We start from the raw sequence: 71,675 nt of genomic DNA on the forward strand, positions 1-71,675 counted from the left end.
TTACTTTGCATCCCCTTTCGGCCTTGCCAGCTGCTCGCAAAAGACCTGCGTCCCCGGATTTCCCGGGGATTCTCATCCTCTCCCTCCGGATGAAGGGGCCTCGAAATCGGAGGCTGCACTGGCGCCATGGGGACAGCAGGTGGCGCCCTGGGCTTTGGTGGCCGAGACAAGGAGGCCTTAAGTAACGACTTCCCTAGAGAGAGCAGAGGTGCCCGGTGCACAGAGGGGCGCAAGGAGTATTTGATAAGGAAGCGAGTGTGCATGTGGAACGTGAAATCGTTTCCCCTTACACTGTCTCCTGGTCTAAGCTCCAGAGCTGGCAGGAAGGTGAAAGAAGGAGAAGGCGTCGGTTGGAAGGGCGGCAACCTCCTCAGTTGCAGAAAAGGGGAACTCGGCCCAGAGCGAGAAGGCTCACGCAGGCCCCCAGGGGGAATGGCAGAGCCAAGACTCCTGTCCTTCCAGCTCCTGGGCCGGCCTAGAGCCGGCCCTTAGACGCACCGACGGGGCTCTTCCAAAAAATTTGCCGCTCTTCGCACAGCCCTTCATAAGAGATGGTGTGCTGGGCTCTGAACTAAGATGAGTATTTCCCACGCTCGAGCCCTTTACGTCCTTGTTCGTGATTCTGGCCGTATCTCCACACCACCCGAGTTGTTAACCGGTTAACATTTTTCTTAAAATCAACTCACGTTTTAAATTTAAATATAATTATAAGGGAAATATTTGATTGCTGTAATAACTGGAAGCCCGGCATTTCTTGCCAAAAACAGGACTGTAAAAATAAATACATAACAATTACGATTCCTTAGAAGTCTGGCTGTTTCCCAGTGAAGATCGTTTGCCATACCAGCAGTGTCGAGTTTTCCACACTTTAGGAAAAACTGGAATTTCAGTACAAGCTGTCCCAGTTATTCTGAATGAGAGGAGACAAGAGGTGGTGATGGGAGAGAAGGGAGCGGAGCTGGAGAGAGAGGCAGCTACGCTTTTTACCCGGTTGCAGAACAAAGGGAGCCTTGACTAACATTCCATGTCCTTCCTGCAGTGTGCACGTACTTCCGGAAACAGCGAGTTATTTTTTACTCTGGGAAGCCGGAGGAAAAGGGTGGTGACCCAGCTTCCTGTGAGCCTGCCCCACCCTTTCTATGGAAAGAAAGACAGCATCTCAGGGTGAGGAGGCCCTTAGATGTTGCCCAGCCAGAGAGTTGGAGGGGAACCAACGTAGGCCTCCACACTTTCTGCTTCTGCGGAGAAGCCTTCAATACTGCAGACCTGCTCTGCCAGTTCTGCCTCTATCACTTCCTGGTGGCGGGGACTTCACACAAGTTCCTTAACCCCCCTAAGTCTCAGTTTCTTCATCTGTAAAATGGGCATGATGCCTACTTCACAGAGTTGTTTGTGGGGGCTAAATAGGATCATCTGTGTAGAGTCAGCGAATCAATAATCTGCAGAACACCTACTGTTGTAAGTGCTGGGTGCATAGCCCAGTTCCTCACGTAGGATTAAGCATGCAAGGAATATTTGGAAAAGCAGTGTATATAATATACTCGTAAGTTTGTATAGCATATCTTCCATGCCACAGCAACTTCAGCCAATCCCCTCCTCGTACGTGGTCTCTGCATCTTCTGAGCGCCCTCAGCACTCCCTGTGGTGGTGACAGCATCCTCCCTTTCATTATGGAGACATCACCTTCCTTCTCCTCCAGGAAGACAAGCAGAGCCCCCTGTAGTCATCGCTGCCCCTCCCTCCCACCCAGTGTCTGTAGAACGCCCTGAACATTACATAGGCACTCACGGGAAGTTTGTTGTCTGAAATTCCACTGCCCATGCAGCTCAGACCAGAGGTCCCGCAAAGCAAACCCCTTTTGTTTGGCCGTTTTGTTCTGAAAGTGTCTGTAACCAGCCAGGTGTTGGACCTGAGCGCAGTGCACGTGACTGAGCACCTGGAGTCTCCACCCCTCCAGCTCGGTGGCCTCACCAACGCACAGGAGCCCTGCAGCCCCTTCTTCCTGGCTCAGCCACACCTCCAACAAACGGGAAACCTAACTACCAGGACACTGAAGCCCTTGCCTTTGTGATTTGGAGACCCCATTTATCAAGGAACATTGATCACCTTCTGGTGACTTCCCATCACGTGTACAATAAAGTCCGACATCCTTCCCAGGTCCACTTGGCCCCCATGCTCTGGCCTCTGCCCACCCCTAAACCTCAATCCCTTCTCCTCTTCTCATCCCCCGCCCCCAGCTTCAGGCACACGGGCCTCCCTGCTGCTCTGCAAACACACTAACCACTCTCTCTGCCTAGAAGCTCTTCTCCAGATGTCCCCACGGCCCCCCCATCCAGATCCCTGCTCAAATGTCAACCCCTCAAAGAGGCCTTCCCTGTCCAGCCTGTGTTAAGTAGCACAAACACAGCTTCTCCTTGGCAGAACCCTTGTCACTGCTGGGACACTCTTTTTCTCATATTCTTCATATTTCCATGCGGAGGAAAACCAGCCAGACCATCTCTGTTGGCCTGTCCCCCGACCCATCACTCCCTGTTCTCTGTGGGAGGACTGAGTTGTCTGATGGCTGAGTTTGGGGGAAGACATTGAGCATGCTCAGCTTGGCCGCCTTCTTTGGGGCGCCAGCCTTTCTGCAGAGAGCAAGTTCGCGTCTGCTCTCTGTCTCACAAAAGGGGCCTCCCCACCTGCCCAGGAGGGAGGGGGAAGAAGAGAGGGCCTGAGGGTATCCAGTTGTGCCAGTCACTGGACTCTGTCTAGCTCATGAGTAAAGCATTAACTAGCCATATCCTCCAGTCAACATTACCAATTATAAGTTTAAATATCTGTTGGGCTCTTATGTTGGCCTGTCATTGGTTATGGATTTAGATGTGTCTCTTTTATCTATCACTGCATAACAAATCGCCCCAAACTCAGTAGCTTAAGTTAACAATTTACTATTTCTCAAGAGTCTGTGGGTTGACCAGATAGTTCTTTTGCTTCCCAGGTTGTCAGCTGGAATGCTGGACCGGCTGGAAGGTCCAAAATGGCCTCACTCGCATGGCTGGTGTTTGGTGCTGGCCACTAGCTGGGAGCTCATCTGGGGCTGTCTGCGGGCGGGGGGAGGGGGGGGGCAGTGGGCGGGGCTTGGCTCTCCTCCACATAGCTGCTTGGGCTTGGGCTTCCTCTTGGCATGGCAACTAGGTTCCAAGTGGGACTGTTCCAAAAGCAAGTGCTCCAAGAGGAAGGAAGTAGAAGCCAACAGTCTTCTTAAGAGTTGGTCGTAGAAGCCCTGGAATATCACTCCTACTGAATCCTATTGGTCGATGCAGTCACAGAGCCATCCCAGCATCTTGATGTAAACAGCAGTCTGCACATACAGGGAGGGAAGGGCCTTCTTTGGAGACTACCTACCACACATGGGGGATAGACTATTGAGCCCTCCAAACCCCTACAGTTACTCTCCCACACTACATCATTCATTCATTCATTCATTCATTGTCTCTTCCCTTCTAGTAAGTTCATGAGAGTAGACACTTTGCTTTGTTGATTGCTGTATTCCCAGGACTCAGAACAACGCCCGACACATAGTAGGTGCTCAGTAAATATTTGTTGAATGAATGAATTAAACAGTCATTCAACTGACCTCACCAGCCACAGGAAGTTGAACAGGCCAACAAGGATTCATGGAAGAAGTGAGACTTAAGCTTGGCTTTAAAGACAGGTAGTCCTGGCAAGAACATGTTCTACAGATAGGCTGAGGAGAAGCAGTGATGGGTAAGTAGTGATGGGAGTTGAGTTGTTCCGTCACTTGCCTGGTGGACACACGACTGACCAGGACTCTCTTAAGCCATGTTGTTCCACATTCAATACAGACAGGAGAGCAAATCAAAGGGAACTCAGAGAGCTTTCATTTTACTAGATGCGTATGTGTGTGTGTGTGTGTGTGTGTGTGTGTGTGTTTCCCACAGGGAGTATGCAGAAGGGAGGAGGAGATGGAATCTGAATTCCCATTAGCTCAGCCCCAGGGACAGGGCTTTCCCTGAACTTGTGGAGACCAGTGGTTCTCATTGGGGGTAATGGTGGGGGTTAGTCTCCCCACTTCCCCAGGAGATATTAGGCAATATCTGGAGATATTTTTGTTGTGGGCACAATTGGGGTGGGAGAGTGCTAATGGCATCCAGTGAGTGAGGCCAGGGATGCTGCCAAACATCGTATAATTCACAGGACAGGCCCCCACAACACAGAATTATCTGCCCCAAATGTTGACTGTGCCATTGTTGAGAAACCCTGCTGTAAAGGGTAATGGGGAAATACTGTGAATTAGGAGCATCAGGGAGCTGGCAGGCAGGCAATCTTTGTAGTAGAATTTGGTCCAGAAATTGCGTCCCACTTAAGATGACTGAATTTTATAAATAACTCCCCTCAATGCTGTAGTAGTTGTAGCAGGTTGAATTAATGTTAGGGGAGTTTCAACAGCATGGATAATAAAAATGAAAGGAATTATAAAGGGAGAAAAATACATGATGGGAAGCAGCAGAGGCAGCAAGGTTTTTCTGCAGCGAAGGAAAAACAAGTCCCTTGCACTTTAATGTCAAGATTCTACCACCAAAATCCCTCTCAAATTCCCCCTCTCTGTCTCCACTCCAAAGTCCGTAGTCCAAGCCACCATCATCTCCCTCCCAGACCAATATCCCCTAAGTGCTCTTCCCAGGTTCGCCCCTCCCCCTCCCCCCTCAGGCTTCCTCCCCCAGGGAAAGGAGAGAGATCTTGGAGAGTAAAATAAATGGTGCACTTGCTGTTTAAAAACATGGGAAAGGGCTTCCCTGGTGGCACAGTGGTTAAGAATCTGCCTGCCAATGCTGGGGACACAAGTTCGAGCCCTGGTCCAGGAAGATCCCACATACCGTGGAGCAACTAAGCCCATGTGCCACAACTACTGAGCCTGCGCTCTAGAGCCCGTGAGCCACAACTACTGAGCCCGCATGCTGCAACGTCTGAAGCCCATGTGCCTAGAGCCCGTGCTCCGCAACAAGAGAAGCCACCGCGATGAGAAGCCTGCACACCGCAAGGAAGAGTAGCCCTCACTCGCTGCAACTAGAGAAAGCCCACAAGCAGCAACGAAGAGCCAACACAGCCAAAAGTAACTGGCCCACCAGGTTCTGGAGGATCCAACCCTATTTTACCTGCGGGTGTCCCCCTGCCTCAGCACATTCCAGCCATGAAGGGCTGCTCTCCATTCCGAGAATACTTCTAGCTCAATCCAGGCTCAGATCACTGGCCCCCTGGAGCTGAAGTTCTGGTGACATCTGGAGATGGGCATGCACCAGTCATATCACACAAATGCCTGTAAAACTTGCCCTAGGGGCTTCCCTGGTGGCGCAGTGATTGAGAACCTGCCTGCCGATGCAGGGGACACGGGTTCGAGCCCTGGTCTGGGAAGATCCCACATGCCACGGAGCAACTGAGCCCGTGAGCCACAATTACTGAGCCTGTGCGTCTGGAGCCTGTGCTCCTCAACAAGAGAGGCCGCGATAGTGAGAGGCCCCCGCTTGCCACAACTAGAGAAAGCCCTCGCACAGAAACGAAGACCCAACACAGCCATAAATAAATTAAATAATTAATTAATTAATTAATTTAAAAAAAAAACTGGCCCTAGTGCTGTGAGTGAGAGGGCCACAGTGCCCCACGAGCCTGGGACCAGGGGACTTGACTCATCAGAGAGACCAGTGAATGAATTCTTGAACAAGTCACTCCGGAACTGAGATCTGACTAATGGGCAGGAGTTAAGTCAGTGAAAAGAAAGCTGGAGGAAGCAACAGCTTGTGCAAATACCCTCAGGCAGTATAAGCTGGGCCAGGTGGAGGGAGGAGAAGAAAGCAGGGGATGGATCTTGCAAGTGCTGCAAACCGAGGTAGAGTTTGAATTTTATTCTGAGCATAATGCGAAGCTCTTGTAAGGTCTTAAGCAAGAGATTAACTGATGAAATTTGTAACTTGAGAAGATTACTCTGGCCACGGAGTAATTTCTCCCAACCTTCCAGCAGTTGTAGCTCCTGAAATTTAGAGAGAGGCCAGGAAGAATGTGGGAGAGACCCCACAGTTGTCAAAGGGAGAGATGACGGTAACTTGGACTAGTGACAAGGGAGATAAGAGACACTGAACAGTCTGCCAATGTATTAAAATTTCTGTGAGGCTGAAGCACAGTTGTATTCCTGTTCCTTACTCTAAGCCCTGGGGTGTTAGTACACCAAAAACAAAGAACCCAGGAAAACACTCCATCTTGAGTCTGTTTATTAGACTGGTTGGTGAGTGAAGCAATGTGACAGGTTCAAGTCTGTCTGGTTTTGAGAGCATCCCAAGGCAAGGAGGGTCCAAACATTAAGGGGTTAGTCATGAGAACATATTATTTCCTCTTGCTCTTGTACAAGGGCAGAAAAGGGAGCCGGTTGCATATATAACACCCAGTACAGAGTCAAACTGCCTGGATTCAAATGCCTATTACTACCATTTCACTTACCAGCTCTGTGGAACGTTCCAGAACCTCTCTATGCTTCTCTTTCCTCATCTTTAAAATAGGAATGATAAAAATAGCAACCACTGCTGGAGTTTTAGGAAGCCAGTAAACATTCTTCCTGACCCTCCTGCATTCAGGACTGAGAAATAAAAGCAGGTGTCAGACAGGTAGAGATCAAAGTGTCATCTTTATTACTGACAAAGCTGGACCGGAGGATGTGGCTGAGGTGAAAATACTTCACACAGTCACTGACACGGTGGCCAACCGCAGACAGCAGAGAATAACACACCCTCTCTGGGGGCAGGGTGGCCCAACCCAGCACTGATCCTTCTCAGAAAGTCAGCCGTCAGTGGGGTCAGAGAAGTTCTTCTCCTGCCCTGGGGGAGAGTGGGCGAGGGGCACTGCATGTGTTCTTTCACAGTCAGCCCTGCTGGAGAAAAGGGTAGGAATCCACCGCCTGCCCTCACAATGAAAATATGAGAAGAGGAAATAGGTGATTCCCTCAACACCCTCTCATGGGTTGTTATGGAGATTAGAGAAAGCAAACAGGTACAGTATCTGAAATATAGACTCCGTGAAGGTCTCATCCCTGGTGCTAACTGTCCTGGGTGGTGAGGCCAGCCAGGTAGGCAAGACTGGCCAAGTGATGGAAGTTGTGGTTCAGAAACTACAGGAAGCAAGGGAGTTTCCTAAAAGGGGATTTCTCTCTCTCCCTCTCTCTCCTTGTTCCTTACACTCAGGAAACCTTGAGAGTTCCCTAAAGGGAAATGCTGACCAGATATGAACTGGCAAGTGTTCTAAACAGAGGGAAAAAATCCCAAAGCTGTGTCTCTGGCGATACACCAACCCAGTGACTTCTGAACACAGTCTAAAGGCCCAATTTTCTTCTGTGGTTGTGTGTCTGAACTACTAGTGTTGTTTTAGGGCAGGTTTCTTGGGGGGAAGGGGAAGGAGCTGTAGTGTGTTTTTCAAAGCAGCCTCTTCTCAGCCCTAATAATTAAACAATTAAGACTCACCAGCAGGGAAGTTGCTGGGAGCAAACAGGACCCACCCTTGGGAAAGCCCTGTCCAATCACTGAACAATACCAATTCCATTTAAGGTGAGCGCACCAGGAAGACAGGAAATAACATGTTGTGTTGACTCCTGCTATGGGTGCAGTCTATCTGCAAGGCCACACTCTCCACCTGACCTGCCTCAGCCAATCTCAGGTCATCTACCTGATGGAGGAAGGCTGCTGGCTGTGTGGACACCCAGGGAAAAGCCCAGGGGAGCAGGAAGTTGTCAGTCTGTGAGCCTAGTGGTTCTCTTCCCTGTGCTGAGTCATCCTTTGGTGGGGCGCCAGGGGACCACACCTGTCTGAATTTCTGAGGCATATGGAAAACCCCAGCAGCCCGGATCCTTGAGAGGTTTTACCTTGGGTAATCCCTCTTACCAAGACCATTCCCACTTGGCCTTTCCACCTGCAACATCTTTAGTTCCCTTTCTTTCTCCTCAAGGGGGAATCTATACAGCGGGAGGGGGCTCCCAGGCCCATAAGTTCAGTATGGTTGCATAATCCACACAAAGCTTTGCTGTGAAAATGGAGCCTTAAATATATTGCTAATTTAACAATAATCGCTAATATTTAATGATCATTTACTGTGTCCAGGTACTATCTTAATTTTCACAGTAGGAAGTACTATTGTTACCCACATTTCCAGATGAGAAATTACGACTTAGACAAGTTAAGTAATATGCCCATGGTCCCTAACTATCTACTATACCCACAATATTTAGCCCAGAGAAAGGAAACCACTTTATCTTCCACAATCTGTTTTCATGGACTCAGAGAATGTAATATCTGGAAAAGACTTCGGAGATAACTAGAGCAACCCTTGAATTTACAGATTGGAAAACAGACCTGGAGAGGGCTTAGGGTGTACTTGCCCAAGTACCCCACTAAAATCACGGAGGAGCCCCTAGTCCCGCACTTCTTGTACCTCTTCTATAACACATTCTCCTCCTCCCTTCCCAGAAGAAAACACTCTCGTGACCTTTCCTTAATCATTTCTTTGCTTTTCAATTCTCCATACACATTATTCCCATTTTCTTCTCTTCCTATTACCATTTTTACTGAAAAAACATCGGAAAGCAAAGGAAAGGGAGAGAGAGAGAAACAGAGAGAGAGAGACAGAGAGAGAGACAGAGAGAGAGAGAGAGACAGAGAGAGAGAGACAGAGAGAGGTGGAGGAGGGATCGAGGGAGGAAGAGAAAAAAACATCTATCAATAAATGAGAAGCTGGAAAACTCAGTTTGCTAGAGTGTTATATTGGGCTTCAAGATGTCTGAAAGCAAGCCAAATCCCTTGTGTGACACTGGGTCAGTCCCGCCTACTGGCTCGGAGCCTCAATTTCCCCATCTGTAAAACCATAAATTCATCATCCACCAGGGCACGCAAAAGCGTCGTGGCCTGACCAAAGACCACCCAGGCCCCTCTCCAGAGCCATCGTTGGGCCCTCAACAAACATGGCGACTGTGCGTGACGTACACTTTCGTCGCCTCCGCGCCCCCCCCCCAGGGGGTGGCGACTCTCAATGACGGCAGAGGGCGGGGCGCATGCGCGGCGGCGGGGCCCGGCCCGCGGCGGCGGCGGCGGTGGCGGCGGCGGCGAAGGGGCTTTTTACCCCCAGTTACCCAGCTGCGGCTGCCGCGGCGGGATGGTGTAGCCGGGTCTCCGGCCAGGCGGCAGGGCTCGGGCCGGGGCAAGGCGGCCTGGAGGGCCGACGCTGCCTGACGGGCTCGGGTACAGGGGCAGCACGCTGAGGGGGCGTCGCCGCCGCCGGCCCCCGGCGCCGCCGCGGGAGGCCGCGCCCGCCATGGCGGCCCGGGCGGTACTGGACGAGTTCACGGCGCCCGCCGAGAAGGCGGCGCTGCTGGAACGGAGCCGCGGCCGCATCGAGGGCCTGTTCGGTGTGAGCCTGGCCGTGCTCGGCGCGCTCGGGGCTGAGGAACCGCTCCCTGCGCGCATCTGGCTGCAGCTCCGCGGGACGCAGGAGGCGGTGCACAGCGCCAAGGTGAGTCCAGCCGCCGCCCCCGCGCGATCGCCTTCCCCGGCCCGGCCCCCGCGGCCTTCTGTCGATCGGGGTCCCTGGGCGTCCCCACCCCCTTCTTCCCTGCCCTTCCTGTGCGGACCGAGCCAGGCGCGGTGGTGAGAGCGCGGTCTCCCGAGCCTTCGCTCTAGAGCCATGTGACCTTGGGCTAGCGGTTTCATCCCGGGCGCCTCAGTTTCCCCATCTGTAAAGTGGCGCTGACGAAAGCAGCTGACTCGGAAGGCTGTCGCGAGGATTGGAGTAGGTGATGTGCGTAGAGCGCAGAGCGCAGTGGCTGGCAGGCACGGAGTGAACGCGCTGAGAGTGTCGCCTGTTGTTATCTTTCCCCCCCCAAAGCCCGCGGGCTGGTGCGCAGGGCCTGACGGCTGGGCCCGCAGCCTCCTGGCCTACCGCCTCAGCCACTTATCTCTTCCCAGGTCTCCGCTCCAGGGATTCTGAACCTCTGGGGGATGTCAGACCCCTCTGAGAATCTGACAGAACCATCACAGTAGTACAATACTCGGAGAATATCAAGAAGAGATAGGGATGGTTAATAATAGTGTTAAAAATAGCATTATTCCTTGTATTGATTTTGTGTACCACTAACATTTATCGAACGGTTGTAGCACATCAGACGTTATGTTCAGTACTTCGGAAGGATTATCGAATTCAGTCCTTAAAAAATCCGGTGAGGTAGATTTTATTATCTTCCTGTTTTTAACAGCTGGGGAAACTGAAACTTTCGAAGAGGTGACTCACCTTCTCTCTAAATCAGCATTTCACACTTAGACTTACTTCGGGCACCTTCAGCTACTCCCTTCCCTCCCCAAGCCCAAATACTGCAAGAGTACATCCTCCCCCTCCCGGGGAGCCAAGTTTCTCCAAGTTTTCCCATCGAGTAAGTGGGAGAGCCAGGATTCAGAGCGAGGGAGTTTGTTTCCAGAGGCCTTGCTCTTGATACCTATCTCCCAAATGATGAGCACTGGGGGTGGGGATCCATTTTTGGCGTCGTACTTCAGAAATTTCACAGTGCCCTTGAAGAATCTGATTAGCTGTAACTCTTGACTTTCTTAGATTAAAAAAAAGCCTGTATGCTTGCTTTTAACGTGCTTAGAGGAGATAGGACACTTAACTGTATGATTCTTCTCCACAGCTTAACTTAAAGCACTGCAGATGTTGAATCAAGTTTGCTTTCCTGTTCTTGATTTTTTTGAACCAGTTGTCTGGTCTAACTCCTTCCCAGTCCCCTCCTTGTTTTCTCCCCAGCTACCCAATTTCTTCCCACTCCCCAGGGCTAAAAAGTTTGACATGACTGAGTCCTATTATGGCTTCTGAAAGTCTCTTACATGCATTCATTCCTTCCTTTTCCATTATTTTTGCAGCAGTTAAGACCTTCTTTCTTGGTATGTGCCCTCTCCCTTATTTCATTGCCTTCCCTCCCTCCCCAGTACAACTTGCATTAGACTAATCCTCCCACAAAAAGTCATTCTCCTGCCCTGGGATCTAGTAGAGCCTCCTGTTGCCTATCTCATTCACTCTAAACTTTTCTGATTTACAAAACACTTATTTATTCAACCCCACTTTATTTTCCTAATTCTCTGCCTTAGCAGCTCTCAGCTTAAATCTCCGCTGTAGCCTGACTAGTCTCACTGCTTTTATTGTGTACTCTGCCTGATCCCAGTTCAGCTTTACTCAAGGCTCAGTGCAAGCATGGAGAGTGCTTCTTTTGCTCTACAGAAAAACTCTGCTGGACCCTCCCAACTCCAATTGCCTTGCTTGTCCCTGCCATGCAGTTCAGCATAATCTAATTGGAAAAGGTGTGTCTCATAGTATCTTGGTAGTATGTGTTGCCTGCCTGTTTATCTTTTTGATGTGTGCTACTCATAATCCAACCTTCCCACTTATAAGAAATCCTTTTTTTCCCCTTTGAGATTTATGGGAAAAAGTTGAATGCCATACTCAAGGGCTTTTTTTTTTAAATTTTTATTTATTTATTTATTTATTTATTTATGGCTGTGTTGGGTCTTCGTTTCTGCGCGAGGGCTTTCTCTAGTTGTGGCAAGCGGGGGCCACTCTTCATCGCGGTGCGCGGGCCTCTCATTATCGCGGCCTCTCTTGTTGCGGAGCACAGGCTCCAGACGCGCAGGCTCAGCAGTTGTGGCTCACGGGCCTAGTTGCTCCGCGGCATGTGGGATCCTCCCAGACCAGGGCTCGAACCCATGTCCCCTGGATTGGCAGGCAGATTCTCAACCACTGCGCCACCAGGGAAGCCCCACTCAAGGGCTTTTTGTTCTTGTTAATTCATTTTGGAGTTTGTTTTACATTCTTTTAAGGAAGAGAAAACCATTAACTTGATTTTAAAAAATTAAGAACAGAGGGAAGGGGCTTCCCAGGTGGTGCAGTGGTTAGGAATCCGCCTGCCAATGCAGGGGACATGGGTTCAAGCCATGGTCCAGGAAGATCCCACATGCCTCGCAGCAACTAAGCCCGTGCACCACAACTACTGAGCCTGCGCTCTAGAGCCCACAAGCCACAACTACCAAAGCCTGCGCTCTAGAGCCCACAAGCCACAACTACTAGAGCCCCTGCTCCGCAACAATAGAAGCCACCTCAGTGAGAAGCCCGCGCACTGCAACAAAGAGTAAACCCCACTCACAGCAACTAGAGAAAGCCCGCACGCAGCAACAAAGACCCAACAGAGACAAAAATAAATTAATTAAATAAATAAATTTAAAAAAAAAAAAGAACAGAAGGGAATTCCCTGGCGGTCCAGTGGTTAGGACTCTGTGCTTCCACTGCGGGGGGCACGGCTTCGATCCCTGGTCAGGGAACTAAGATCCCGCATGTCCCGTAGTGTGGCTAAAAAAAAAAAATTAAGAACAGGAGAACAATCTTCAACGTCTACAGTATTTTAAGTTAAGCTGTGAAGGAGAAGACGGTTTGGGGGAAGGAAGATATAGAGTAAGGACTTTTTTAAACTAGCTGGTAGAGTCTCCAAGCAGCTTTGTGGGTCCCATCAAGTGGTTCCTGTTGTTTTCCTCCTTTAAAAATGTCAATTCGCTACCCTTTAGCAAATGCTTGAGTGGAGGAGAATGTGGAGGTTTAGTTAGTTAGGGCTCCATTAGCTGGAGGGAGGTGAGATGGGGCTACTGGTAGAAAGTGATAATGTCCTGGGAAGTTTTTGTTTTTTTAAAAAAGGCACATGCTCTTGAGACCACTTTTGTCAAAGGGGAAATTTGTTGGAGGAAGCAGTACTTGAGCTGGGCTTTGAAGATCTGGGAAGATTCCCAGGTGGAGGTGGTTGCAGGCAAGGGCCTGGAAGCCAGAACAACATGGAGTGTCTGGGTAGGAAGAGTCCTGCTGCCCTGTGAGAGACGAAGCCTCCAGGGACCCAAATGCTGTGCTGAGGCCACTGGGCCTTATCCGTAGGGAGTCAGTGAGGATTTGGGAGAGGAAGGATTTGCTTGAAACTCTGTATTTGAAGACAGGCAGACCCAACTGTGGAAGGAACATTGTTCCAATTTAGAACTGGACATGGGTGGGGTGACACGGGTTTCACTGGGACTTGGCAACTGAGTGGATGTAGGGATTGAGGGAGAGGTTTGAAGCCCTGGTGTCAGGAAGGATGGTGGATACGTTGTTTGACCTGTAGGTTGGTGGGACCGGGTAGCCGATACTTAAAAAAAAACTTCTGTGCCAGGAAGTACACTAGCTGTTGCCTCTGGACCTCAAGGAACCCACAGCCTAGTAGGGGAGACAGAGTTGGAAACAACATTTAAGAGTTGAAGTATGTGCAAGTAATATAGGAGAGGAAGGGTTGTTCTGCCCAACGGGATGCTGGAGGATGAATGAGAGTTTTCCAGAAGGAAGAGCATGTGCAAAATCACAGGGATATGAAGTAGTCCCGTTTTTTCATGGATTCCTCAAGTGAAGGACAGGAATGGGGGAAGATGCCAGCTCACAAAGCACGTGCGACCTGCTAAAGAACATGGATTTTACCAAGCAGGGAGGCAGCGGAGAGTAATGGAAGGTTGTAAGAACACCAGTGATGCTGTCAGATTTACATTTCAATGCCTCCATCCTCAGGTCCATTGCTGGCTACTGATGATATAAGTATAGAAATTGGGGATAAGTGTTTAGAACTTTTATAGTAATGTGACATTACTACAAGGGCTAGACAAGCAATGTCTGAAAGTGAGAGGGAAACCAAAAGCTGACATTGTCCATAGGGGCCCAGTGGGAGGGGACTGAAGACCAAGGTGGCAGACATCATGGAAACAAAGGAAGTTGAGGATTGAATGTCAGAGAGGAAGTGGAGGCACTGACTATGAGCTGCCTCATTCACAAAGAAATCGAAGATTCAGAGCAGGGGTGGGATCCTTGGAGTCTGGCACGGGTGAGGAGAGATGAGGCTGAAGAGATCTCAGTCCTGGGGAGTGGGAAGAGTTAGATCCTTCCCTTAGATCCAAGAGCCACTGGGACTAGGTGGGGGACTGCATAGGGAAGTGGCTGCTTGGTCGGAAGGAACGGGTGAACCAGGGTGCTCATGCCCTGTGGGAGAGGGCAGATGCCCATGCTCAGTATCAGCTGGTTACATAGTATGGGCCTAGTGATGTCTGATCTTCTCACCCAAGGGAAGCCAGAAGTCTGCATTTCATAATGGGAAATCTGTTTTGTTTTGGTTTTTTGTTTTGTTTTAAGAGGCAACTAATTTATGTTTTAAAAACCACGTATGCTGTGAATTACATCTCAGTAAAAGTTTTGCACTAATACATTCTTTTTAAAGTACGTATTCTAAAAAAAGAAAAATAGAAAGCAACCACATATGCTAAACAAAACATGGCAGTGGACCAGATTCAGCTTTTGGACTGCCTTTTTAGGACCTCTGCTTTAGGTAGTAGGAGACAAGATGAGTGAGGATACACATTTTTTTCCCCATTTGGTGAAGAGGGCAATTGAAGGCCTTAGTGGCCTATGGTACTGTCTTAGTAAAGTGGGATGCCAGTTTATGCCCAGAGAGGGAGGGTGAGACCTTGAAGACAGTGCAATATGTCAACACAGATACAGTGGAACTGTTGGAAGTGCATTAGAAAAAAACAAAAAAGGACTGTGGACTTGAAGTGAGGGCCAGGGAAGATTAGGTGGTTTGAATTTATAGTATCACGTGATCCAGAAATTCTTAAGTAGGTGATGATTTCCCCCACTCAGGATGTTGGTGAAGCCAGCACATAAAGACTAAAGGAATCTGAGGTGCAATTGAGCAAGGCAAAACGGGGCCCAGGAACTGTTTCTGAATGGTCAGCCTTATTTGGGCTAGGACAGTCCAAAAATATGCAAGACTTACCTTCTACTGTTAGTGAACTAATAGCTTGAGAGGTTCAGACGGGAGAGGAGGCAGGTGAAGGCAGAAGGGCATAATGAACTATAAGAATAAAGGAAGAGACAGGACCTTAGACCGTGTCCCCTCCTAGACCCAGGGAATCATGCAGGCAGAGGACAGTTTCAGTAAGTGTTGGAGAATTCTAGAGGTGGTAGTTAGGCATTCCATAGATCAGAATCTTGGATCTGGAGGAATTCTGAGAACCAAGGGGTGGTACCTCAGTGGTCATGGGTGAAGTGGAAGCGTTCCTTTTAACTTAAAGAAGTGAGAGGCTAAAGGATGGACGTGTGAGGCATCTAGAGATAATGCAGTGCTGAGATCATAGAGGTCCATAGCAGGGAATTGGGTGCTAGAGTTAGTTGGTGAGCCAGGAGCCTGTCCTGGAGGTTAACAAACAAAAGAGGAGTAATTGGAAGTAAACAGCATGGCTACTTGTCGCATGGTTTCTCCCTGAACCTTTAGGATACTGAATTTGCTACCTACAGCTGCCCATCAGGTGGTGTTATTTCAGGCATTACTTCATGGCAGTGAATAGCCACCGTGAAGTATAGCCAGTGACCTACCAAGAACACCAATCTGGAGGACTTATAAGGAGAGTAATTTGGAGGACTCATCAGTCTTAAACATTGAAATTACAATACACCTGAGAAACTGTGGTAAGAGGAAAAGAAGAGAGGGTCTTATGAAGAGTTGATGATTGTCCTTTACCTGAGTTTTTGCTTGCATATTTGTGGAGTAAGAGAGGAGAAAGATAAGGGTAAAGAAAACACAATTCCAGTAGAAGTGGCCTGTTACTTCATTGGCTTCAGAGGGTTAAGATGGACCCTATATTGTTTTATTTCCTTTTCCGTTAGAAGAACTTGGTACCTGGTTTCATGAATGAATTCTTGAACAGTAGATTTGTTCATGGAGGAAATAATTTATAGATGTAATACTGGGTAGTGACAGAGTTTTTTGTTTTGATTTTACCAGAAAGGAGGTTGGAGGCCTTTTTGCTTTTTCTAGAATGATAGTTTTTAACTCACCATGGTTGTGAAAATTATCTTCTTAAGAAACAGAAGTTTGTTCAGTCTCTTTTATGGTTAATATTTTGGGGTTATACCAGAATGTTGAAATAAGGCGTACTCACGCTGATTGTACTAGGGTCAAAGTGATTGCTCATGACTAGTTTCCTCTTCCCTATTTGTTTGCCAGCTAGTATTACAGGGTTTTAATTAAATCAGGGACAACATCTTGTTCTGTGTTGACTTTTTACTAAATTAATATAATTGTATGAAGTTAGAAGTCTTGCATTTCAGAAACAAAATTATAGGGGGGAAATCCTTACAGTAATTAATTAAAGAACTGTTTTTTATAAAAATAAGTTATGTCATATGGAAACAAAATAGGAAAATCCTTTTGTTTAAAGAAACTGAATTATTTCTTTTAATTGTTAATTTAAGAGGTTCCTTTGAACTCAGAGAAAGTTTTGTTCAGTCTTAGTGCTGACAGAATTACTTACTTTAATTGATGAATAAGAGCTGTGTGGATTCACATCTGAATTTTCTATGTAAAAGTCAGTTGTGATTATGACACCTTTTCATCGAAAATCCCTATCTACCAGTCATCTGGGATCTTTATCTGTTCTTGAACCTACATGTTTAGTTCACAATATGTTTCGTTATTAACCCTGGTATTTTTAAAATTAAGATAATAAAGTCATTACTTTGTTATAATAGGTTAATGCAGATGATATATCTCTAACAGTTAGGCTGATAGATAGATCAGGATTTGGCTGCAGTGAGAGAAATTATACAAAATGGTTTAGTTTTCTTTCACTCAATAAAAAGTCTTAAGATAAACAACCGTCCAAGGCTGAGTAGTGGTTAGCAGCTGTCAGGGTGAAGGTCTCTGCAGTTCTTTTGGCCTTTCCCTCATGGTCACAGAATACCTACTGCAGCTCCAGCCATCAAGTCTCTATTTCAAGAAGGAAGGAAGAAGCCACAACACTTTTCTACAACACCCCAGCAGACTTTTCCGTATCTCTTTTTGGCCAGAACTATGTCGTATGGCCAATACTTGCAGGAAAGAGAGCTAGGAAATGTTCAGTTTTAACTAGATACATTGCTGCCCTGAACAAAATCTGGGTTCTGTTTGTTAAAGAAGCAGAACATGGATATTGGTAGACAATAGGAACGACTGCCACATCATATTATCTACTTCTCAAAATATGCCTTGAATCCTCACCATTTTTTTAGTTTTGTTTTTGTAAATAGGAATTTTTTAAATGAGCACTTTATTTTTGTTTGTTTGTTTTTTTAATTAAAATGTAATTCCTAAAGATACAAGGTGAGCACATATCAAGCATTTATTTATAACTCATTTTTGAGGGAACTAGCTGGATAGGAAAACTGGTTCAAGGAACAGTACAGGAAATTAATATAGGTACTGAAAAAGAATGTTGAAATAAGACTGCTAGATTGGATACAAAACTTGTTCATGTCCTCCAGGATAATGAAACAGTAATTTAGGGAGTTATCACAGAAATCATCTGTGTCTTTACTGGACAAAAATATGTAAGTTAAATGTGTAATTTCACAGATTCTGGGCCTTTTTCAATATAGATAGGATGTCAAACAAAAAACACATTCTCCTAGAGCATACAAACATGGGCAAACTTTTTCTGTAAAGCGCCAGGTGATAAATATTTTCAAACTTTATGAACCATACAGGGTCTCTGTCTCATATTCTTCTTTGTTTTTGCTTTTTACAACCCTTTAAAAGGTAAAAACAATTCTTAGGGCCCGTACAAAAATAGTTTGAAGACTGGATTTACACTGTCCAGTGTGTTGCCACTACCACATGTGGCTGTTTAATTAAAATTCAATGAAATTAAATATTCATTTCCTCAGTTGTATTTCACGTGCTCAGTGGCCATATGTAGCTATTGGATACCAATTTGGACAGTGCAGATATAGAACATATGTCATTACAGAAGGTTCTATTGGACAGTGCTGCCCTAGCTATGAAATAATCCTTGGTCGGGCCTGCTAGACAGTTCTCTAGTATGACGCTGAGAGAGCATGCAGCTATTCTTTTACCTTCCTTCCAGAGTTTCTGTAATTTGTGTTAATTGTGCCCTTGTAGTTATAAATAGCCTCAAGGATTACTCTTGATCACACACACACACACACACACACACACACACACACACATGCCTGTAGACTAGCCTGATTGTATATAGAGTATGGCAGGAGGTATTAACAATTACTAAGACTAGAGAATTATCCTCTCTGGAAATTTCATAAGGAACCTTAGGTTACCTTTTCAGTAGCTGGGTGGTTTTCATTTGTTTTTGTTTTTAGTTGCCTCTTTTGTCTCTTCTATTTTAAAGCTAGGAAACAAATCTCCAAAAAAAATCAAGAAAATCATCTCTAATATTTCACCTGTAGCATTTATACATTTGCATGAATTCTTCTCGCCTCAAGATTCCCAAGATATGCTAAAATTTCTCCCCTGCCAGGAAGGGACTTTCTTTATACTGCATGCCACAGAGTAGGTACCAGAGCAGTATCCTGAGTTGGTTCCATACATGAACTACAATCCTTGTTTTTTAATAGTAACCTTGCCATACCTGATTAAGTGAGATTTATTCTTAAATATGACATTCTAATTATGGTCTGTGTGCACAATGAATTTGTCTAATTTTGTCCTAGTAAAAGGGAGGACAGATTCTTAATGATCCTGTGCAAGTAACTACATTGCCATGAAAAGTGAAGAGACTCAGTAGAAGTAGACCAAGTTTCCCTTTTGATTTGACACAGTTAATAAGTGTTTGCGATTTAAGAAAGTCAGAGTAACCCAATGAAATTAATAGTTTTAACATCCTTATAAGGTGAAAGACAAATCTTTGTGATTGATTGCCTGGGGACCTTTGTGAAACATCAAAGATAGTTTAGGTGTAAAAGACATTCAGAGTGGTATATACTACATAGCAATAGAAAAGAACAAATTACTGAGACATGAAGTAATGTGGATGAATCTCAAAAATAGTATGCCAAGTGAAAAAAGCCATACACAAAAGAGTGCATACTAATTCTATATGTGACATACTAAGCAAGGCAAGAATTGTGTAATTATGGTGGGAAAAAAATCAGATTAATTAGAACAGAGCAACTGGAAAAAGACATTAAATACAGACTGGGTATTAGATGATACTAAGGAATTATTGTTCATTTTCTTGGGTGCGATAATGACATTGTGCTTATACTAAAAAGAAAACATGTGTAATGTGTGGGTTTATGCTTGGCGTCTCTCACTTGGAAATTAGCCATGTATCCAAAGAGTGTCCATTAGTTAACCATTTACTGTTGGTCCAACCAAGGTCTTAAAGTTAACTAAGGATGTTGGAAATAATGCTTAAGCTGACAACTACTGAGCAACATAACTTCTGATATCAAAAAATGTAGCAGTGTTATAATTCAATTTAGTTTAGTGTATAAATTTTCATTTTTCATAATCAGGCTCTTCATGAAAGAAAACTCTTGAGTTAAAAAAATCTTATGATGCATTGTACTCTGCACTGATAAAATCACAGAAAGGCCATCTGTTTTTAAATTAGCATTAAAATTATCAAGTCAGATTGATTTGTCCAAGGATTTTTTTTTTTTTTTTTTTTTTTTTTTTTGCCATGTCTTGCGGCCTGCAGGATCTTAGTTCCCCAACCAGGGGACCAGGGATTGAACCTGGGCCACAGCAGTGAATGCGCTGCTTCCTAACCACTGGACCGCCAGGGAATTCCCTAAGGATTATTTTTATTACATGAATTTGGATTATAAATACAGATGCCTTTGAAGTTTCAGCTTCTGTGCATTTTGCATTGTTTCTCTTTTGTCCTTAAAAAGCTAACACATTATAAGTTCGGATGTTTAGTTTCTTTATTTTCTAGGAGTTCTAGAAATATAGATTTATGTAAAAGCTTGTTCTCTATAAACCAATACGAACAGAAATTCTTTAAGAAACTTTATTATCTACTTTATTAATAACCCCTGGAGATAGGAATATATTTCACATTCACACCATGAAGAAGTAAAGGCTTTTTCTCATTTATAGAGACAAACACACAGAGAGCTTTCAGCTTTGGTTCCCTAATTGTAGCCACAGGTCGAAAGTAATCCAAAAACACAAAACTGGCCCAGATTTCATAAGGGCTCTTCTTCTGTCAGTAGTCCTGAGACATGTTCTTGCACAAACAGAAGAACAGAAAAGACTAAAACCAGATTTTCCTGTAGTCTCTCGTGCCACAGAAAGTGGATCCCTGTTATCTGGTGACAGATCGCCACATGGTCAGACTGTAAAACTCAGATTCCTGCAGACTAGATTCATGTGTGAGACTGACCTGGTAGTCTGTAGCCACTTGGTCCCTGAGGCAGTGTGGAAACGGACATGTGGCGAAGAACCATAAAGTGAAAACACAAAATCAGAAGGGAAAAGAACAACAGGGTAGCAGCACTAGTAAAATTCACTTCCTGCTTGGGATTCACTCTAGGAGCCAAAATTTGGTAAGCTTGGGCTCCCAGAGCCAATGAGGTACCCTTCTTGGGCCACTCAGTTTAATAGCTCCAAGCAGGTGAGCTCACTTGGACATCTCCATTGGTCCTACAAGACTGCCAAAGTGAAAATTTATTTTAAAAGTTATAAACATGACTTTCAGACAGTCAGGTATCTCATAAATGAGGGAACCAACAGGAACGGAAAGGTGTTTCAAAGAGCTTTTGGGGATCTGAGTATTTGAGGCTCTGAGTATCTGCACCAAAAAAAAAAAAAAAAAAAGGAATGATGGAATAAAATTGCTTGTAGATATAAACTGGCTAATATCTTACAAAGCAGTGAAGTTATAACCATTGGGGATATCGCTTCTACCAGATGGAGATAATTGGCATCTCTGCGGGACAGAAATCTATATTTTGACAGGTAACATCACAGTCCAGGCCGTAATCAATAATAAATGGTGTGTAAGACAAAGGTGCATTTCCCAGAGAAGTACATCATCTTTGGGTGGGCGAAAGAGAGTGCTTCGTTGTGAGTGAGAGGCCATCCTTTTGCCATATTTAGAAGTGTTTGATAATTTTTCTTAATGTTATGCAATCTATTAAAATGAACACCCTCCCCAGCTTTTTTGTCATTTGGCCACACTCTCTCTTAAACAATGTTACGCACATCATTGCTACTACTAGGCTGGATGTCAGCCTGTGTTCCCAAACTTCCTAATTCCTGTTTTGACATGTATTTGTTAGACATTTATTGATTGATTCAGGTTTTCTCAACAGTGGCACTATTGACATTTTGGTCAGCTAATACTTTGGTTGTAGGGGGCTGTAATGTACCTCTTCAGTTGTGACAACCAGAATTGTGTCCTGACATTGCTAGTGCCCCCAGGAAGAGCAGAAACACCTCTGGTTAAAACCAAGGCCAGTACCCACACCGTCTAGTAGAGTTATGATAAACGCTGTTGTTTAAATAATAAGATACTGTTGTGTGTAGAAAACAGATTAACATCCTCCCACCCCATTTTTGCCAATTCTTGAAGGAAGGGTTAAATTAGGCTCCAAAAATAAGAAAACATGCTGAAGTCCAAACCAACAAAGACTTTGAGTATAATTCTGAGGATCTTGAACATAAATCCTTTGCAGTGAGGAGCTTTAGAAAGTATTTGAGTAAGGAAGTGAAGGGTGTGTTTTCAGGCATAGCTTTTATACTGTTACAAGGCAGTGGAGTGAGACAAGACTGGCAACAGAAAGAAGAGGTTAGTGTTGGTTGTAGTGTTCACATGCAACTAGATTTGTGAAGGATTGCAAGTGAAGGAAGAGGAAAGAAAGCTTTGAATCTAGGCATCTACGTTTCAGAGAAAGAAACTTGGACCAAAGATGGAGTGGAGGAGAGCTGAGAGCTCTGATTCAGACCTGTACAGTGTGAGGCACTTGTGGGATAGGTAGAAATGCCCAGGGGATAGTCTGCAGCCTAACAGTATTAAAGGCTAGTGGTGGACATTTGGAGTTACCATCAGAGAAATAAAAGTTACGGTTGGAACTTGAAAAGCCTATTAGAGTATAATTGAGGGAGAGGACCAAGACAGAACCTCACGGAATATCTACATTTAATGTACAGTAGGAAAAGGCAGCAAAGGATTTGGGAAGATAGTCAGAAAGATAGGAAGTAAAGACAGCTAGTGGTATCTCAGAAGTGTGAAGGGGAAAGAACTTGTCAAGAAGTTGGTCAACGGTAGATATTGTGCTACCTACCAAGTAAGTAGAGACCCGAAGTAGGAGGAGAGTACAGAGAAAAGGGCCTTTGGGTTTGGCATTAGTTGTCATTCAGGAAAGTGGTTTCAGCTTGAATGGGGGCAGAATCCAGATTTCAAGGGGTTGACAGGGAAAGGGGTTTAGGCTACTTTTTCAAAAAGTGTGAAGATGAAAAGACCGAGTGGTTCCATGCATAGGCAGTTGGGCTGAAGGACGTGTTCTGTAGGATCAGGAAGACTCGTGCATGTTTGTAGACAGAGGGGCAGGGGTAGGTGGGTAAAGGGGGAGTGATGGATCAAGGTCTGGGAAAATGGCATGGCTTTGAAGCAGAAGGAAGGAGAAAGAATTTGTGAAAGGTAGAATTTTTAGATGAAAACAGAGAGGCAGTCAAAGGAATTCGTATCTGTTGGCCTCCAGGCTCTGGTAAAATAACATCTTTTACTAAGAGTGAGAAAATTGACAGAAATGAGGTTGGGGATCTGAAGACATTATTTGGGTAAGAGTGAAGATAAATTGCTCAGGAGAGCTGAAAGTTTTGGAAGCTGTAGAATTTCAGAGATTTACAGATGTAATGGGGATGAGGTCTAGGGTAGAGTGTGGCCCCTGGTCTGTCTCCAGAGGTAGACTCAGAGTGAGCATGCAGGGAAGTCCCTGTGGAGCAGTTAGGGCGCTCCTCCTGGGGAGGAACTTGGTCGGCATTTTGGAAATAAGATTGAGGAGGAAGATGGAACAGAAAGCAAATGTTGGAAATGCATTGGAAAAATGACTAAAATGGTTATTTTAATTTTATAGCAATATTATTAATGTAGGTGACCAGATAGAGACATGTTATCTTAACAGGTTAAAATGGACCTGTTACAGATATGTAGGTAATGATATTAAAAGTTTATTTTATCTAAGGCACTATGGTGCTTCTAATTTATATACGTTCTGTAGGACTCATATGTCAAAGTCTAAAAATCATATTAATCCTCCTACTTTCTTTTCTCTTAGAGATAACATATACCACCATTTATGCAAGAGTATCTTAAGTTACAAGAAATCTTTAGAATCCTGAAGTGTGCAGCCAAAGTAGAGAACTACTGGTCCGAACAGTTTTAGAAATCTATCTGTAATGTATTAAGAGCCTCCTTGCCTGTGTAGTTTCTCCTTCCTCCTTGATTTGTGGTCGACTTGAGTATCTTCTGTTACATTTGTGCCAGGGTGCAGCTATGCTCCCGGCAGCTGCCAGAATGTGTCAGTTCTACACTCATGATAGATGATCTCAAGTTGCTATGTTTTTTAACCATTATGTCTTCCTTATTTTTGCACCTGTGCTGTCAATTATCATTTGCTGTTGCGTGCTCTGCAGGTAGCACCCTATGCTGTTCCTTTTATACTTTCATTCAGCTGCTTCAAACCATATGTGATCTGGGAGACAAGCTGATAAAGTCCCTCAAGTGTGTGCCCATAAATAGGAGGTGGTAGATAGTGAAGAGTGGTGCCAAGAACCCTTTCCCCAGGTCAAACCTGCAGACTCTTGAATAGCCACTTTGATCCTTTCTGGTTTTAGCTATGTTCTGAATGGCAGGGGTTGCCAGGAGCTTCTTTCTGATTCGTGAATTGTTATATAGTTGAGAAGAGCTGAATTTGTAGAAAGTAGAATAACAGAAATTCATTTTGCCATACGAAAGGGAAGTTACTGTTGTATATATTATATGCTTCTTCCCCGCTTTTTTCTTAAAATCCTGAGTAAAGTAAAACAATATATGAATGCTGCAGGATGGAGGGGAAACAATTTTTGACTAACATTCAAATGTTCAGGTACCAAATACAGCCAAATGCAAATGATGACTACTTAGATCCACAGAATCTTTCTTACCAATACAACTGATGGCCAGACATCTAGAATGCAGTAACACTGTATGCCTGTATACTTTATTGCTCACTCCTAAACTGGAGTATAGATATCAATTGTTGCTATTAGTAATTTCCCAAGAGTAAATTGTTAATGAAAAAATTGAATCTGAATCTCAAGGGATAATTACTCATTCCTGTTAGGGCACACACAAACAAAAAGGAGTTTTGGGTATGTGAAGCTATAACAAGCTCCTAGCACAGCTCTTCCTCAAATCTATGCAGTTAATCTTGCATTAATAGTTTTGGTTATTTGGGGGATAATGTCAGACAGCTGTGCTTGTATTGGGCATTTCTCTGCCAGTCTTCCTAGTGCTTACACAATAGGAGCTCTCCTGAGGCCCTCTATAATCTTGTCATACAGCATCACAGCATGTTATGCATCCACTTTTAAACTTTTTTATTAAAATTAGGAAGTAGGGGGGCTTCCCTGGTGGCGCAGAGGTTAAGAATCCACCTGCCATTGCAGGGGATACGGGTTCAGGCCTTGGTCTGGGAAGATCCCACATGCCGCGGAGCAACTAAGCCCGCGTGCCACAACTACTGAGCCTGCACTCTAGAGCCCGCGAGCCACAACTGCTGAAGCCCGCGCACCTAGAGCCCGTGCCCCGCAACAAGAGAAGCCACGGCAGTGAGAAGCCCGCGCACGGCAACGAGGAGTAGCCCCCGCTCACCGCAACTAGAGAAAGCCAGCGCGCAGCAACGAAAACCCAACGCAGCCAAAAATAAATAAATTAAAATAAATTAAAAAAAAAAATTAGGAAGTAGGGAATGTAATAAAATAATATATGCACATGGTTAAAACAAATCAAGTACTACTGAGAGTTTTTATTAAGAATAGCAGTCCCTTTGCTTCTACCCCACCCCAGCTTCCTGAAAGTAACTACTTCTCATTGTTTTTAGCTATTCTGATGTTTACCTAAATAATTATAAATAATACACTGCTATTTCTTATCAATATTAGGCATTATTCACTTTCTTTAAGATAAATGATGAGGCAAAAACTAGGCCCATTTTCTCAATTGCTATGGTCTGAATATTTGTGTCTCCTCAAAATTAATGAATGTTGAAATCCTCATGCCCAATGTGATGGTATTAGGAGAATGGGGCCTTTGGGGGGTGATTAGGTCATGAGGACAGAACCCCCATGGATGAGATTAATACCCTTAGAAAAGAGGCTTGAGAGAGCTCCATTGCCCCTTCCACCATGTGAGGACACAACAAGAAGTCTGCAGTCTGGAAGAGGGCCCTCACCCGACCGTGCTGGCACCCTGATTTTGGACTTCGAGCCTCCAGAGCTGAAAGAAATATCTGTTGTTTATAAGCCACCCAGTCTGGTATTTTGTTACAGTAGCCCAAACAGACTAAGACACCAACATAGTTTTTTGTTTGTTTGTTTGTTTTTTGTTTTTTTTTTTTTTAGTTAAAGCAAGAAACAGGTTTATATAATTATGACATATAAATACTACTTGTTGCAAGGCCAAGTACTTTATTATATTACATTATGTTCTCTTTCTGGTATAGCTTTTAATTTTTCCTGGGATTTTTATCTGCCCTTTCCTCACCTACTTATGAAATTTGCTTTAAACATCCGTAATATTTTACAAATATTCCTTTACATCTTAAGATATAAATATTCCTTTATATCTTAACTATTCTTTAAGCCTCTTTTTCTGGGAGAACACCCCTGGAGTCCTCTTCCCTCCTCCAGTCAGCTGGTTGCTCAGCTTATCTGCTGCATGGCTAAAATCTGTGGCCTTCTATTTGCCACTCTTGGATGGAATTTACTAATTACTTTATCTCTCATATTTTTGGTGGCCTTCATCTTAAAATAGTTTCTCAAGAAAAGAATCCATGGGAGTAATTTTCTCAGCCTTTGGCATGCTAGAAATGTCTTTATTCTGCTCTATATGTGGTATGTAATGTGGCTGTTACAGAATTATAGATTGAAGATCATTTTCCCTTAGCATTTTGAATGCATTGCTACCCTGTTTACCCCGACCATCCAGACTTGCTACTGAGAATTTGACATTCTGATTATCATTCTTTTATGTGTGCCCTATTCCCACCCCGCCCACAGGATTTTTCTCTGGTGGGCCTTTAAAAAGTAATCAGGCTTGGATATTCTGTGGACCCTTTCAAGGTGGGATCTGGGTGCATTGGCTCCCAAACAAGACTTAATGTAACTTTTTTCACTAATGCATGGGGTCTTATGCATTTTAGTTCCAGGAAATGATTTGTGTTATTTCTTTATTAAGTGCCATTCTGTCTTTTTGGAATGCCAGTTATTTGGATTTAGGATATCCTAGATGGACGTTTAAAGTTTCTTTTCTCTCATTTCTTTCTTTTTCTGATACTTTTGGAGGGATTTCTTCCACTTAGTCTTTCGGTTCTTCTATTGACTGTTTTGGCCATCATGTTTGTAATTTGCTAGTGCTCTTATTCTGATTATTTTTTTTCTTAGCATTTTGATATCTGTTTTATGAATTCATTATCGTCTTATATCTGTTTGAAAGCAGTAATTAAAATTTTGTTTAAGTTTTCTTTTCTACCCTGCATTACCTACTTTCCTCCAGTTTTTCTCTATTTTGTGTTCTACTTTATTGCTTTCTGTCTTCATATTTGCCAAACTTTCTTCTGACATGGGTTTGTTTTTTTTTTTAATGTTTCATACTAAATCTGAAAAGCCAGTTGGAAGCCTTGTGTCTGGGCAGGATCTGTTGATAAGTGGCCTTTACCTTGGATCAATTAGAGAATTAGCCCTTGTTTGAGAGGATTTTTTTTTTTCCGGAAGTCTGTTATCTGGAGAAGAAACCTCTTCTTTCCAGGCTGGCTTACTGTTGCTGGCATTCCACTGAGTGGATGTAATCCACTTTTTCTTATCCAGTGGCTGCATAGTAGTCAGCAGTATTTGACTCCTGTGAATTCAACCATACACTTACTTACGCTAAATAGGCAGCATCATTTACATATTAGCAGGCAGCAGGGAGCAGCTCCAGTTCTGAGTAAGATAGACTCTACCCTGCCAATCCCGTGAATATAGTGATAAAACCTGGACAGAATGCATGGAACAGCTATTTAAGGACTCTGAAAAGTAAACAGTAGCAGGCAGATTGGGAAAGAAAACCAGAATTCACAGTACCACCAAACCAGTGGTGAGTTTATCATTTTTTCCATTGTTATCCCTCAGCCTGAACTCAATACAGCCTAATCTGGAAGTGGAAATGGGCACTAGGGCACAAAAGGAGCCCCTGGAGAAGCCCTCTAGTTTTAACTCAAGGGGCAGAAAATGGAGTATGTAATACTGTGCGAAAATCCGTTTTTGTTTTTCTTCATTCCATTGCACACCAGTTTCCAAACAGTCCCATGATGGTGGCAGTGGGAGCTTGCAGGAGCCAAAATTCTGAAGGAGGAGAACCTTCCTCTCTGATTGGTGGGGTTGTGGTTCCAGGAGGATGGGGCCAGTCTCATTGCTTTCTCTCCCTCTCTGTCCTTTGGATGGACCAGGCACAGTTGCAGAAGTGTAAGGCAAAGTGGGGTAACCAAAGCCCCATCTTTCTGACTGGAGGACTGAAAAGAAGAGCCCAGGGAACCAGAAAACACTAGAAAGATGGCAGAGAGGGAGGAGCTCAGGAAAATGACTCCATAAAAGTTGTGTGTGATCTCCTAGGTTCATCCCCAAGCTACACACATGCATGGATCTACTCCTTATCAGCACAACAAAGACTTTGGAGAACAATAGAAAAACCACCATCCAGGTCCCAGATTGGCCACTGGGTATCGCACATGTGGGACAGATACAAATAGCACTGCAGAGGCTTTAAAAACTGAACTGATATTGGCACCACAGCTCACAGAAGACTGGGTACAGCTTGCAGCCTGAATCTAGCTAGGTCAATTACCTGCTAGAACAGAAATGTTGACATTCATCATGGGTTTAAACAAGACACAGAACTCATAATATTCAAAATGGATACAATACAAAATTACTTGGCATATGAAGAATGAGGAAAATATCAAATCTCATGAGAAAAAACAGTGGACACCAATGCCAAGATGACACAGGTGTTGGAGTTATTTAACAAAGAATTTAAAACATGTATTATAAAAATGCTCCAACAAGCAATCACAAGTACTCTTAAAGCTAATAGAAAAATAGAAAGTTTCAGCAAAGAAATAGAAGACATAAAGAAGAACCAAATGGAAAGGTTAGAACTGAAAACTACAATAACCTAAATAACACCTCTCTGGATGAACTCAGTTTTTATTTTTTTATTTTTTTGAAGATTAATTAATTAATTTTTGGCTGCGTCAGGTCTTAGTTGCAGCACACAGGGTCTTTCGTTGCAGCGTGAGGGCTCTTCGTTGTGGCACACGGGCTTCTCTCTCTAGTTGTGGAGTGCAGGTTTTCTCTTCTCTAGTTGTGGTGTGCAGGCTCTAGGGTGTGTGGGCTCTGTAGTTGTGGTGCATGGGCTCTGTAGTTTGCAGCATGCAGGCTCTCTAGTTAAGGCGTGCAAGCTTAGTAGTTGTGGCGCGAGGGCTTAGTTGCCCTGCGGCATGTGGGATCTTAGTTCCCTGACGAGGGCTCGAACCCACATCCCCTGCGCTGGAAGGCGGATTGTTTACCACTGGACCACCAGGGAAGTCCCTGAACTCAGTTTTTAAATGGAGATGACAGAGGAGTCAATGAACTTGAAGATAGAACAATGGAAGTTATTTAATCTGAACAAGGTGAGTAGAGGAGAAAGTGTGGTGCTAAAAAAAATATTTGGAGAAATAATAGCTGAAGACTTCCCAAGTTTGGCAGAAGATGTAAACATAATGATTCAAGAAGCTGTGAACTCAAGCATAATAAACTCAAAGAATTCCACACCAAACATGTCATAACCACACTGCTGAAAACTGAAGACACATTACAAATCATGAAAGCATCAAGACAAAAACACAGTTCAGGGAACAGCAACTACAATGAGTACAGATTTCTCATCAGAAACCATGGAGACCAGAGAAGTGACACAATATTATTTAAGCGGTGAAAGAAAAGGACTGTTAACCAAGAATTTTCTGTCAAGTGAAATGAAAGTGAAATAAAGCATGATAAAGCATTCTCGGTTGAAGAAAACACTAAAATCATTGCCAGTAGCCTGCTGGAAAAGAATTGCTGAAGGAAGTTCTTCAGACAGAAATGATATACTATATCTGGGTAAATACAATAGATTACTTTCTCCTGTTGAGTTCTTTAAAGTGAGCTAATGGTTGAAAGTTTATGACATCACCTGATAGGATTTCAAATGTATGTATGTGGAATTGATGAGATAGCTGTAACATACAAGAGAGAGCAGGGAGGGTAGAGACTGAGGGTAAAGGAACCCATATGATGGTGGTGTTCTAAAACTTATACCCATAGGAGTTTAAGTTATGGAGGTGACTGAGTGATGGCACGGAGAAGTCAATGCCATTGAAAGAAGATTTTGATTACTTAACATTTCCCAAGACAAGAGGGCATGCCTCACCTTGCAGGGCCATCAGGTTTTTGGCAGGAGGCAGAAGCAGGAGTAAGGGGAAAGGCATAGCAGGGTAAACAGGGTAGGGTAAACAGTTTAGGATTGGCTAGTTTGGATAATCCCTGCCGGCTTTGGGGCATAGGGGCTGTCCTTAGTTGTTTGGTACCTGGTCCTGGCTTGATACAGGGCTTGATTTGTGAATTAGATAAGGAGAAGGGGTGGGGGCACAGCACTGTACTCGAAAGGCATGCTCTAAGCAGGCTGGCCGCAACTCCTAGGAATTAGCTAGCTGGGCGGGTAAGTCTCTCCCCAGGTCTGAAAGGCCTCCCAAGATGTCAAAGCATCATAAGATATAGAAAATAAAAAACATGAATAGTATGGGTGGTAAGGTTTATACATTCCTATTGAAATGATAGACTCTTGATTTTAAGTGGACTGTGAAAATTAAGTATGTAATTGATCGCATGACTACTTTAAAAACTACATAAAGAGATACAGTAAAAAATGCAGTAAATTACATTGTAATACTAAAAAATGTTTGCATAATGCACAAGAAGGCCAGATAGGGAAAAAAGGAATTAAAAATAGGGAACAGGCAGAAAAACAAATGGTAGCTTAAATCCAAACTTACCGATACTTTCATTAAAATTAAACAGTCTAAACACACCAATTTAAAAGAGATTATCAGAATGGATTTAAAAAACAACCAAACTGTGTGGTGTCTTCAAGAGACTTATTTCAAATATAATGATATAGGTAAGTTAAAATTAAAAGGAGGGGAAAATATACTGTGTAAACATTAACCAAAAGGAAGCTGGAGTGGCAATATTACTGTCAGACAAAGTAGCCTTCAGAGTGAAGAGAGGGTCTATTTACTGAGAAGACATAACATTGCTAAATGTGTATATTCCTAATAATAGAGCTGCAAAATAGTTAAAACAAAAACTGGTAGAACTGAAAGGAGAAATTGACATATCTACAGTAGTAGTTGGAGGCTTCAACATGTTTCTCTCAACAGTTGATAGAATCATGAGACAGAAAATCCGCAAGGATATAAGAGAACTCAACACCACCAACCAACCAGGTTCTAATTGATGTTTATAGAACACTCTGCCCAGCAACAACAGAATGCACATTCTTTTCAATGCCCACGGAATGTATATCATGATAGATCATAACCTGGGCGTAAAACAAATCTCAACAAATTTCAAAAGAACTGAAATCATACAGAGTGTGTTCTCTGACCACAAAGGAATCAAACTAGAAATCAGTAACAGGAAGATAACGAGAAAATATCCAGATACTTGGAAACTCAACAACAGACCTCTAAATATTAGATAACTTGAAGAGAAATTTTAAAATACATTGAGCTGAAGGAAAATGAAAATAATGTATATCAAAATTTGTGAGATGTAGCTAAAGCAGTGCTGAAAGAGAAATATTTTTAAATTTTTAAAATATATTTATTTATTTTTGGCTGCATTGGGTCTTCGTTGCTGCGCATGGGCTTTTCTCTAGTTGCGGTGAGCAGGGGCTACTCTTCGTTTTGATGTGTGGGCTTCTTATCGCGGTGGCTTCTCTTTGTTGCGGAGCACGGGCTCTAGGCGCATGGGCTTCAGTAGTTGTGGCATGCAGGCTCAGTAGTTGTGGCTTGCGGGCTCTAGAGCGCAGGCTCAGTAGTTGTGGCGCACGGACTAAGTTGCTCCGTGGCATGTGGGATCTTCCCGGACCAGGGATTGAACCCGTGTCCCCTGCACTGGCAGGCGGATTCCTAACCATTGCGCCACGAGGGAAGTCGCCTGAAAGAGAAATTTATAACACATATTACATTAAAAAAGAAGTCTCAAATCAATAATCTAAGCTTTCACCTCTAGGAACTAGAAGAAGATGAGTAAAATAAACTCAAAGTAAGCAAAAGAAAGGAAATAAAGAGCAGAGGTCAGTGAAGTTGAAAATACAGAAATAATAAACTCGATGAAACAACAAGCTTGTTCTTTAGGGAAAAAAAGTCAGTGAAATTGACAAACTTCAGCAACACTGAAGAAGACATAAATTACTAATAATCAGGATATCAGCTACAGACCCTGCAGACATCAAAAAGATAAGGAAATCCTACAACTTTACACACGTAAATTTGACAACTTAGATGAAATTAGCCAGTTCCTCAAAAAGTGCAGACTACCATAACTTACCCAATATGAAATAGATAATTTGAATAGACCTACAGCCGTTAGGGAAATTGAATTAATAATTTTAAAATTCTCAAATCACAGCAAGATCCTTTTTGACTCACCTCCTAGAGAAATTGAAATAAAAACAAAAATAAACAAATGGGACCTAATGAAACTTAAAAGCTTTTGCACAGCAAAGGAAACCATAAACAAGACAAAAAGGCAGCCCTCAGAATGGGAGAAAATGTTTGCAAACGAAACAACTGACAAAGGATTAACCTCCAAAATATACAAGCAGCTCATGCACCTCAGTTATCAAAAAAACAAACAACCCAATCCAAAAATGGGCGGAAGACCTAAATAGACATTTCTTCAAAGAAGATATACAGATTGCCAACAGACACATGAAAGGATGCTCAGCATCACTAATCGTTAGAGAAATGCAAATCAAAACCACAATGAGGTATCACCTCACACCGGTCAGAATGGCCGTCATCAAAAAATCTACAAACAATAAATGCTGGAGAGGGTAATGTAGATTGATACAGCCACTTTGGAGAACAGTATGGAGGGTCCTTAAAAAACTAAAAATAGAAGTACCATATGAACCAGCAGTCCCACTACTGGGCATATACCCTGAGAAAACCATAATTCAAAAAAAGTCACGTACCACAATGATCATTGCAGCACTATTTAGAATAGCCAGGACATGGAAGCAACCTAAGTGTCCGTCAACAGATGAATGGATAAAGAAGATGTGGCACATATATACGATGGAATATTACTTAGCCATAAAAAGAAATGAAATTGAGTTATTTGTAGTGAGGTGGATGGGCTGAGAGACTCATACAGAGTGAAGTAAGTCAGAAAGAGAACAACAAATACTGTTTGCTAACACATATATATGGAATCTTTAAAAAAAAATGCTTCTGAAGAACCTAGGGGCAGGACAGGAATAAAGACGCAGACGTAGGGAATGGACTTGAGGACACGGGGAGGGGGAAGGGTAAGCTGGGACAAAGTGAGAGAGTAGCTCTGAGATATATACACTACCAAATGTAAAATAGATGGCTAGTGGGAAGCAGCTGCATAGCACAGGGAGATCAGCTCGGTGTTTTGTGACCACCTAGATGCGGGGGGGTGGGGGGGGCCGGATAGGGAGGGTGGGAGGGAGGCACAAGAGGGAGGGGATATGGGGATAAATGTATACATATAGCTGGTTCACTTTGTTATACAGCAGAAACTAACACAACATTGTAAAGCAGTTATACTCCAATAAAGATGTTAAAAAAAATAAAAATAAAACTCTCATAAAAGGGACTTCTCTGGTGGTCCAGTGGTTAAGACTTTGCGCTCCCAATGCAGGGGGCCTGGGTTAGATCCCTGGTCGGGGAAACTAGATCCTGCATGCCGCAATGAAGCTCCTGCGTGTGACAGTAAAGACCCTATGTGCTGCAACTGAGACTCGGCACAGCCAAATAAATAAATATTAGGAAAAAAAATTCTCATAAAAGAAATCGCTGAGCCAAGCTGTTTCACTGGAGAAGTCTACAAAGTGTTTTTAAAAGAGTTAACACCAATTCTGCACAATGTCTTCTAGAAAATACAAGGGCAGAGAACACTCCTATATTCATTCGTAATCAGCATTTTCCCGATGCTAGAACCAGACAAGGCAGTACAAAATATAGCAAATAGAATCCATCAATGTATAAAAAAATTATACATCATGACCAAGTGGTGATTATTCCAGGGATAGAAGGCTGGTTAAATATTGAAAAATCAGTTAATGTAATCTATCATACTAATAGGCTGAAGAAGTGAAATCATAACATGATTACATCAATTGATTTAGTAAGGCATTTAACAAGTTTCAACGCTCATGTTTCATGTTTATGCTCCTAGAAAAGTAGGAATATAGGGTAACTTCCTTAATTTGATAAAGAATATCTATAAAAAGTGTAACTTAATGGTGAAAGATTGAATGTTTTCTCCAAAGACTGAACAAAAGCAAGCATGTCAGCTCTCACCACTGCTTTTCAGCACAGTGCTGGAAGTTCTACCAGTACAATAAGGCAAGAAAGTAAAAGGCATATAGGTCAGAAAAAAAACCAAAAGGAAATGACGTAATTGCATAGAAAATCCCAGGGTATCTAGAAGAAAAAAATCCTAGAATTAGAAATACGATCAGCAGGGTCACAGGATATATGATCAATATACAAAAATCAATTGTATTTCTATTTATTAGCAATGAACACATAGGAACCAAAATTAAAATGCAGTGCCATGTTCAGTTGCTCAAAAAAATGAAATACTTGGGTGTAAACCTCATAAAACGTGTATAGGACTCAAAATGTGTATGCTCAAAACTATAAAACAGTGATGAAAGAAAGCAAAGATCCGGAGAAATGGAGAGACATACCATGTTCATGCATCAGAAGAGTCAGCAGATGTCATTTGTCCTCAAATCAATGTGCAAGTTTAACATAATTGCTAAATAAGATGATGCTAAAATTTGATTTGGAAAGGCAGAGAAACTAGAATAGCTAAAAATAATTTTTAAAAGAAGAATAAAGTGGGAGCAGTCATTGTCCAATTTTAAGACATTAGATAATTATAATAGTCAAGACTGTATGGTATTGGTGAAGGGATAAATTCATAAGTTGATGGGACAGAATAGGGAACCCAGATATAGACCCACACAAGTTTGGCCAACTGATTTTTGACGAACAGGCAAAAGCAATTCAATAGAGAAAAGATAGTCTTTTCAGGAAATGATGAATGCTAGAGCAACTGGATATCCATAAGCAAAAAATGAACCTCGAACAAAGCCTCGCATTTGATAACAAAAATGAACTCAAAATGGATTATAGATTTAAATGTAAAACTTTTAGATGCTAACACACGAGAAATCTTTGGGACCTAAGTCTTAGTGAAGAAAAAACCAATAAATGGGCTTCCTTAAAATCAAAAACTTTTTCTGTCACAAAGGAGGATGAAAAGACAAACTATAGATTAGGAGAAAATACTTGCAAGCCACTTACTTGACAAAGGTTCATTCATACCGCCAAGCCCATAGATATTCCTCGTTTATCCAAAAGGACATAAGAGAGTAAAGAACTCATGACTGAACATTATTATACTGCGTGGGTTGAGCTTTTCCCCTTGATGTTTTCCTTGTATTTCTGGTGTTTCATCTCCTTGTAGGAATCTTGTAGTTTGAAATGTGTAAACAAGGAATATGTACACATTTGTATATAAATTCTAGTGGAGGACATGTGGCCATTATAACAGCAAGTGTACATAGTAGGTGCAAGTTTGTAAAGCCTCATTGTAACCGGTTGCACAGGCTGAACTTTTCTAAATAGCACCATTTTGGATAACGCCATTCTGATTTTAGTGTAACGTATAGATCAGATATCGCCAGGCTCATTTCTTACAGATGTCTGTCCAGAAAGCTCTCACTGATAATTTGAAGTAACAGTGTTTATTATTTAGTAAGCACGTGTGAGACACTATTGTCAGAACTTTACGTTTATTATTTCTTTGAATTTCCTCAGAACACCTGAGATTGCACTAGCCTCTCTCTCTTTCACTGTTGCAGAAACTGGGCTCAGAAGGGTTAGGTAACTTGAGCAAGGTCACCAGTTGCATGGCTGGAATTTGAGCCTAGGAACTGGCTCCAGTGCCCAGGTTATTAACAAGTATGCTCCACTGTTGGTCTGAGTGCTTTTTGCACGTTTATTTGATTCACACTTCAGCCTCCAGTGGCAGCCTAATTGCTTAAGAACCCAGTTCCCTTTTTTACCTCCTTCAGGCCTCTTTCAACACCAAATTTCACTGGAAACCGTAGCTTTATATCTGAGAAAGGCAGTACTCTTCAGCATTCTATGGTTCTTTATATTTAGATCTACATTTAAATAGTCTGGTCTTTCTTGGAAAACAGACGTAAAAGTATATAGGGTATATACATTGTTCCAGCCAGCTAGAAGAACTTTTTTGTTAAACTGATCTTGTTTTTAAATGCCTTCAAAAAAATCAGTCTGTTTCATCTGGAAACAATAGTAGCAAAACAAAAGTCAAGGTTTGTTCTGGAGTAAATCATTTGATTTGATTATCTTCTCTCTTAATTATGTCATAGTAGTAATAAATGACTAGTAGTAGCAAGCAAAGATGTTTACTCTTTATAGACATAAATAAATCCAGTCTTGTCATTATCCACTGTGCAGCTGGGCAAACTCCTAAGATCACATTGCAAGACACACTATTGAAAATGTTACAAATACCTACTTTTTAGACTTAGATGCAAAGTTTTAGTTCCTCTGAAAACAATTAAGTGACTTATATCTGTTATTTTAAATATTTCAGTTAAAACGTGGTATTTTTTCCAAGGATATTAACATGCTTTTGACTTTTGTGCAGCTTGATATTTGTAATTTCATGTGTAACATAGTAATGTGCTGTAAGGAGCTTTTGTAAATTGATCTAATTTCTTATTTTCTCTTTACAGGAATATATTAAAGGAATCTGTGAACCCGAACTAGAAGAAAGAGAATGTTACCCCAAGGCCATGCACTGCATTTTTGTTGGGGCACAGAGCCTGTTTCTGAAGAGCTTGATTCAGGACACCTGTGCCGATCTCTGCATTCTTGACATTGGTCTTCTTGGCATCAGAGGAAGTGCCGAAGCTGTGGTCATGGCTAGGAGTCACATTCAGCAGTTTGTAAAGCTCTTCGAGAATAATGAGAACCTACCCAACAGCCAAAAAGAATCAGAGGTAAAAAGGGAATTTAAACAATTTGTTGAAGCTCGTGCAGACAGTTACACAATGGACTTGTTGATTTTACCCACTTCCTTGAAAAAAGAACTTTTGGCACTCACCCAAGGTGAGGAGAATCTATTTGAAACAGGAGATGATGATGTAATTGAAATTAGAGATTCTAAACAAACAGAGTTTACACAGAATGCTGCCACAGGGCTGAATATTTCCAGAGATGAAATTGTTTTGCAGGAAGAGGCAAGAAATAAAGCTGGGACTCCTGTTTCTGAGCTTACAAAACAAATGGACACAGTCTTTTCTAGTTCACAAGATGTACTTTTTGTTCCAATAAATGGTGTAACGCCAGATGAAGAGGCGCTTTCCAAAGACAGAGTTTGTCACAAGAGGAGGTTTTCTGATTCTGAAGAAAGGCGTACCAAGAAACAGTTTTCTTTGGAAAATGTTCAAGAGGGAGAGCTTTTACATGATGGTAAGACATTAGCTGGAAGTGTAATCATTGACCTATCTGATTCTTCTACTGATGCCGAAAATTTAAGTCCAGATGTAAAAGACACTACTGAGGAAATGGAATACAACATTCTTGTAAACTTTTTTAAAACCATGGGCTATTCCCAAGAAATTGTAGAAAAGGTCATTAGGGAGTATGGGCCATCTACTGAACCATTATTACTCTTGGAGGAAATTGAAAAGGAAAATAAAAGATTCCAAGAAGACAGAGAATTTCCACCTGGTACTGTGTATCCAGAGACCAACAGAACCAAAAATAAAGGTGTTTGTGGCAGCATAAATGAGCTTACAGCAGATTCCACTCCAAAGAAAACACAGACTCACACACAGCAAAATATGGTAGAAAATTTTTCTCAGTTACCATTCAAAGTAGAATCGAAACCATGTACCTCAAATTGCAAAATTAATACTTTCAGAACAGTGCCAATAGAACAGAAACAAGAAATCTGGAGTTCAAATCAGAACTACATTTGTAATATAGACCTTGAAACTGATGGCCTTTTACCCTCTCTAGCCCCTTCAAGTCCCAAAGAAATTGTCAGTTTTGTTTCAAGAGGAGCTTCAAGTCACCAGCCCAGAATTCCAGTTTTTCCTGAAAATGGTGTGCAGCAGCAAGCAGAACCCTTGCTTCCAAATAATATGAAGTCTGCCTGTGAAAACCGCTCGAGGTGTTGTACCTCTCCTCAGTCTAAACCAAATTGTCCACCCCTTTCTCCACCAGTGCCGCTGCCCCAGCTGTTACCTTCAGTTACCGATGCAAGGTTGGCAGGACCTTCTGAGCATATCGATTCCTCAGTTACTGGGGTTCAAAGATTTCGAGATACTCTGAAAGTACCCTACAAGCTGGAATTAAAAAATGAACCAGGGAGAACGGATTTGAAGCACATTGTTATAGATGGGAGCAATGTTGCAATTACGTAAGTCCATTCTCTTCAAATTATAGTTTTCAGTAGGCCTCTTAGCCATGTCTCAGAATTGCATGTGTTTGTAGGAACTATCCTGTGCGTCTTTGTAGTTGACCTATAGCCTTACCTGACAAAAAGAAAGAAGAGAACAGCTGATTGGGAAAGTTTTGTTATTCCATCCTCTGGCATCGTATACACTTTCTTCACTCTGCTGAACCTGTATTTCTGAGAGCAAGGAATGATAGAAAACTTGCCTTTTCACATTGCATTTCCCAGTGATAAGCAGTAAAGAGACTTTTAAATCCTTAGGTTCTTAATGCCATGAACACCATTAGGTTTTGAATACGAGGATGAAGCTTAAGACAAAAAAGATTTTTTCTTTTTATGTACAGCATGCCAGGTCTTTAGCCATGTATGTGCAGGGATAATAGGTGTGATGTACTTCTGTTATACTTTCGTTGATAGAGTGATAGCAATTTCCTTTCTAAGGAAATTCTTCAGTTTGAGCTTCTTTATGGGCCTCTGCTCCTACTAAAAGTTTGTATATTTGTTTTTAGTAAAAGGAGTTAAATGATCGTTTCTATTTAGCCTGTCTTGGAACCCTCTTAGGATTCTGATTTTATACTTCCAGTGTGGGATTGGATTTGTTCTCTAAGGGGCGGTTTGATATAGTGACTAAGGAGAGTTTGGGGGTCAGAGAGTCTCCACCTCACTGTGGACCAGCTGTTTGACATCAGGCGGGTTTCGGCCCCCTGAGTTTCACTTGCTACAGCCTTTTGCCCTGTCCTAAAGGACATCTTTATCGCGCCATTTCAACAACTGCTAGGTGGTCTCCCTCCGGTTTTCAAAACCAGTCACTCCACTGGTTTTGAAGAAGTCTTCAAGGTTTAGCATTTAAGTAGCTGCAGTTCAAGAAAAGGGGCACCTGGACATGGAATGAAGTCATTGAAATACAGTTGGCCCTTTAACGATGTGGAGTTAGGGGGCACCGGCCCTCTGCCCAGGCAAAGTAACTTTACCATTCAGCCCTCCATAAAGCTGTTCTGCGTCCTCGGATCATACAGTACTGTAGTATTTACTACTGGAAAAAATAATCCACGTTTAAGTGGACCTTGAAGTTCAAACCTTGTGTTGTTCAAGAGTCAGCTGTACTTTTCTGAATTGCTGAATGTTTATGTGACCTCTTTCCTAGGAGTTCTAAAAGATCAGTCCCCTGATTTTTCAGGAATACTTAAAAAATTGAAAAATAAAGTGAATTTTATTATTAAAATACACATTTATTATGTATTCATTATTTTTTGTTTTTTGATTTTTTTGGTTAGAATTTTCAAAGAAATTCACAAGATAATAGGATGAATTCTGTGTTGGTTTCATTTGGGATTCCCATGTGCCCATCACGTACATGGCCCGTCTTGTTTCATCATTTCAAACATTGTTTCACCTATACCCCCACCTGCTGCCTTTCACCCATTTTGAAGGAATTCTCAGATATTTCATTTCCATCTATAAATATTTTAGTATCTATTTTTTAAAATACAGAGATTCTTTTGATTTTTATTTTTTTGAATGGTGCTGTACTTTGCTGTCAAAAAAAGAAGAAAATGCCAGCATTTCATATGTTAAAGTTTGAATATAGGCAGTAAAAATGTGTAATATACTTGTCTTCATTTCCAAATAATACTGTTTATTGTCATTTCACTTTGTTTTTTGGCAGTTCTTTTGGGGGAAACCCAGCAAATGACCCACAGCTGCATAGCATTATCTAAGTAAAAATGTAAAGTGCAATTTCAATCACTCACGGTCCAAGCCCCACAGTAGTTCCTCCTTGTTACAATTTCTTGAGCCAAATGATGATATAAAATTTAGGTCACGATTATGAGTAATATTAATCCTTTCTCATTTTTCTGTGTATGGAGAGATTTCCCAAATTGGTGTTCAAAGACTAAGAAATGCAAATTAAGGTAGAATGAGCAGTGATAATGACACTTTTAAAAAACCTTTTTGTGGTAACTAGTATATTTCTCAGAGGGGTCGCTATTGGAATTTAGAGTGGCACTGGCTATCCAGGACAGGGTGTTTTGCATATCTATCTAGTCCCTCCTACTTTGCCCGTACTGCCCCCCGGCCATTGTGACACCCCAAAACAGTGTCACATATTTCCTAACACTCTTCAGTACAGTACCATTTCTTTTGAAAACCGCTGAATTAGTGCACTAAGGGAAACCCACAAGCTGATTATTTGAGAGAGGATTTTGATTTTCTTTGAATTCACAGGTGTCTCAACTTAAAAGCAACTCTTTTACAAAGGATGTATTATCCTAAGAAGACAGACTTATACTTAATTTGATGTAGATCTGAAAATATCAGTAATTAAAATTAACTCTTATTCTGGGAAGAAACTGTTTAATGGGTACAGGGTTTTATTTTGGAGTGATGGAAATGTTTTGGCATAAGATATAAATGGTGGTTGCACAACATTGTGAATGTACTAAATGCCACTGAATTGTTCACTTTAAAATGATTATTTTATGTTATGTGAATTTCACCTTAATTTTTTTAAGTCAGAAAAAATCATTATTCTAAATCAATTGCTTCAATACTATATGTGAATTATAGACTATAAATTCCATAAAAGAAGCGATGCATGTCTGTTCTGTTCCCTGAACTACCCCCAAGGTCCATGGTGCCTGGCGCGTAGTAGCCACTAAGTGACGATGGGTTGAATGAATCAATGAATTAAAGACTAAGAAAGATTAAGATTGTTTAAATGATTTTTCACCACCCATTTATATTGCTATTCCAATTGCTATTCTAGTAATCAATTTGGATTACATTTCAACAAATATTTGGAGTCTTTTTTTTTTTATAAATGTATTTATTTTATTTTTATTTATTTTTGGCTGCGTTGGGTCTTTGTTGCTGCGCACGGGCTTTCTCTAGTTACGGCAAGCCGGGGCTACTCTTCGTTGCGGTGCGCAGGCTTCTCATTGCAGTGGCTTCTCTTGTTGCGGAGCACGAGTTCCAGGCGCGCGGGCTTCAGTAGTTGCAGCATGCGGGCTCAGTAGTTGTGGCTTGCGGGCTCTAGAGTGCAGGCTCAGTAGTTGTGGTGCATGGGCTTAGTTGCTCCGCGGCATGTGGGGTCTTCCCAGATCAGGGCTCGAACCCGTGTCCCCTGCATTGGCAGGAGGATTCTTATCCACTGTGCCACCAGGGAAGCCCCCCAAATATTTGGAATCTTAAAGCAAACACTTGTTATGTGTCAGGTGCTCTACTTTATCTTTTAAAATATCGTCTTCACACCAGTTTCGTGAAGTAAAAATTAATCTATAATGTATATAATATGATATGGCCTAAAAATCTTGTCCAAGATTATGCAGATATGAGATTTGGGCCCATGATGTTACTCTCCAGAGCCATCACACACCCTGCCTCTTCCCACAGAAGCTGAGGTTGAATTTTTAGGCCTTGGCAACATTGGATACGTAAGTCTTGAGTTGCTCAGGCACTGCTGAGTAAACCTCACTAATTTGACCCAGCTAGTTGAGGAAGTAGTTAAAAAGGAAATTTGAGTTCTTAAGCAATAGGTTTGAACCCCACCTTAGAGCCATTCAGGCCCACCCATCCCTGGGTTTCTGCAAAGCCTTGTTTATTTGTCTGTCCAGCGTGGTGTCTGCAGTTTATAACACACCGTGAGAAATTCCAAAATACCCTACTTAATGCTGCTGATTATGCATATCTTTACTTGGTTTTTCCCATTTGTCACCATGAGTGAGTCAAACGATGAGTAAATGGAAATTGTTTGTGGTGTATGGCTAGGCGTCACCATGGAGGCCAGATAACACTCGGTCTCTTGTCAGTCTGAAACTTCAGCATAAGAGCACCTGACTTATCTGTGTAGACAATTTTCCATGTAGATGAGGTTTGTCCCTTCACTTCCCTCTGCATTTTAACCGTTTTTCATGCTAGTCTTGCTATATCAGGGTTCCATGGCTATTTTTATTAAGTGGAAGCTATAGAAAGGGATTATTCTTTCCTGGGTAACTCAGAGGGTTTCTCACTCTTTTCCCACACTGCCGTGTCTTGGTTCTGTGACGGCCATGAGTGTTTATCAGGTATTTATCACCCATCTCCTCTCTGCTTTGGACCCTCTTTCTAGTTGACTGTCTGCTACAATATGGAAAACAACCAGATATTATAAGTTGTTCCCAAGTTTATGGAAACAGGAGTTTAAATCTCCCTTGAGAGCCTGCACATCTGGCTTCTCAGGCTTAATATCTGTTAATTCTATGTTTGGATCTGGGAACCCCAGAGCTTTGGCCTTCACAGACGTAGTGAGGTGTTACTGTATGTATACCCGTTGTCTCTGAGTCAGAAAAGACGACTGGTCTGAGTTTACCTGTCAGCAAGTTGCTCTGGTTTGATTGCAGGGAGGCTAGGAGACAGCACATTTTTTGCCTGGTCAGAGTGTGAGAGTAAAAGTAGGCAAGGTCAAGGACACTTCGTATTATTTTAAGGTCAGTAATTTGGCTCCACTTGATTTTGTTTCTGTTGTTTTATGGATTAGTCCATTTGTTCTCTACCAGAATTTTGAACTGCTATTTACTCCTAAAACAGCCCTAGAGATTTTTCAGGGTATTAAAAAATGATTTGATCTTATCACTGAGGATAACTAACCCTTCGGAAATTTGTTTTAGTGCTAATGTTTCTAGAAACTCCACTTTCCCCATCTAAGCTTGTGAGGGGTCCAGGGCAGCAGAATTTTATCTACTGTCATTTCCCTCCTTTTCCTTAGTGACCCAAGGTAATGGACTGGGGACTTTATTTCCACCCAGTTTCTACTATTTCCATCAACAGAAGCATTTAAGGAAAAGAAGAGAAAAAGAGTTCATACACATTTGTGTCTGATGAATAAACTAAGAAGACACTTTATAAGCTTTTTTAGTGCATTTATCTCAAGGGTAAGACCCCCTGTACAAAAACTACCCCCCCACCCCAGTAATAAATGTCATATTGCTACATTCTTGCCATATTTAAATGCTTTTATATAAATAAACCACTGCTAAGTTATTTCATCAAGAATGGGTTTGTTTACTTGCATACCTTTTCTGGGGTATAGCTGATGCCTGTGCAGTCTCTTATTTATGGTTCACTGAGAAGAGAGTGGGCTTTAGCCTCTAAAAGGAGGCATTTCTGAGCCACTCTTCTGGACGTTAGATGTTTCTTACAGGTCCAGCCCATTCCTGCTCCATGAGAATGTAGATCTAGTTGGGGACAGTACCACTGGGGGGTAGTTGAAAGGGCACTGGCCCAGGAGTGAGGAAACGTCAGTCTAATCCCGGCTCATGCACCCTCTGACGGTGCAAGCTGGGCAAGTGGCTCTGTCTCTCAAGAGGTGTTTCATTCTTTTTATCTCTAACATGACTTTAAATGCATTCCTAAATTCTGTGGTTCTGGTGCACAGTACAAGATAGCAAGTCAGAGAAAAGAAGAGGGATGGTTGAGGGCCTGTGTCTAGAGACAGCTTCATAGAAGAAGAGAGACTGGCCTTGGGTCCTGAGGGCATTCGGGGAGGAGGTTTAAGAGATAAGAAAAAGCTCAGAACCCAGGAAGAGTCAAATGGCAAGACCACCTGGCCAAAATCCAGAGTGTGATGACGGATGGTGGTGGAAGCAGAAGGTATGCTTTGGCCAGATGCCATCTGACTAGTCAGGTGTGGAGGCGCCCTCGAAGCCAGGCACTGGATTTGTGTAGAAGAATGGTGCTGTAGAAGGCCCTGAGCAGAATCAGAGACTGTGTGGCTCCATTTCAGGGTTAGTCTAACTGGAGTCAGTGCAGGTGGGTTAGAATTAGCAGAGCCTGGGGGTGACTTGGGACACTTTGTGCCTGAGGAGGCAGTGCTCCGAGTGAAGGAAGTACCTGCCAAGTGGTTTTTTTTTTTTTCAATTTATTTATTTATGGCTGTGTTAGGTCTTCGTTTCTGTTGCGAGGGCTTTCTCTAGTTGTGGCGAGCGGGGCCCACTCTTCATCGCGGTGTGCGTGCCTCTCACTATCGCGACCTCTCTTGTTGTGGGGCACAGGCTCCAGACGCACAGGCTCAGTAATTGTGGCTCACGGGCCTAGTTGCTCCGCGGCATGTGGGATCCTCCCAGACCAGGGCTCGAACCCGTGTCCCCTGCATTGGCAGGCGGACTCTCAACCACTGCGCCACCAGGGAAGCCTTGCCAAGTGGTTCTGAGATGTGAGAAGACAGGACTGAAAATGCAGAATTTACTGTCATTGCATCATAGGCGATCATTGAAGCGGTGAGGACAGATTATGCTAATCTCAACTGTAACATCAGAGGGATTTCTCCCTTTTTCTAATACTCATGGGTAGACAAACGGATTACCACCTGCAAAATGTCAAACTTTTAAAAACACTTTTTAAATAAAACCTTTACTTTTACTTAACTGCTGGAGAATAAATTTTAAATATTTTTCTTCTTTTCTTTTGAAATTTGTTACCAGGTTTTGAGGTGGGGAACAGTTTTTAATCCTCTATACCAGAGGTTACAAGTTAGGGGCCAAATCTGGCCACCACCTGTTTTTATAAACATGGAATTTAGCTACACCCCTTTACTAACGGTTGACAGTTCCGTGGCGCAGCAGACAGTGCCTGGCCTTTTGCAGAAAAAGTGTACTCAGTCATGTTCAGTACTGTCCCGTGTTTATTTTCCGCCTGCTTTCTGCTTCCTTCAACAAAATCACGGCCATGGCCCCCAGGTAGTTTCATTTGAGCCTTGCCCTCAACTTGTCTCCTGGAAGCTGTAAACTGAGTCACTTTCACAGTTCTCCAGAAAGGGGATGCAGCCCTCCCGGAGCCACAGGCATTCACGAAGCCTTTGGAAGTTGTGGTGGTGAGGACCATGTCATGGAATAGTTCTGATCACAGCTGCTTGTGCTTCAGCAACAAATTCCTCCATAAAATTCATAAAACATTCTTAGAGGCCCGTGGACTAGGGCTCTGTAGAATGAGCTCTTTATCTGAAAACAAAAATAAAAGGTGTAATAAACAAGTATTGCCCTGAAGCTAAAACTGCCTTCTACCACAAAAGCACACTCAATTAAATGAACTGAATAAAATACAACAGAAATCACAGAGCTATTAAGAATCCTGCCTCCTATCATGGGTTCTCTCTTGGCTTTGCAGAGCAGCAGACTATTAGAGGAAATTATTAAATTAAATAATTAATTATTAAATTAAAGTTATCATGGTGAAACTTAACATACTTTAAACATGCTTTAAACTGAAATAAATTTTACTTTTTCTCATATAGCCATGGTCTGAAAAAGTTCTTTTCTTGTCGTGGAATTGCGATTGCGGTTGAATATTTTTGGAAGCTTGGCAACAGAAACATCACTGTATTTGTCCCGCAGTGGAGAACAAGGCGTGATCCTAATGTCACAGGTGAGGCAAATTGATTTTTCCAGATTACTAATGAGGTATTTAATGAGTTGGCTTGTAATTGTAACACACACTACTTAGAATAGAGTCATGTGCCACAGCTTTAAAAACAAAACTGTAAATTCGTTGCACCCAGTAAAAAAAAAAATCAGTTGAAGAGTGTTACAGCATAAGAAATACTTGGGGGAAGGATGGAAAGTTAAATAGCTGTTTATATAGAAAGTTATATTAGACTTCATTATATATCACAAAAATTTTCTTTGACTTTCTAAAAAGTTGATTAAATATGTCTTTCTAGTAAGCTGGGTTTCTTCCTCTTTAAACAGTATTTTTGAAAATGGCCATTTGATAAATTCGGAACCCTCAAAGAGAATGTCTTTTTAACAGTCTGTTTAATAGCTTAATATAAGTCATTTATGTTAATTGTATGGTACTGCGTGGCTCACCTGCAGGCCACACACAAAAGATTTGAACTTATTATAGATCCTTAAATATTCCAGAGAAGCTTAAAGTGTTTTTGTTTCTTGGGTCGTAATAGGAAAACCAGTGAAAGGGCTATGCCAGGCAGCTTAACACATCAGATTACCTGGAAATAAAAGGTAGATTGGGAGGAGGAAGCGTGAGAACAGGACTCACCCAACACATTTACGACAGGAAGTAGAACTTAGTCACTGTTGAGGTGGAAATGGTAAAACCGCATTTCCCAAGTATCCCAGCTTGCCTCACTCAGGGGAATGTATTGGTCCTAACAGAAGGTACTTGAGAAATGAGGCAGATCCACTCATTTCAGTTATTTTTGCAGTAAGATCCCTGTAAGAGTCTTGTAAGCCTTATGTGCTGTGCATTTCTAGAATCATAAAGACACCATGTTTGGGCATTTCAGCTTAAGTCAGTGGTGAGTACCATTGTAGGGAATGTCGGTGTGGGGATCTTAGATTCTGAGCTTTTAGCTTCTTTTTTGCCCATTACTCGTGTGTGGCTTTGGCCCTCCTTTATCCTCTGTCACAACCCACTCCCGTGAAAATCAGTAAATATTTGTACAGATATCAGAGAGAGGTTAGATAGGATGCCAGCCAGAGGGAGATTTGACAGACTCTTGGAATAGGGACCAAGCAGGCCTTTCTTGGGATCGGGACAGAGCAGTTTGTCTGCTTCTACTGCCATCACTCTTCCTGTTCCCACCCCTGCCCTCCCTCCCAGGGACTCTTGCCCTTAACTCTCTTTGTCCTCTACTGCTTGTAATGTGGCTGTGAAAAAGTTCTTAATGGTAAGATCCATTAAACATAGGTTTATGGTTTACTCTTCTTAATTTAAGAAGCAAATGAGTTGAACAGTTTTAAGTTTAAAAAATAGCTAAAGTCAGTTTTTACGTTATATTTGTCTTAGTATATGTCTTGCTTGATTTTTTTTTTTTTTCCTTCCCAGTAAGTTAGTAAAATTGAGTCTTCTTGAGTCAATAGAAAAAAGGTTTCCCACAACTCTCCAGGTGAAACATTTGGGAGTGCTTTCATTTATTTAAATATCTGGGAAGATAGCCTTTTTCTGAATGTGTATTCAACTTATTCCATGAACAGAACAGCACTTCTTAACCCAGCTCCAGGAGCTCGGAATATTATCTTTAACTCCTGCACGGATGGTCTTTGGAGAAAGAATTGCTTCTCATGATGACAGGTATGAAAGGCTGGTTTCCCTTCTAAAGTGGGTGTGGGGTGGGGAGGAGCCAACCGCCTGCTCCAACCGGGCGGTGGGCGCACTTGACTCGGGTTTGAGAATTTTAACGTTTATGGTCATTAAGGTTATACATTCAGTGGTCTTTGCTGTATGGTTTAGGGAGATTACCAAAGAAGCTGTTGAGTTAGAATTTTTAATAAAACATGACTGAGAATCTATAAGTAAAAGCAGATATTGAGTTTGTAGTCTTTTTTGATACTTCCTGAAAGTAATGTTTGTCTTGTCTTAGTGTGGCAGCCTCGCGAGTGGTTTTCAAACATTTCCCTGTCTCCTCCTGGTTATACTTGGCCAGTGACTTAGTCTGTCATTGTGATGCCTGAGCCCTCAGTATTTCTTCCACATAATAGAACATGGTCTCAGCTGCCCCTCGTGTTATAGGAATAAGCTGCATTTCTTAGGTTGTTACGTTGCTCAGAGAGCAGGTGCTGAGATGACAAGTGTCTGAGAACCTAAACAGTGGCTGCCTGTTTTTTCCTCTCCTGCCCTCACCCTCTTTCTTTCACTCTGGCCTCTAGCACTTCAACCCCCTAGTGGTTTAGCCTCAGCGTTCTACCACAGTGCTCCCCCACATTGAAGACAGTGCTTAACTTGTAACCCAAGCTAGTGAGTGATGGTCAGATGGGTGAGAGATGAAAAGAGGGGCTTAGCAGGGGAAGGGGACTTGGGGTGACGGTGGACATTCAGCAGAACGTCCAAAGGGCCTTCTCACTGACAGCCCCTTACCCTTCACCAGGCTGGTATGAGAGACCAGATCTGATGGGGAGAGTCAGAGGTGGCATCAAGAAGAGTGTGGGAGGAGGCACCTTTGGGCCGGGGCGTAGGTGAGAAGGTACTGGGAGAGTGGGATGGAGGGCCCACCCTTGCTCCAGCTCTAAGATACTGGGTAGGGACCCTGGAGTGCTCAGGTGAAAAGGCAGGTTGGACCGCCAGGCTCGTGAAGAACCTTCAGATGCTCTAACGCTGCAGCTTCATTCTCACACCAGCAGAAATTGAGTGCATATGCAAGCGTGTAGGTTAGGCTTTTGCTTAATTTATATGGCTCTCTGGGTTTTTAGCAGTTGTATGTGTCCTGATTCACAGTACATGCACAGAAGCCCTTACTACCTATTTTTGTTAATACGTCTGGGCAGACATTACCACTTACAGTTCATGCCAGTTAGAAATAATTTAAGATACTTATTAATAAATCCAAAATGCTAAATCATATTTACTTACCAAGGTTTCCTAAGATTTCTGAAACTAATGAGGCTTGTTTTTTAATCTTCTTTTAAGTACTCACTACTATTAATAAAAGCAGTTGTTTGCACCTTTAATTCTAGTAGTGATTCTCTTATTTTATTGTTTCATTATCTTTGTCTACATTGCCTCAGGCAAATGCAGTCATCCTGACTAGGAGATAAAACTCATATATTATCCTCACAAATCTCTCATTAAGAGGGCTTGAACATGAATAATCTCCAACAATGAAATAGAATTCTCCTTAATATTTAATTCTTAAACTTTTTGATTAACCATGTATCTTTTCATAATTTGCATTTGAGTGGATCTATAACTTGGACTAAACTGAATGGCAGTTCTGGACGTCTCTTCTTAAGTCAGAGCAGAAAATGTGAATTTAGGCATTAAAAAAAAAATTGCGAGGCTGACTGTGTCAAGCAGCTCATCTTAGAACCAAAGTACCGTAGCTTAGCAACTTAAAAACCTAACAGTGATTTCACAGGCTTGTCAACTCTTATTCATTCTCTGCTCTAGTCCTCATGCATTATCTTATTACCACCCTTTATTGATAATACAGCTTCTCTAGAAAGATGTATAAATTATGGTTGAGATTATTTTGAAAAAGAGTTAGATTGTATGAAAACCAGATCTTCATTTATAATTAGTCTAGTAATTTCAGATGTTCAGTATTTCAGATTGATCTTCAGTTGACAAGGGCTTAACTTTTCTGCTTCCCAGCCTTGGTTAAATTCTTTGGTGATTTTCCTGTGAAGAGGAAATCCTTTTGTCTTCTTATAACACAGCTTCTCTGAGCCAGGGATGCCTGCCTGCTTGCCCGTTTTAACCACTCTTATATTACCATAGGTTTCTACTACACTTAGCGGACAAAACTGGTGGCATAATTGTAACAAATGATAACTTCAGAGAATTTGTGACTGAGTCAGCCTCTTGGAGAGAAATAATTACAAAAAGGTAATATTTTCTTCTTTGTCTTTGGTCAGAGATGTCTTCTGTTGTTTATTATTTGTTTTGCGTCAACCTTGGAAGCAGTGTAGGGGACCTAAAGTATCGTAAGACTATGCCCCAGTCCACAGGATGGCTGGCCCTTCTCAGTAAGTGGGAGGACTCAGCACAAAGCAGTAGCTCCAGCAGGTGATGTGGGAGCACGCTCTGGTGCCCACAGGTGTCTTCTAGAGATCAGTTTTCCCTGGCAGGAGGCAAGAGGCACATCTTTGTGGCACAGTTAACTCTCTGTTAACTGTGATGGAGCAGAAATGGCCACCTAACTTCACCTTGCCCTGATGCCGAGGGATACTTGAGCAAGGCATTGGGCCTCCTGACTTTACTCAATTATGAAATACGAAGGTTGGGGTTTAATGACAACTATGAGTTCATCAAGAGGGTAGGACCAAAATCAATATGCTGATGGGGTTTTCACTTTTGGGAGAGGAGAGAGTGTTTCTACTTTTTACTATCTGATGCTTTTCTTGAGCATTTTACCATCATTTTACCAAGTTTAGTCATCTGTATTGAAAACGTGTTGAATATCATCCAAAATAACCAAGTCAGGAGTTTGCAATCACTACTGTAAGTTTTTTGTTTGTAATGACACTCTGAATGTGTTCAGCTGCATTAAGATCAGTGAACACAAGCTTCCAGGACTTTCCATTAACAAGCATCGTCTGACAAGTTACTTAACGAAAAGCAGTAGTCTTATGGCAGTGCCAGGGATGAGTCATAAATGCCACAAATCTAAAAAACATAACTCAAGGCTGTGTATATCTAGTATGACTAGTGTATAACTAGTGTAACTACATACTTACCTCTTCAGGGGTTTCACAGTTGCCCCTTGTCTGATATTTATATTTTGTTGAATCATTGGAGGATTTTAGAAAATGATTCTTTGGTTCATCATTTTAGAAAATGATGCCCAGGTGAAAGTTAATTACTAATTGCATTTTGACTGTTAAAAAACTGTTGTTGATAGCTGAACTCAGAATTGGTCTTTGACCTGGGTACAGTTAACAAGCCATTAATCTTCTAGTATGTGTTTCTGTTGGATCTGTGCCCCGGGCTCATTGTCAGTATTTATTGGACACTCATCTGTGTATGCATGGAAGGTTTAAATGCAGTCAAGACTCAGTCACACACCAACCCATTGCCTTCAGAATTCATAAAACAAGGCAGAAACCAAAGTCCAAGCAGCAAACCAGTCATTTGGACTTTTTTCTTTTTTAAACATTTTTGTAGACTTGATAAATCATGCTCAACTGACCTTCAATATTTTTTCTTCATATACTGTTTCCCTTTTTTAAAAGAACATCAGTGGGTTTGCTTATGGACTCATTTATTCAAAAATTAAACCTTGGTTGAGCACCTGTTGTATTCTAAGCACCTGTTGTATCCTAAGACAGTCTTTCAGTCTTATTTTTCAAAGTTACATTGAAAGTCAGGAGAAGAAACTGCTTCCCAGGCCCAGATAAAAATCTGAAAGTCTTGCTAAGAAATGTGAGAGCCAATAGGGTAAAAGTTTCTTACTCTGTTGTATTGACCAATATTTGTATCCAAAAGAGAAATTAAAATGGTTTAATTGGGGTGTATTTGTTTTTTGCTTTAGGCAGTTAAGCAGTCTTTTAATTGTTTTCTCCAGCATTGTAATTGTTCTCCATGTTGTAGATTGCTCCAGTATACCTTTGTGGGGGACATATTTATGGTTCCTGATGATCCTCTGGGGAGAAGTGGACCTCGATTAGAAGAATTTCTTCGGAAGGAAGTCTTCCTTAGGTATTTCCTTTTCCAGATTGTCTTGCATTTACAAGTTTGTTTCAGTTCTTTGTGCTTCAGCGCGAGTGCTCTCTCTCTCTAAAGATTAAAAATGGCGTTTTATTTTTTAAAATAGCCTTAGATTTAGTGCTGGTGAAATATATGTGGAATGTCTCCCAAAGACCAAATCTTCACTTGTGGTCCTTTTGGTTTTAATCCCAGCAGAGGATGGGGAGCCAAACTTCCTGTAGGTCTAAGAAGACAAAGCAGATTTTGCTAGTGGTCACTTATTAGTGAATGCTGCTTCGGTTCATTGTGTGTGTCTGAATATCTTCTTTAAGTTCATTTTCCCAAGTCATTTGCTTTGACTATTTTATGCTTATATTAATTTATTTACTATTCAGGAATCACTGCCTGGGGAAGTGTTACTTTCTACCTCACTTAATAGAGAAGCCAGTATTCTTTATTAAACCGAAATTGATTTGATAGCTTAGGTTTTCATTGTTGTGGATTGGGGTTTTTTGTTTGTTTGTGTTTAAAGACATGTTGCTAGTGGTTGTTTCTGTTTTCAGAATTCTCAAGTAATGGACGCTGTTAACTAAAGTGTCCTGTGTGCCTAAGTGACAGATCATATTCCCCAGTGATAGACCTTTTCCCTTTTTTAAAGTAAAACAGGCTACATTTCTGTGTATTTCTCAGCAGATGTTTGCACAGGGCTGCTATGGAGGTCTAAACTGAAAGGAATCAGACAGCACAGCTCCCCCAGCTTTTTAAGGCAGTGAGACTATAGCTGATCCTTTCCATTTATAACAGGACCCTCTGGGGGGACGGGTGGTTCACACAGAGCTGTCTTCTGCACACAAGACCAGCACGATTTCAGCTCCCAGGTCTTGTGAATCATTTCTCTTTTGAGCCTTTGGGTTTCATTACACAGATGAGGACTTAGTTCCCAAAGGTCCTGCTTCTCTACCGACACCAAGAGAACGGCAGCCATTTTTAACACCTGTTGGATGTCCGTATGTCTCATTTTTCTTCCAGAAGTCTGAACTTGGAAATCCTCTGCTAGGCTTTAAGACCTGAGGCCTGTGTGCAAGCATCAAGGCCCATGGGTCAAACAATGGAAGGAGAGTTCTGGCTCCTTCTACAGCCTCAGCAGCCTGGCAGCAGGGTCAGTCCTGCCTGCTCACCTAATGGCTCTTCACAAAAGTGTTAACTAATTGAATAAGAAGTTAGTAATAGCTCCCCCCACAGAGGGACTGAGCTTTTGAAGTTGGGAAAAGTGTTCAGTCAGCCCCATTTCTCAGCTGCAAGGCAGAGTCAAGTGGGAGGCTTTTTAACAGTACGGACGCTGTATACACACTCACGTGCATTCAAGTTGTGGGCACCAACGTCTCGCTCAGACTTGGGGGGCTGGGGAGGCAGCCTCTCTGCCCAAAGTGGGTTCCTTTTTCTCAGCCCCATCAACCAGGCTCCACAGAGAATCAGAACCTGCAGGAGAGTAGGGCCCTGTTTCCAGTTCTTTTGAAAGCTTCCAGGTGATCCTGGTACACCGTGGTTTAGAGCCAAGCAGCTGGATAGGGTCAGTCCTCACAGCAGCAGGCCAGGGAGGTGGAGTCGCTCATGAAGAGCTAGCGTTCCCTGTGATGACTGGTCGGGAATTGGTGTCACTGGCATCCCCACGGGCCCCTCTGTGGAGAGCTGCCATCCCTGCCTTGGCTGCAGTCTTCTATCTTGCCTGCAGAGGCCAGAGAGCAGCTCCTTGCGCCTTGATGTCAGCAGCAGATGTTTAGACAGATTTCTTGTTTATCTCATAACCCAGCTCACCAGGACTTGCTTCCATTCACAGAGATATGCAGCCCCTACTCAGTGCCCTGCCAAACATGGGCATGTTTGACCCCAGCTTCAGAGTCCCTGGCACCCAGGCAGCCAGCACCAGCCACCAGCCTCCAGCCCGGATTCAGGGCACCCCACCCAGCCACTGGCTTCCTCAGCAACCCCGCTTCCCACTTTTGCCAAACCTTCCCAACATCCAGCAGAATCTGCCCATGCCAGCACAGAGATCTTCTGCGGAAACCAACGAGCTAAGGGAAGCCCTTCTGAAGATCTTCCCTGACTCAGAGCAAAGACTGAAAATCGACCAGATCTTGGCAGCTCATCCATACATGAAAGACCTGAACGCGCTTTCCGCCATGGTGTTGGACTGAAGGCCGTCGGGAACTGGGGCTCTGGGCTGAAGATGCACTCAAGCTAGTATCTGCACATGGCAGCAGGAAGTGACATAATGTGAAGAAGCCAATTTCCCAGTGGAAATGCTGTTGTAGTGTATAGAAAAAAAACAGATGTTTTGTGTATAAAAAAATCTGGGTTTTCAAAACCAGCTTTTTTCTATATATAAATTATGCTGCTATTACAGATTTAACATTTTCTGTAAAAGGAAAGTCTACATTTTCTGCCTGTTCAGAACTGTTTAATAGCAGTTACTCTTGAGTGTACTTAACATTTTTATGTTTTTTAAACTATTTTCCTTAACGCTGAAAATATTGACAAATGGATATGATTAGCCTTTCTAAATAAAAAAAAGAGTTGCTTTCTTAGGGAGAGCAAGACCTCTTATATTTTCTTGAGATGACTATGTCACATCCGCTAACGTGAAGTGTGTTCACCCCTCCCAGCCTCCTCTGCCCTCACCCCTGGAATTAGAGTCCCTAGGAGTTAATTTTGCTCCTCTGGGGTCTTTCATTGTAGCCATTTGTGAGAGTGAACAAGCGGTGCCACTAGATGGCACCTTGTACCTAGCCGTTGTTAATGGCCAGGGCAAAGTTACACGCACAGAGCATCCAGGCCGGAAGAAACTCGAGAGCTCACGCAGTCCAGCCCTTCCTCCCCTCCCGCCCTGCAGAAGAGGGAACTGAGGGTCGGAGTGCCCTCTGTCTGGACGCGCCCAAGTCCACAGCCGTGGACCGGATTCCTCGTCCTGGGCACAGACGCACTCAGCAGCCAGTCCCTGACTGACTCTAGAAGTCACATGTTAGCTTCTGAAGATACTAGTGGGATGTGAGGAAGTTTAGTGAAGAGCCCCATCATTATAGTACTTTTGTGTCCACAACCTTGGGAGACCCCCCCCCCCATGTGAAGTTTGTGCAGCTTTGCCAAAAAAATGGTTTTCTATTCTCAAGAATGACCCAAGCCACTAAATAGCATTAGTAGCTTCTGTGGGGACCCAGAGCCCCATATTTATTTTTCCTGTGTTTGTCTCTCTAGTGTCCTCCTCAGCTGCCCTTCCTGTCTGTGAGTCTTTCTCAGAACTGATATCTTAGTATTGTGTTTTCAGTGTTGCCTAAACTCTGTGTCAGTGAAATTCTTTTTCTGGATAATTAATTCCTAACATCTTTATTGTTCTCTGGACCTTCAAAGGGCTTCGTATTTTACACCTGTTCTCTCTCTAGGCTGCTCATGGTCAGTTTCACGTCTGCCTTGTAGATCACATCTCTCCCGGTCCCCAGAAACAGCTGCCGAGGACTCGGTGCTGGTTTGTGCTTCATGGTGAAGGGACTTAGTTGGCCATGAGCAGACCTAGGTGTCTCCCCCCGATGCTCCCTCCAGGCGTGTCTGACCCCCGCATCCCTCGAGGGGTGAGTCCAGAGTCCTCCAGGTGGCCAAACTCGTACTTCAATCATGTTTTCTCTTTGATGCCTTTAAGGTGCTTCCTACTGTGGAGCTGCTTGTCAGCAAGGGGGCAGGTTGCCCGAGTCACCCAGCTACGCACGTGGAGGTAGAAGACTCGAGGCAGGCCGGAAGGCGACATTAGTCCCAGCCCCTGTGCCTCACCTTCACAACTGGTGGTTTTTAAAACCAACAGCAGAGGTGTGAGGGCTGGGTCTTGCAGTGACTCTGACCTTTGGGGTCAGGGTTTTGTCCAGCAGCCTTGCCAATCCAGCACTTCTCCTGTTTCAGAGAAGGACCTAGAGGGCATACCTTGATTGCCAGGACTTAGCCACAGGTCTTCCTGGAAGGGGGCTGAGCCTCCACTGATGCCAGGTAGAGCTGGCTAGGCCTAGAGGTCAGGAGTTTTCTGGGCTCTAGAAGTGACTTGACCTTTGACCTATGAATTGTGTAAGCCTCTGTGATCTTCGTATTGTTTCTGAGAGCTCTACCTGCCCCTTTCCACTATCTCGGCTGCAGGAAGGAAGAACTTAGAAGACCGAGTGGGAGGAGTGTCCGAAAAGCATTACTTACTTACTTACCTTGGTAAATGAAACAATTCATGGTTCTTTCTGAAATCTATCAAGTTTAGTTAAATTTAATATTTTAAAATTCAATTTTCAAACCATTATTAAAAAAAGTCATTACTTGTTCTCAGGCTCCTCTTAATACTAGTGTTGATGCTATAAAATATTTCTTGATGGTCTACCTCCCATGGAAGAGTTCTAAACTACCTTGGGAGTGTCAGCGGCAGTGCTTCCTGTAACTCCTTGGGGCTGTAGGGGGCTGTCGTGTGCGGTGGCTCTGCATCCCGTATTCCGTGGCATTCCATGGAATGAATGAAGTAGGTGGCAGGGCAGAGGATGCCACCCTCATTCAGTAGACTGGTGTCTGATGCTCAGAGAGGTTGTCCAGGGTTAAAGAATTAAGTAGGTGGTGATGCTGAGTGATTCCTGGGCCTGCATTCTTCCCCAGGCCCCAGGCTGCCGCCTCTGGGAGAAGAAAGACTGGTTTGACCTTTCTGTCAAGTAGCCGGTGTTTGAGACCCTGTAGGCTGCCAGCTAGTAAAACAGTAAGAAGGCCTCTCAGCCATTCTGGCAGGCGTAGCGGGCCATGGCTGTGTCTCCAGGGACTCTGTGGGCCTGTTGCAACTTTTGGTGTCAGTGAGAGGAGGGATGGTTTTGCTTTATTGCCCAGGCTTATTGTGGCACGTGTGGAATATGATCCACGCATAGAAGCCCATGAGGCTCTGAGCGCACCCCGCCACCGCCAGGTCCGTGCCCCTCCCCCCAGGCACTGGGCCCCGGCGCCACCCCCTCTCAGGCCCAGCCTGCCTCCCACACACCTCTGAGACGCCGCGTCCTTTGGAGGTCCCTCCCCAGTTCCGCCTCCCCACCAGTCCTTCCATGTCCCCACCTGTCCTTCCGTCCGTCCGTCCATCCGTCCGCCCCTGGGCCCATCTCCTCTCATCTCCCCATGGTAGTTTGTTTGGTTAGTTACTCAGACTCCATTTCTGCATTATCTACCTCTCCATTATTCCCCACGTACTCCGGATCCTTGAGATTAAAATAACCTGATTTCCCTAAGGAACTCTGTTTGTTGCTACTTCCCCCCCACCCTTGCCACTCTTCACTCCCCTGTCTGCAAACTTGGCCTCCACCCCACGACGTGGGAATAGTCTAGGAAAGTCATCGGAGACCACCCAATTGCCAAATTCAGAGGCCTTTTCCCAATCCTTAATCTCCGTGTCCGCATTCAGTGGCCGTAGCATGACATCGTTGATCTTATTTCCCTATTTTCTGAGATTTCCCTCACTCCTAAACACTCTTCATTCCTCTTTCTTCTTTTACCTAAAGGCCAGTTCAACAGGTGGTTCTCAAACCTTGGACCAGCTATGGGACTCACGGCGGGGAGGGCAGCTATTAGTAAAAATGCAGATTGCCGGGCACTACCCCCAGAGATGTTTATGCAGTAGCTCTGGAGTAAAGCCTGGGAATCTGCAACTTCAGCAAGCTCCCTGGATGGTTCCCATGCAGGTGGCCCAGGGACCACATTTTGAGAAGCCCTCACGCTTAGGGGCCAGCACACTTCCCTGACTCCCACCGCCCCTCTTTGCAATGGCTTCCAGTCCCAGCTCCAGCCCTGCCCTTCACGAGTTCATTTCTAGCTCTACCTAGAAGCCCTGGGACATCCTCAGACCCACTGGCCCCCAGACCCTGGGCCTGCGTCTGTTCCTTGCTCTCCTTTCCCACCCCCCCACCACAAGATCTCCTTGTCCACCCTTGTCCCTTTTTGGCCACTGCCCCCAGTCATGCTCTCATGGCCTCCCCGTGGGCGTCAGCCTCTGACAAGTTAGCCCATCTCTCAGCTTTCCCCTCTCCCTCCCAGACTCCACAACCGCTAGATTTATCTTCTAAGAACACATTTCTGCACACCCCTCTTCTTGTTCAGTGATCAGTGGCTCTCTTGACCAGAGTGTCAAGTTCAGACCTCCCTGAGCTTAGTATCCTTGGCTGTCCACCTCCCAGTTGTACCTGACTGCCCACTTTGTATAGCCCACCTGCCCACTCCCTGCAGCCACCCAATTTCCTCTGTTACCTGTGGGCTCCCACCTCTGAGTGCATCTCTTCTCTGCTAGAAATGCCCTTTCTTCCAAACAGCTTCCCCGCTCAAAGGCCCAGCCCTGCGTCCTCTGTACCCTCGCCTAAAGCTTCTGACAGAAGCAGCCTCATGGTGTTCTGTGACCCCGTAGCACTTGTGTCTTGCTTTCGGCGCTTGCCACTCTGGCTGGTGTCACCGCAGCTGATTGTGTACCGTGTCTTACCTCCTTTTCTAGACTGTGAGCTCCTCGTGGGCAGGGCTGTCTGTGTTCACTCTCTGTATTTCCCACTGCGCCTAGCACAGTGCCTTGCACTTAATAGGTGCTGAATAAAGTCTGCTCAATTGAACTGGAGGATGGTGCCTTCTTGACGGCGGCATCTAGCAGCCAGCAAGGCCTTCGGAAATCAGATTCTCAGCAGTCACTCCCTGGAACCCACTACTCTCCATTCTCCCTTCACGTCAAGGCTCTAACACCACCTGGTCGAGGGATGGGCACCTGCCCCAGGCTGAGCCAAGCAGTGTGCTCTGACGTCCTGCCCACAGGTGGCCGGGACAGACACCTGGCCAAGCTAAGGCCAGTCAGGACCACTCCTTGGAATTGTCCCCTCTGGTGGTGGTGGGGGAGGCTACGGAGTGTCACACCCAGGTCTGTTGGAGGCTGCTTCCTGCCCTGGGTGGGGGGAGGAGCTGGTCTATAGTGGGAGAGAAGCAGAAGCATGACAGCATGATTCCTGGTGGCTTGAGTTCCAGGTTCCTGTTGTCATGGAAACCTGAGGGCTCTCATGCCCTTCCTCAGATGTCGAGGTGCCTGTTATCCTGACACACTTCACTTTTTCCTTAAGTTGGGTTTACGTCCCTTGAAATCAAGAGTCTTGAGTGAAATACATATCACTGTCCTTACACCTGGCAGATTAAATGAGGGAAGCTCATCGTATCGTTAGGAAGATCCCAAAGACCAGAGCTTCAGCACTGCAGGAGTGTCCCCCCCGTCAGTTTCCAAGTAACCTCAGCAGGCTCCACCCACACCCTCATGCAGGGTGGTTCCTCCCTGGAACCCTCCGTCCCCTTGAGGTTGTGTCTTAACAAATGCCCTGATGTGAATTTCCTTGCTCCGTTCCCTAGCTGGGCAGAGACCAGGCCTGCTTCTTCAGAGTCAGACCTTCCGTACCCTTCCGGGTCCTCACTGGTAAGACAGCGGTGATGGGATCCTCCTTCCTAGCCCAGGGCTGTTGTGAGGAAGAGATGGGCCAGGAGCTGCCTGGCACAGAGCCCGCCCAGTGACCGGCTCTGCCCAGCAGCGCTGTGGGCACTTAGGGAACTGTTCACACCCTTACAGATCATCCCAGAGGTAGAGATCTTGTCTCCAAAATCTCAGCGATCTCGTCTTCTGGATTCTGAATGTTCTCCTCTGTCCCTGCTGACTCACCCAGAGTGTGGTCCAGAGCCTCGGCAGGGCCGCAGAGAGGACCCAAAACTGCTGTGACCTGGAGAGGACGTCACTCCTCTTCACAGGCTCGGCTCCCTGGAGAGCCCGCTGGTGTCGCAGCAGAGAGGGAACCAGCGGAGCCGCTGCTTGGCCAAAGGATGCGCGGGAAAGCTGACCCCTGGCTGACACGGCACCCGCCAGCCCGGGCCCGGCCTCACCTGCTCCTCACGCCGCTCCTTTGAGGTCTCCATCTTGCAGGCCAAGAGACAAGGCCCGGGGATGCTGAGACTTGCACTTCTCAAAGCCCGTGCGTCCAGGAGGCAGGATTTGAATTCCCGTAGGCCATTCCACCTCCCCAAGAGGCAGGCTCTGCCAGGGCGACTTAGCAGCCAGAATGGCGCCGGAGATGGACACCCTCCCCCACCCAGGGAACAGAATGGAGGGCTCGTGACCCGGGTCAAGGTTGTCAGCCTGCTGGGCAGAAGGAGGCTGTGGAAGGAAGCTGCCTCCCACCTCCCACCTTCCTGAGTAGTGGGGCCCGTGTCCAGCCCTGTTCCTGTGGGAGGACGCCAGGAACACGTTATTTTTTTTAAGTTGACCAGCACTGCAGAAGCGCCGTCCAGAGGATGCCTGTGTGCACGTCATACCCGCCTTCCTCTTCATTTAGGGGGACGCACAGCAGTAAAGTGACCTTTGATGGTTTTTGAAAACCGAAAGCAGCCTTTTTTACAGCTCAGGTTCCAGTCTTGTGACATCTGTAGTTCCAGGGCTGGTGACAGTCATCGGGGAAACTGAGGCTGGGCACGCAGGGATTTGCCCAGAAACTGGGCATCAATGCCCACAGCCAGTGCTGGAGCTGCAGCCCAGGAGCCCCGGAGCTGCTGGAATCAGCCCCCTGCCACCTCCTCCCACACGACTCCCAGCCGCAGACTAGGGCCTTTGGGGCTTTCCCTCCCACCGCTCGCCCCACAAGTCCCCAGGGAGCCCTACTCGCCCCACAGCCTGAAACCCAGTCTGGGGTCAGGCCTGGGCAGGCCCTGCCCTCCCCGCTCCTGGCTTCCAGAGAGAGGAGGAGGGGGCCTCCCCTGAAAAGAATGCGCTTGTCTGCCCGCCTGTCTGGCTCCGGGATCAGTCTAGGGTTTCAGCCACCAAAAAAGGCTGCAGGAAGGAGAGGGCCTCCCGCAGCTGGCCTCGAGGAGCTGCAGAAGCTGCTTTGCTCACATGACCTCCCCAGACTAGAGGGTCTCTCAACGGCAGCGGGTCCCTCTCCCCTTGCCAGCCCCTCCCGAGGGCACAACACGTGCCCCCTCCCCACCAAGGTGGGCAGGGCACTGGCGCTTCTTCCCATTTTAAGGCTAAGGAACCTGAGGCCCAGTGGTGAGTGGCGGGGGTAGAGCTGGAGCCCCAGCACCCGCATCCTCTGCGTGCTCTCTTGCCAGCCCCTCTGTGATGCCTCCCTCTCCCCTGTCCCCAAGCCGCCGCTGTGTGCCTGGGACAGTGCTGGGGGAGGGGAGAAACAGCCATAAGGGGACTTTCCAAAGCGCCCCATGCTCCTCCCGCCCTGGCGATGAGGGCATGGGCCCTCCTCTGGCACTTCCTGCTGTGTGACCTAGAGGAAGTTACGCAACCTCTCAGACGAGGCTGGTCCCCTCATCTGTGAATGAAGTGAGGATGTTGCCCTCACAGCTGGCGGCTTTCGATCCTGACGCACATCAGAGTCATCTGGAGGAAGGGCTGTAAACATGCTCGTGCCCAGGCCACACCCCAGACTGGGGAGATCAGCGTCTGGAACCCCCGGGGATCCCGGTGTGCCCTCAACACACCGACACCCTATGAAGAGTTGTTGCCACCGGGATAAAATCCTAAGACAAGGGCCTGGCACCTGTGAGCCCCTCCCTTTCCTGACACCCCCCTTCAGTCCCACACGTGGCTCCAGGAAGGGCTCTTCCTCAAGACTTCATCTGACCTTCAGTGTTTTCCAAATCCCAAGCCCCACAGATGCGGAGGAGTGCAGAGCTGGGCAGCCAGGGGGCCCCTCCCTCCTGGGACAAGTGGCTGGGACTGGCTTGGTCTCCCCACCCCCAGCCCAGCTGTACGTCCTCACTGCTGGGCAGAAGCTGGCTCTAGTTACCTGGGACATTTCTGAACAAGGACAGAGGGAAGGGAGCGGCGCCTGCCGCCCACCAAGCACACAGGCCTCTTTGCACCAAACCAGGGTCTTCCCACAGCCCGTCGCTTGCCCTGCAGACCCCAGTCACTGCCCTGCATGGCACTGGTGGGGCCTGGGAGCCCAGCAGGATCGGCGCACGCCGTTGAGGACTGGAGGAGTCCGCCACGCGGAGACCTCCTATTTCAGAGGGCAGAGGCCGGCTGGCTTGGGCTCCGGCGACCATCAGCCATTAGGTGAGGCAAGCCTTGCGTCCCGATCTCATACACTGCCTCCCTGGGAGATGCGGTGTCTCCTCTCAGAGTGTTTCCAGCCGTCTGACACCTCCAGCTTTCTCGCCCCGGACCAGGAACGTGGGCATTGAGGACCATCCTGAGCGTCGTGCGCAGATGGAGGTCGTGCTGAGTGGGGACACTGGAGGGTGACTGGCTGAGAAGGTACTGGCACCGCTGGTGGGAGGAGGCCTTCGTCTGCCACAGAGCTGGCAGCAGCAGAGGGGCTGCCTACCTCAGACATCCCAACGCCCCCCCCCCGCCCCCTGCCACCAGCTTGGAGCCATCTGCTGCTGCCATCTGAGACTTATCGGAATGATTGTCCCAGCCTAACCCACCCTTGGGGCTCTGCATCCCCCGTCACGGTCATGGTGAGCCCCAGGAAAGTCTGCGGCCTGGGGCTGGCCCTGAGAACCCTCGCAACAGGAAGTGACTTGACGACACGAGCCTCGACCCCCTCCCTTCTCCACAGCCCCCTCCAGACTGAACCCAGACCTCATCTGATTGGTCTTTCCAGGCATCTGTCACAGTCCCAGCCACAGCTGCCCTCCATCTTCCTCCTTGGATGAGTCTCTACAGCTGCCCAGTGGGACAGGCAAGAATGATTCCCCCACCCTACAGATGTGAAGACTTGAACCCAGGTGTCCACACTCCGTCCTTCCACTGAATGACTCAGGAAGCCACAGCTGGGTGTCCGTGCATCCATTCATTGATGTCAACCTCTAGTCCCTTCTGAGTACTGCATTTCTGCTGGGATGGGCAACGGTGGGGGACTGACAGCCTATTTGGGCGAGGAGACCAGACACAGAAGTGCGAATGGGGTAAATGGGATCAGCCACGAAGAGAGGGTGGGGCTGTGAATGGAAGAGCGTTCCTGGCAGAGGAACAGCAGATGGAGAGGAAGGCCACAGTGGAGGCTGGAGAGGTCAGGGAAGAGGGTTTGCTGCGTCCCAAGGGATGTGTTCTGCCTTCTTTCCCTGAACTGGGGGCCCGCGGGGGGCCAGCTGGGGTGCATGCTCTGCTCTTTGGAAAAGCCCTTCCCAAGCCTGTTCCTGCGCCTTGCAGACAACCCTCGCTCCCGCCCTCCCTGGCTCTTGGAACAGGAACGTGGCCTAAGTTTCTGGCTGACCCAGCTCCATTCCTGCAGTGGGTGGAGGGAGTGGCGGGGGAGGGCACTGCCTGAGGAATCCCTGCTGGGCTCCCCAGGGGGTCTCCTGGGAGGCCCACCTGTCAGCAGCATGTGGTGGTCTGTCACCAAACGGTCACGACTAGATCTTCCCCAAGACTGAGCTGGGTCTCCTCTGCAGCAACACCTCTGGCCCTCCATCTGTCCCCTCCCTGAAGAGCCAGGACCAAGGAGTGATTCCGTCCTGCCGCCTGTGACCGCAGAGTTCCAGGGCTTTCCCTGGTATCAGGGAGACCCACTGGCTCCTCTTTGGGAAAGGGGTAAGTTGACTTTTCTAGGGGCAGAGATTCGTTCCTAATCATGACAACGTATGAACTCCTTAACTCGTCTGTGCCTCAGTTTCCCCTATCATACACTCGGTCACCCCCGTTTGGCAAGATAATGCCTGCTGTCTGCCCCTTATTAATTAAGCAGGCTTAGTTCCTTTGTCCTTTTTTCCACTTTTTTGAAGTGTGGTTGACATATAGAAGAGCACACACATCATAAATAGGCGGCTCACTGAGTGTTCCCAAACCCATCATATCATGTCACCAGCATCCAGACAAAGAAACGCAACACATGAGCTTCCGGGAGCCCCCTGTGCCCTCCCCACCCCACCAAGGTGACCACGACCTTGACTTCCCGTGGGCTTTAAGAAGACTTCACCCTCCTCCTTCTGTACAGAGCGGACCAGGACCCTTCAAAAGAGGAGTGGGGGAGAGAAAGAGAGAGCAGAAAGGCCGGCTTCCAGGACTCCTGTGCAACCTGAGCCCTGGAGCTGGGTTGGGACCCTGTGTGCCCCGGGGCTTTACCAGCCAGCCCTGCCCAGGGGAACCCAGGAGACAACTCCGGAGAGCAAATCTACAGAGGAGCACTTGTCCGTCACTTTCCAAGAAAAAGAGCACTTTTTTCTTATCTTTAAAAATTGTATGAGGTCTTCAGAATCACATGCCCAATTGGTGGACCAGAGAAAAGTAGCGAAGTTTCATTTTTTTAAAGCTGGAACATTCGAGGAAGAGCCGTCCAGCTGGCGTGCATTCCAGGGCCTTTTTTCAGTGCCCTGCCTTCCCTAGCCCCTCTCTGGAGGCAGCGCCCCCCTTGCCTGCCTGTCCTCCTGCACTTGGTAATTGCAACCAGCTGTCCAGAGCGGAAACTCACGCTTCCAGGCCCATGCAGGCTGCTATCTGGGTGGCTGTGAGGCCAGAAGTCCCCACCTCTGCCGCCCCCAAGCCCATCTCCTCTCAGGTCAAGGACTGCCCCCCGCCAGTTCTGGTTCCAGCTCTGCTGTGAACTCCCTCAGGCCCGTTCCTTCCCCTGTCGGGGTGTCAGTGTCCCAGTATGTAAAACCAGTGAGTGCCCACACTGCTACTGGACTGGCCCCCTGTGAGACAGACCCATGGACGTAAGAGCACTGAGAGATTTGGGAGGGATAGTTCTCCAGGCATCAGCTCCAAGGCCACTCTTCCAGGAAGTCACCCAGCAAGGCCCCCTGCCCCTCAGCACATCAGCCTCTGGCCGCTTGTACCGTCTCTTCATTCAGCAGCTTCTACTTGCGGCACAGGGAGCACACAGCTGTGAACAAGGTGGCGTAGCCTCTGCCCTCGGGGAGCCGTGGCCTGGGTTCCTTACCCAGCTGGCATCTCCCATTCCTTCTGGGGTGAGTGTATGTGGGTAGTACACAGGGGCTGGAGACTGCACTTCTCATATGTTTCTGTCAAGAAACTTGGCTGCAAGAGCAGACGACACCCTCTCAACCTGGCTGAAGCCAGGAGCAAATTTATCGGGAGCCACCAGTCCCAGTTCTGGCTCTTCCAGGTGTCACAGGAGTTCCTTGAACAAACTTCACCCCTCCCCAGGCCTGGATCCCCATCTCAGGATGAGGGGTCGGGAGCTGACCTCTGAAAACTTGTACAGCTCCAATCTTTGCTGATTCTTGGAATCTCTTTTTCTCATCCAGAGAAAAGGAGGTCAAGACCAGGAAGAACAAACTGAGGCTTCCTTAGAGAACAAGCAGAAATTTCTTATAAAGTTAGATGAGTATCTACCCTATGGCCTAGCAATTCCATTCCTAGGTATTTACTGAAGAAAATGAAAACGTATGTCCACACAAAGACTTGTACAAGAACATCTATAGCAGCCTTATTCCTAATCGCCGAAACAGGAAGCAACCCAAGTGTCCAAGAGGTGAAAGGATAAACTAATTGTGGAACATCCATATGGTGGAATATTACTCAGCAGATACTCAGACAATACTATTCCAGCTGTACAGATGATGTGCGCAACGGTATGGGTGAATCCCACAGTCGTTACATTGAGTGAGAAAAGCCAGACGAAAAGTACATGCTGCATGAATCGTGTATGGGAATTTCTAGCGCAGGCAAAACTACCCTATGGGAACAGCAATCCGAAAGTGGTGGTGAGGGGAGGCCCAGAGGGAACTATGTGGGGCGATGGAAGTTGTCTTCTATCTTGTTTTGAGGGGTGGGTATATGGGCGTATACAATTGTCAGAACGCTGACTGAACAGTTAGGGCCTGTGCATTTTAATGTATGTAAATGATGCCTTAATTTTTAAAAATAAATGAATTAAAACTAAAAAAGAAAAGAAAGAAAAGAGCCCAAACCCTCAGGCCAGGCAGGGAGGCTACAGGCTGGGAGTCCAGCAAGACCTGCTCTCACTCCGAGGAGCTTGTAGGTCTTGTTAGAAGTTAGAGGTTTGCAGGCATGGGACACCAGGGTCCTAGCTGGCCATTTTCACAGGCACAACGTCATCAAGTGAGGAGACCGACCAAGAGGGCGGGGGAACGGAAGGAGTGGGGACAGGAGAAGCAGCTTAAAGTTTCATCGGCTACAGCCCGGGAGAAGGGCTCATCTGTCCTTGGATTGGACGTTCATCGAGCATCTCCCCTGTGCCAGACACTGTGGTGGGCACTGGAGATACAGCAGTGGCCAAAACACGTGGCCGCTGCCCTCATGGAGCTCTCTGGGCAAGAGAGACGTTGAACAACGTGAATCACACCGACAAGCACCTCACCCCTGGACCGACGACCAAGAGGAAGCCCAGGGAGCTCCCAGATCACCAGCCCGGAGTCCTCCCCTCGCTCGGGTGCAGAAAAGCCGCTCGGGAACGCTGAGTTCAGAGCTGAGTGCTGAACTACTGCAAAATATTAACCAGATGAAGAGTGTGAGAGAGAGCATCCTGCCCCCAAAGCCAGAACCTAACGCAGGAATCACAAACCTCAGGGCCGAAGGGACCAGGCAGGCGGCAGTGCCGGTAAAGGAGCAGAGCGTGGGCACAAGAGTCAGGTCAGCATGGGGGCACTGAGCACAGGGCCCATCTAGAAAGACAAGCGCAGGAGATTGTTGCTCTGCAGAACTGCAGGCCTGATGTGGTCCCTTTTTCCTTTTTTTTTTTTTTTTCAAGAAAACCTAGAAATCTGGAGTTTTTCAATGCAAACTCAAATCACTTTTCAAACCTTCAAATTTTAAAATCACTTCTATAGATTCAGAGCAGTTCCAATCAAAATTCCAGCAGGATTTTTTGGTAAAAATTTGCAAACTGATTCTAAAACCTATGTTGAAAAGCTAAAGAACCTAGAATATCCAAAAACAATCTTGGAAAAAGAACAACAAAGTTGGAGGAATCGTACTACCGGATTTCCAGATTTAGTAGAAAGCTACAGAATCAGGACATTATGTTTCTGGCAAAGGATAGACACATAGATCAATGGAACAGAAGAGTGTCCAAAAATAGAATCACACAAATATAGTCAATTGATTTTTCACAAAAGTGCAAAGACAAGTCGATGAAGAAATGATGTTCTTTTCATTAACTGGTATGTCCGTGTGACAGACGGACTCTTAGGTGGCCCCGCATGACCCTTGCCTCCTGGTGTTCACCCCTTTGTGTAAACCCATCCTCTTGAGTGTGGGTGGGACTTGTGACTTGCTTCTAACCAATGGAATATGGCAAAGTGACAAGGGATGTCATTCCCCTGATTACATTATGTTGTATGAGACACCATCCTGTGGCGACTTGCTTCACAGGCTCTCCCTGCTGGCTGGATGGTGCAAGTAGCTGTGTTAAGAAAGCCCACATGACAAGGAACTGGGTGGCCTCTAGGAGCTGAAAGTCACCAGCAAGAAGCCAAGGCCCTCAGTCCTACAGCTGCAAAGAAATGAATTCCACCAACAATTTGGATGAGCGTGGAAGCAGATTCTTTCCAGTCAAACCTCCAGATGAGAAGATAGCCCAGCCAGCACCCTGATTGCAGCCCAGTGAGACCCTAAGATGACCCAGCTAAGCTGTGCTCAGACTCCTGACCCACAGAAACTGTGACATAATAAATGTGTTTCATTTTAAGCCGCTAAGTTTGTGATAATTTATGATGCAACGTAGAAAATCCATTAGCCAAAACATAAAACCTCTACCTATATCTCACATCATATACAAAAGTTAACCCAAAATGGATCACAGGTCTCAGTGTGAAACCATAAAACTTAGAGAAAAAAACAAAAACACTGAACACAGGTGTATTTGGTCAGACAGTGGCCAAGGTAGGAGCCATGGGGCAGGGCGGAGGCAGTGATGGAGGGAAGCACAGTTGTGACCCATTAGGACTCGAGGTCCAGAGCTGCCCAAGGTGGCATGGGAACAGCAGCAGCTTCGACCCTGGGATCTCCCTGGCGGCATCTCTGGTCTCCTCTTGCTCCCAACTGCCCAGTCCTTCGGTATTCTCTAAGCTGGTCCAAATCTGATTGGTTTGGCTAACGCCACCCCAACAGGTCAGAGATCTTTGCCCCAGGCCCCTTCGTTGTTGGCTGACCAACCTATGGATACACAGTCCTGGCTCAGTGCCCTCCCTAGTTCAGTTTCCACCCCTGAGCACGGCCAGCCACTGCCACCTCCCACTGGGGCCACGGGAGGGACACTGGATCATACAGATGCCGTGACTGACACATCAGAAAGGCACATCTCCGTGCCTCGACGCCTCTGCTGCCCACCAAGGCGCTAAGTCCCTTTTGTGCCCACGTTCTGAGGTTCCCTGGAGAGGGACACACCGCAGGCCAGGGATCCCGTGGCCCTCCGGCACCTCCCACACCCTCGCTGCTGCTGGGCTGCAAGCTCAGGCAAGCTGCGGCTGCCCGGAAGCCCCATCTGAGAAGGCTGGGAAGCCATTCCACCAAGACAGGTGTTAGAAGTTGCCAGGGTGGGGGTGGTGCAGAAAGCTACCTGGGAAGTGCCGGCCCATCCATTTCTAAGAAGACGCTCTGGGGAAATGGGCAGCGCGGCCCTGAGTCACCACTAACAACCGGCACCAAGGGGCCTCCGGGAGGAGTAAATTCACCAGCACTTCTGTGTGCCAGAGACTAGGAGATGGGGAGACTCTCAAGTACCTGAACAGAGTGGCTTGTGAGCTGAGCAAGCGTCAGCATTTGCGGAGGGAGGAGCAAAGGGGTCCTACAAAAGCAGAATTAGGTGGAGGGCGCTGGGCCCCAGATGAAAGAGGGGCTTAGTTCTACGCTGCCTTGGCTAATCCCCAATCAGTTCCTGACGCAGTGCCCCCAACAACCCCCTGCCGTGTCGTTTCATTCGTGCCCAGAGCCCCCAGGGCTCTCAGAGCACTCCGCCGTCCTCCCTCCCAGGCTGGTCCGTAGAATTCAGTCATGTCTGCATAAGCACCATCTTGGCAGGACACAGTACAAGGATTAGCTGGCCTCCCAACAAGCAGTGGCTGGCGGCAGGGTGGGGTGGGGACCATGACTCCTAGAGTGTTCCAAGGACACGAAAGCTGTTTCAAGAATCACAAAATATAAATCATAGTTTGTTTCTTCCTGTGGGCTCGTAAAGCCGCCAACATCTTCATCAAGCTAGAAAAGTAGAAGAAAACAGGGACTATGCGGGAGAAGGGGTCACCCAGCGGGCTCTCCCTGACCCCACACAAGGTGCCAAGCAGGCATCCAACCAGTTCACGATGTGGGGAGAAGACCTCAGAGGTAAGAGACAGGGCGAAAACCTCCAAGGATGGGTGGAGGTGAAGGCCTGTGACTCCCGTGCCTCCTGAGATGTCTCTGTTACTTGTGATGAGATGCAGGTCGCCATGGTGATGGGTAGAGGAAAGGTCCAACAGAGGAGATTGGGAAAAGGTCTCAAGGGAAGATGCTGGGGGCGTTTGCTTGTTCTGTTGTGTACCCCATGAGCCTTTGTCAACTTATATTCATTTGAGGTGGTCTGGGGACTTTACATAGCCTCCCCCAGCGCTGACCAGGGGCCACCGGGTAACTGAGCCTTCCTGTGTCAGGTGACAAGGGTGATCCAAAATATAAAGGGCTCCATCCTGGGAGGCTTCCTGGAGGAGACACATGTGGGAATGGGTCTGACAGGCTCTAACAGCCCTGGACTTTGGGAGCATGCAGCGGGACAGAGAACTCCGGGTGGTGGGGGCCACTAAGGCCCCTGCAGGAATTAGCAAGTTGTGTCCAATGGCCTGGAAAGAGACCAAAGGATCCTCAGCCAGGAGGAAGAGCTGCCAAGTGGACCAGAGTCTGAAGTTCATCAGCTCCAGTGGCCATCAGGATCTGCCGTCTGCTGCCACCCACAAGGTCCCCAGCCATCCCGGTGCACCTCCTCACTCCCTGTCACCTGCCGGTGCCCAAGAGATTCCTGGAAGCATTGGAATTCTGCCCTGAGGTTGCTGGAGCCTCAGCCCTGAGGTTGCTGGAGGTGGCTGGCCCCTGCCTCTCACCAGCTTCGTTTGAGCCTCATGTTTTGAACCCAGAACTGGGCACGGTGCTCACTGCCAGGAGAAAACAGACACAGCAAGACAGGGTTCTGGCCCTCATGGAGCTCACGTCCCAGTGGGGAAATGAAACAGTACTCACATAAACTTGCAAATAGACATAATGACAGTGGGGATAGATGCAAAGAAGAAACGTATAGGGTGCTGTGCGCATAAGGCAAGAGGGAGGGCAGGAGCAGGGGGTTGGTCAAGGGGTCTGTTGCCACATAACAAGTTACCCCCAAATGCAGTGGCTTCAACAACAATCATCTCTTCCTATCTCTCACGGTTTCTGTGGATCAGAACTGTAGAAAGAAAGGACCCAGTGCAGGTGGCCCGTCTCTATGACGCCTGGGGACTCAGCTGGACGACTTGAAGTCTGGGTGCTGGAACCATCTGAAAGCTCACTCACTCCCATGTGAGCCTGTCTTGGTGGTTAGGACACTCATGCGGCCTCTCTCTGAGGCCCGGGCTTCGTCACAACACGGTACCTATGTTCTAAGATCAAGCAGCCCAAGAGAGAAAGAGCCGAAAGGAAGCCACGTTGCTTTGTAAGGGCTTCAGAAGTCATACGGAGTCACTTCTACATTTTCTATTGGTCGAGGCAGTTATAAGGATGCAGCCAGGCCCAAGTGTAGGAAACAGAGACTCTCCCTCTCGGAAGAGGAGCATCAATGCCGTCTTGTAAGAGCCTGAGAGATGGGATATATATATACACACACATACATAATGTATATAGGTGCGGCCATCTTTGGAAAATAGTGACTACAGTCCCAGAAGCAAGCCTTGCAGGATGCTCTGGGGTTAGCCAGGTTCCAGGGACATCCCAGCCACAAGGCAGATCATAGGGGCTACTCTGCGGTGGGAAGGAGTCGGTTGTGTGTGAGCAGCGAAGAGAAGCCCTGTGCTGCTAGAATGAGGGTATGCAGGAGCAGAAAGTGAGGCTGGAAAGGTGGGGGGGGAGGCCATGGGTGGGTTTAGGTTTTGAGCCCGAGGGCACTGTGAAGCTGGAAGTGACCTGATCAAACAGATGTTCTTTTTTTTATATATTTATTTATTTGGTTGAGCCAGGTCTTAGTTGCGGCAGGCAGTCGCCTCTTAATTGTGGCATGCGAACTCTTAGTTGCTGCACGCATGTGGGATCTAGTTCCCTGGCCAGGGATCGAACCCAGGCCCCCTGCATTGGGAGTATGGAGTTTTAACCACTGCACCACCAGGGAAGTCCCAAACAGATGTTCTAGATGCTTCATCTTCTGCTGAGTGGAGATGGGTTGGATGGGGTAAGAGTGGATGAATGGAGACAGAAGCATCAGTGTCCCCTGGGTCTGAGAACCACCTGCCTGGGGGCAGAGGAGCGAAGACTTATCCCATTCAAGGGCATGAAAAAGGCCCCCAGAGAAGGTGGGTGGGACTGGCAAGGTGGTGCCAGGCAAAGAGGGAGAGGTGTCCCGGAAGGAGACTCGAGGCAATGTGAGCTAAGAGCTGCCCCGAGAAACCCCTCGACCTGCTGACGAACCTTGTAAAATCTCTATGACAGGTACAAATCCGCCTGAGGCACCCCAGGTAAAAGGAATGCTGTATCTCTAGGCACTTCTCAATGACATTTCTTGGTCTTTCTAAATAAAATGAAATCCTTTTGGAGCCCCCATTTGCCAGGGTTGCAGAGACCCAATACCCACCACATCTTGGGGCTTCTTCCCCTGCCTGAAGTTGTGCGAATACTCCAGAACGTTGCCATCTGGATCCACGGGGGCAAGGTCTGACTGCTCAGCTGGGGTGTCCCGTGCTGGGGCCCCTGGTTTAGGATGGTGAGGCCCAGTTGAAGACAGACGTCTCTAAACCCAGGTCTGCTGCGAGGTGTGGTTGAGACCGCCAAAGGCAGGACGGCCCAACACCACGGCCACCCGAGGGCCAGCTGCTTCCCAGAGCCGTGTCTCCACCGTGGGGAAAATGCCATCTTCTGGGAGTTCAGCTTCCAGTGTTGGGCCCCTCCCTCTTCCTCCTTCAAAGCCCACAGCCCATCCCCTCCCCACCTCGGCCGTCCAGCGCAGCCCTGCCAACGAGCCCCCTGGTCATCCACAAAGCCTCTCTGAGGAGTTCTGCTTGGAAACCTGACGGGCCACTCATTTCCTCCCCTGGGCCTCAGGTGAGTCACACGCCTGACCTCCGCCTTCTGGGGATGCTTGGACATCCTGCAGTGTTGACAGCAGTGGAGGGTAGACCCCAGGTTACGTGTTTAAGTACATCATCCTGCTGCATTGCCCTTAGGTGACACGTGGTGAGGCCTCGTTTTCCCCAACGGTGGAGGGAAGGGTTGGCCCAGCGGATCTTGGAGGGCCCCTCCAGCCCTGCTGTTCTGAGATTTTGGGTGAAGAGAGCCAATTGCAGCAGCAGTGGCATCAGAGGGCGCCCCTCCCCCAGGCCTGCTGGG

General features: G+C 45.5%; 1 protein-coding gene across 1 annotated transcript; it reads left to right on the forward strand.

The window, feature by feature from the left end:
• Window positions 1–9,104: 9,104 nt before the first annotated feature.
• N4BP1 (NEDD4 binding protein 1) lies at window positions 9,105–57,795 on the forward strand. Its single transcript, XM_068527626.1, has 7 exons — window positions 9,105–9,543; window positions 36,297–37,990; window positions 45,294–45,424; window positions 46,996–47,092; window positions 49,235–49,342; window positions 51,047–51,154; window positions 52,980–57,795. Exons 1-7 carry the CDS (start codon window positions 9,346–9,348, stop codon window positions 53,335–53,337), a joined length of 2,694 nt encoding a protein of 897 aa, XP_068383727.1. The 5' UTR covers window positions 9,105–9,345; the 3' UTR covers window positions 53,338–57,795.
• Window positions 57,796–71,675: the final 13,880 nt, after the last annotated feature.

The sequence above is a fragment of the Eschrichtius robustus genome, chromosome 19, assembly GCF_028021215.1.
Source record: "Eschrichtius robustus isolate mEscRob2 chromosome 19, mEscRob2.pri, whole genome shotgun sequence".
NCBI lineage: Eukaryota > Metazoa > Chordata > Mammalia > Artiodactyla > Eschrichtiidae > Eschrichtius > Eschrichtius robustus.

Coding starts and splice junctions, on each gene's coding strand:
- N4BP1 (XM_068527626.1), top strand. CDS start 9,346: ATGGCGGCCCGGGCGGTACTGGACGAGTTCACGGCGCCCGCCGAGAAG. Junction 9,544..36,296: donor AGGCGGTGCACAGCGCCAAG/GTGAGTCCAGCC, acceptor TTCTCTTTACAG/GAATATATTAAAGGAATCTG. Junction 49,343..51,046: donor AGAGAAATAATTACAAAAAG/GTAATATTTTCT, acceptor TCCATGTTGTAG/ATTGCTCCAGTATACCTTTG.